Genomic DNA, 69884 nt, shown 5'->3' on the forward strand with positions numbered 1-69884 from the left:
TTTTAGAAATGTTAACGGGATTTTAAGAATTTTAATAGGTTTGTACGAATGTTAGACAGGTTTTATTGTGTACAGTTTATAATTGTTTTTAGGTGATTTTTATGTTGTATGTTGTAACCCACTCTGAGACCTTTGGGTATATGGCAGAATAGAAACAAACAAACAAACGAACAAACAAACAAACAAACAAACAAACAGAAGGATGGTATCTTTTAACTGTCGTTAGCTGACAGCTGATGCATTCATACATGTTTGACAAGAGGAAAGGACAATTCGATTTGTAAAAAACAATTACATATACTGTAAACACACACATACAACATATTAGAAAGACATAACAACAGCGATAGCTGATTTACTCATTAGTTTCTGTAAAAGATTGCCAAATATCTGTAAATAAGCCCATAGGCAAGAGTAATCTACATGCATTTGTTCAAGTCTTGATAAAGTTGTAAGGGCCTCAATCCATTGATTTAGATTAACACTACACCTCACTGGCTTTTTTGTACGCCTCAGAAAGCATCTTCCACCTCAAGTCGGGTCCATAATTCTAGAAAGAATAATGAAAACAAGTCAGTAAAATAGGGTTAGACAAATTCAGAGAAGAGGTCTGTCAGTGGCTATGACCTGTGATAGCTAAACAGAACCTCCCTATTCAAAGGCAGTATACTGCTGAACAACAGCTGCAGCAAAGCAAAAACGAAGGATTGAGTCTGGCCTCCAGGTCCCTGCTGGTCACCTTGTGGTTGTACCCTGCCTTGCCCAACATGGGATGATGACCTAGGAGCCTACCTTGCAGGGTTGTGGTTAGTCCCTGAGCAACATGGGATGAGGATTTAGGAGCCTACCTTGCAGCCTTCCTTGGTTGGTCCCTGCACAACATGGGATGAGGATCTAGGAGCCTACCTCACAGGGTTGTGGTTGGTCCCTGCGCAACACGGGGATGATTTAGGAGCCTACCTTGCAGCCTTCCTTGGTTGGTCCCTGCACAACATGGGATGAGGATCTAGGAGCCTACCTCACAGGGTTGTGGTTGGTCCCTGCGCAACACGGGGATGATTTAGGAGCCTACCTTCCAGCCTACCTTGGTTGGTCTCTGAGCAACACAGAAAGAGAGTCTAGGAGTCTACCTTGCAGGGTTGTGGGTGGACTCTGCACAACACGGAATGAGGATCTAAAAGCCTACCTTGCAAGGTTGTGAGGAATTAAATTTAATAATTAAGGCTTGGTTCTGCATGGCTTTTGGGTCGTTCTTGTGCATTTAAAGTTTATAGAGGAAGCAAAACCTGGCTCCTTCCTTTTAGTTCACCTGCAGCCTCCCGACAAGGTCTTTTGCTCAGGGGGTTAGAATCCGGGATTCCTCCCAACCCTGCAAGGTAGGCTCCTAAGGCTTAACAAGCAGCCAGGTCGGACTCGGTCGCCCTCTTCTCCCCTACCCTCCCTTCCCATCCTGCCTCGAAACGGGCAGCCCGGTCACCAATGGAGGACGTGTTGCTAGGCAGACTTCGCCAGAGGGACAGCCAATCATAAGGCCACCTCGGGTTGTATCCGGGTGGAAAAAGGAGCTGCAGCCATTTGCATTAAAGAACGGCGGAGTATCCGGGCAGATCCCATCAGGACTGACCAATCTGACCAATCAGAGAAAAGAAAGCCGACCAGCAAAATAGAAGCGGTGTTTTGCTTACTTTCTTTTTCTGTTTTATTTCGCAACCGTTCAGGGCCGGCCCGCCCCAGGCAGCGGGGTTGGCAAAAGATCCCGCAACTCTCTCCGCTCAGCAAGATCCAGGGATCCCAAGATTGCAACGCGGGGATCTGCTAACTCTTAGAGGACTGGAGCTATTTTCCTGCCTGTCCTTTTGGACCCCACTCTGTTTTTTTTAAGGACCTCGCCCAGGTAAGCCCCGGGTTGCGAAACGAGCCGAGAGCGATGCTGTGCGCGTGTGTGTTTGGGGTGGGGGAGCTGAAGAGGAAAAGCGAATGCGGGAAAGGAGAAGTCAAGTTTTCTCCCCCCCCCCCCAAGTTTTCTCCCCCCACCCCTTGCTGTCCGGGCACAAAAGTGCCTTGGAGCCCTGGCTCGTGCCGGCAACTTTGAGCAAAGGGTGGCTGTTTTGTAAAGACGCGGGTTCGAATTCTGGGCGGCAAACGGGCTTTCCGCAGCCCCGCATCTCTGACTGGAGCACAGCGCACCAGTCAGAAAGCAGGCGCTGCGGAAAACCCGATGCCGCGCACAATTCGAATTTATATGCGTGTGTGTAGGTGTGTGAACAGATATGTATGTGTGTGTGTGTGTGTGTGTGTGTGTGTGTGTGTGTATTTGTATATGTGTGAATATTTGTGTGTGTGTGTGACAACAAATATGTGTGTACGTATATTTGTATGTGTGTGTGAATGTCTGAATAGATGTGTGCATGAATCTATGTTTGTGTATATCTGTCTGTGTATATATATATATGTGTGACTATATATGTGTGTGTGTGAGAGAGAATAAAATGTGTGTGAGAATATATGTTTGTGTATATCTGTCTGTGTATATATATGTGTGTGTGAGAGAGAGAGAGAATAGATGTGTGTGTGAGAGAGAATAAAAATGTGTGTATGTATTTGTGCGTGAGAATGTATGTGTGTGTATATAGACATGTTTGTGAATGTGTGTATATATCCGTGTACGCGTGTGTGTATAAATATCTGTGTATGTATATATGTATGTATATACATATATATCTATATTTAGAACCATATATGCAATTTTGTATATCATTATATATGAGAGAGAGAGAGCTCAAATAACAGATCTTAAACGGAAGCCAATTACACACACACACACACACACACACACACACACCTTCGCGGCTTTCCTATATTGCAGTTGAGGCGTTTGCAGAGATGGCGGGGAGCATTTGAATTTCCCTCCCCATAAAATGCAGGCAAACCTTGGAGACTGTCATGCTCGGTGGGCGTTTTCGTGCATTTCTCCACCCAAGCAGGAGTGAGCTTGTGCGTGTGTATGTACGTATATGTTTGTGTGGAGGGGGGGGGGGTCCATTTCAAGGGGTAGATCTCACACACACACACACACACACACACACACACAGAGTTGGGCTGGGCTCATCTTGCAGGCACAGCTGCAGGGACAGCTGCAAAATCCGCCCGCCCGCCCTGAAGCCACCGCCTGGCCTGCCAGGGGAAAGAGAGACCCAGACAGATTCTAGGTGTGATTTATTTCCTTGCTGCACTTCCCTCGCTTTTCAAGGGGCTGATACTAAGCCAGACGATTCGGAAGCAAGTCCCATACGTGGGGCCTGCTTCCAGGACAGAGGAACGGCAACTGCAGTGTAGCAGATTGAAATTAAGAGTCAGAATTATTGTCTTCGTTTATTTGCTTCATTGATACTCCCTTTTTTCTCACCCAATGTGGACCCAAAGTTGTTTCTCCTCCCCTCCGTTTTATCTTCTACCACAACCTTGTGGGGTAGGTCAGGCCAAGCGTGTGACCTGGCCAAGGTCACCCAACGAGTTTCCAAGAGAGCTTTAAATAGGGGGTTGTTTTGAGGGATTGGGGCGTTTTGAGGGATTGGGGCTTTCAGGGAAAAGAGAAAGCCATTCAGATCATGACCAGGCTTCGTTTGGCTCCCTAGCAGAATTATTTTTTAAAAAATGATTTCTAATAATTAAGTGCTGTGCAGTAACTAAGAGGCTTGTCAGATAAAGCTGTCCTCAAAATCTCCCAAAAGATCAAGGTTTGAATATCTCTTGAAATGCTCAGGAACTGGAGTAGAAAAGGAGAATTGGCAACCTAATGGGATGTTTGGGGCTTAGCTTTCTAGGATGAATGAGAGCCACACAAGACCTTCTAAGCAGTCATTTGCACCGTTATTGTTATTTATTTGCAGTTTTGCTGGTCTTTAGGTTGCCTGCTCCAGGTGGGAAATACCTGGAGTTATGGCCCCTTCCGCACATGCAGAATAATGCACGTTCAATCCACTTTCACAATGGTTTGCAATTGGAGTTGGCTATTCGCACAGTAAAATCCAGCTGCAAAGTGCGTTGAAAATGCATTATTCTTCATGGGCGGGAGGGGCCTATGAGTGGCGCTTGAGGAGGGTGGATTTTAGAGAAGACCCCCCCTTCCCAAGCGGCTGTTTTCTCCAGGGAAACCAATCTCTGTCACCTGGAGGCCAGTTGTAATCCCACGAGATCTCCCACCCTCGCCTGGAGGTCACAACCACAAAGCAAATCTGTACCAAACAGCTCCAAGCACCACCGCACCGTAATCACAACAAACAATATTCTTTCATTCTGAACCAAAAGTTTCTGGCTATTGTTGTTGTTTTTTTGCCTATAATCACACAGGCAAAAACTCAGTGTGAATATACAATTGCTTTTGAGTGTACCGCAATCTTGCTTGAAACGTACACAGTCATATGAAAGTATCAAGGAAAAAACATCGTGGCCACGCAATCATCACGAGGCCTCGTGTAACAAAAGCTTCCCAGACGTAGCTACGCTGTTTGAAAACCGCCTGCTTGCCTCTTGATTGACACAGTTCACTTAAGAACATAAGAACTAGCCTGCTGGATCAGACCAGAGTCCATCTAGTCCAGCACTCTGCTACTCGCAGTGGCCCACCAGGTGCCTTTGGGAGCTCACGTGCAGGATGTGAAAGCAATGGCCTTCTACTGCTGCTGCTCCTGAGCACCTGGTCTGCTAAGGTGTTTGCAATCTGAGATCAAGGAGGATCAAGATTGGTAGCCAGAGATCGACTTCTCCTCCATAAATATGTCCAAGCCCCTTTTTAAAGCTATCCAGGTTAGTGGCCATCACCACCTCCTGTGGCAGCATATTCCAAACACCAATCACACGTTGCGTGAAGAAGTGTTTCCTTTTATTGGTCCTCATTCTTCCCCCCAGCATTTTCAATGCATGCCCCCTGGTTCTAGTATTGTGAGAAAGAGAGGAAAATGTCTCTCTGTCAACATTTTCTACCCCATGCATAATTTTATAGACTTAAAGCAGTGGTTCTCAACCTTCCTAATGCCGCGACTCTTTGACACAGTTCCTCATGTTGTGGTGACTCCCAACCCTAGCATTTATCCTTTTTGCAGATGGAGAACACTGATGCAGAGAGTCTTAGGCGACCCCTGTGAAAGGGTTGTTCTACCCCCAAAAGGGTCCCGACCCACAGGTTGAGAACCACTGACTTAAAGGGACCGCACTCATGCTGAGCTGGTTGGGCACACAGCCTATTTTAAAGGAGTTTTTCTGGCTGTCTACCTCTGGTTAAGACATGATTTTGTGAAATGCTTGATCTGAGATTGCAAATGCCTTAGCAGACCAGGTGCTCGGGAGCAGCAGCAGCAGCAGGCCATTGCTTTCACCTCCTGCACGTGAGCTCCCAAAGGCACCTGGTGGGCCACTGCGAGTAGCAGAGAGCTGGACTAGATGGACTCTGGTCTGATCCAGCAGGCTAGTTCTTAAATGCTTCTGAATGGCCGTTTTTCAACTATTTTCAATTGGTCTAGCTGGGTCTGGGAAGCTTGTGTCCCAAGATGCATAGTTATATCTGTTGGGGGCTTGTTTCTCATCTTGGAGCAGGGGAGCCGATTCCATGGCTGACGACGACGGGCTGTTCGCCGAGATCGCCAAAAACGGGAGCGACAGCTTGGAGGTGGATTCCCAGAGCGCCACTGCAGAGCCCAGTACTTTGCTGCACAAGCTGAAAGGCGCCATCTCGTAAGGGCCGGGTTCGAGTGTTGCTTCTGCGTGGTGCATTCCCTCCTCCTCCTCCTTTTGAAATGCTACAGGGCGGCTGAGGGCCGGGGGCGGGGGGGGATCGAGGGTGTCCAAAGCACCTGCTGGGCTGAGGAAGGGTGCCGGCAGAGGCCCCATTTGGAGAGGGGAGAAATGAAACTTTGAAGGGAGTAACAAACTTTTTTTCTTCTGTTGTCCTGAACAGGAAATCCATCCAGAGCAAAGTCGACTGCATACTGGTGAGTATGCAATAAATTGTAAGGCCCCTTCCGCACATGCAAAATAATGCACTTTCAATCCACTTTCAGTGCGGAATAGCAAAATCCACTTGCAAACAACTGTGGAAGTGGGATTGAAAGTGCATTATTCTGCATGTGCGGAAGAAGTCTTAGATCAGTGGTGGCGAACCTTTTCAAGACCGAGTGCCCAAATTGCAACCCAAAACCCACTTATTTATCACAAAGTGCCAACACGGCAATTTAACCTGAATACTGAGGTTTTAGTTTAGAAAAAACGGCTGGCTTTGAGGCGTGCGTTACTCGGGAGTAAGCTTGGTGGTAGTCGGTGGCTTTGCGTTGAAGCAACTCTTCCCACGGGTAAATCACGACCCTAGGAGGGTTTGCTCAGAAGCAAGTCCCATTGCCAGCAACCGAGCTTATTCCCAGGTAAAGGATTGCGCTTTAGTTCTTCGCATGAAAATCAGTGGGGTTTAACAGCACTTAACAGGGTTACCTACACTGCTTCCCCAAAACTAGGTCTTAGGTTTAATGCTAATAATCGAGACCAGTGGCCCACGCCAGCCTAGATGTGGGGGGGGGGGGGCAACTCTGTGCGTGCCCACAGAGAGGGCTCTTGAGTGCCACCTCTGGGACCCATGCCATAGGTTCGCCATCACTGTCTTAGATCACTAAGAAAAACTTGTTTCTTTAATACCTTGCTTTTCTCTACTTTCAAGGGGTCTCAAAGCAGCTGACAATCACCCTCCCCTCCCCACAACAGATACCTTGTGGGGAGGTAGGTGGGGCTGAGAGAGTTCTGAGAGAACTGTGACCAGCCCGAGGTCACCCAGCAGGCTTCACACGGAAGAATGGGGAATCAAACCTGGCTCATGAGATTAGAATCTGCAGATCATGTGGAGGAATGGGAATAAAACTCCGTTCTCCAGATTAGAGTCCGGCGCTCATGCAGATGAGTGGAAAATTGAATCCGGTTCACCAGATAAGGGTCCGCTGCTCATGTAGAGAAGTGGGGAATCGAATCTGGTTCTCCAGATTAGAGTCCTCCAGTCTTAATCACTTCACCGGGCTGATGTAAGGGCCTCATCTACTGAGATCCCCACATGGACATGCGAGACATTCCCTGCTTTTCCACCAGCCGCTCTAGCTTTGCTTTTCAGAAATGCGTGATAGACAGATTTCGGTGTGTGCGTGTTCTATTATATTCCAGGGATAACCGTTATGTTGCAGGGATAAATGTTATCCCCTTCCTTGAGCAGCAGTGGCGTAGGAGGTTAAGCACTCGTGTATCTAATCTGGAGGAACCGGGTTTGATTCCCAGCTCTGCCGCCTGAGCTGTGGAGGCTTATCTGGGCAATTCAGATTAGCCTGGGCACTCCCACACACGCCAGCTGGGTGACCTTGGGCTAGTCACAGCTTCTCGGAGCTCTCTCAGACCCACCTGCCTCACAAGGTGTTTGTTGTGGGGAAAGGAAGAGAAAGGAGCTTGTAAGCCACCTTGAGTCTCCTTACAGGGTGAGGTATAAATCCAAACTCTTCTTCTTCTTCCACGTGAGACAGAGCCTTTTCAGTGGCAGCCCCATGGTTACGAGATAACCTCCCCAGGGAGGTGCAGCTAGTCCACTCACTCTTAACTCAATGGCATTTGGTTTGTTTTGATTCTTCCGCATACTGGTGGTTTTAAATTGTTGATTTTAAATTTGTGGATTTATGCATTTTCTTGTTTGGTTGCACTGTGAGCTTCCTTGAGAGTCTGTAAGGCAACTAATAAATAAACAATCTTCAAAGATTCATAAAGACTCGCCACCGAAAAATGATCGTGGTGGGAGTTTCGCTCATCCAGTCTTCTTGCCCACCCAGTAGGGTTATCTGCTGGAGTTGCTGGTACTATGTGGAACACTCCCACACACGGCAGCTGGGTGACCTTGGGCTACCAGGTAACCCTGTTAAGTGCTGTTAAACCCCACTGATTTTCATGCGAAGAACTAAAGCGCAATCCTTTACCTGGGAATAAGCTCGGTTGCTGGCAATGGGACTTGCTTCTGAGCAAACCCTCCTAGGGTCGTGATTTACCCGTGGGAAGAGTTGCTTCAACGCAAAGCCACCGACTACCACCAAGCTTACTCCCGGAGTAACGACGCCTCAAAGCCAGCCGCTTTTTTTTCTAATCCAAAACCTCAGTATTCAGGCAAGGTTGTTCGTCGTTGGCACTTCTCAGGATAGCCAAGTGGGTTTTGGGTTGCAATTTGGGCACTCGGTCACAGCTTTTCGGAGCTCTCTCAGCCCCACCTACCTCACAGGGTGTTTGTTGTGAGGGGGGAAGGGCAGGGAGATTGTCAGCCCCTTTGAGTCTCCTACAGGAGAGAAAGGGGGGATATAAATCCAAACTCTTCTTCTTCTTCCTGTCATCTGCACATCTGGCTGTTGTGAAAGGCAGAGGATTGCGGTGATGTAAAAAGTTGGCAACTTGGTTTCCAGTTCAAGCAAACAAACAGAAAGGTCTGGAATCCATGCCCTTCGAGGAGAGACTTAGGGAGCTGGGGATGTTTAGTTTGGTGAAGAGGTGACATGATAGCCATGTTTAGATATTTGGAGGGATGTCATGTTGGTGAGGGAGCAAGCTTGTTTTCTGCTGCTCCAGAGACTAGGACCAGGAGTCACGGTTTTAGGGTGAAGGAAAAGAGATTCCACCTAACCATTAGGAAGAACTTCCTGACAGTAAGGGCTGTTCGACAGTGGAATGCACTACCTCGGAGTGTGATGGAGTCTCCTTTGGAGGTTTTTAAAGAGAGGCTGGATGGCCGTCTGTCAGGAGTGCTTTGATTGTGTGTTCCTGCATTGCAGGGGGTTGGACTTGATGGCCCTTGAGGTCTCTTCCAACTCTATGATTCTGTGATTCTGCTTCTGCCAGTCACGTGGGCCAAGGGACTCTCTCTGCTGTCAAACCAGCAAAGCGGTTCCGAAAATTGACAGATTCTGTATCATCATTAATCTAGCTTGCATCCTTATTAACCTAGTCCTTAAAGATTGTGTCCCCACGGGGCCGCTGTAAATTGCCTGCAACTTGACAGAGCTTCCCACCGCTAAGGATGGTGGGTAAGAGGAGCCAAGATGTGGCCTGTTGTTCTCACGGAAGGTTGCCAGTTCGATCCCTGGAACCTCCACTTACAGGGCCTCTGGTGTGGGAGTGTCTTGGGAAGCCCTGTTTGTGTGTGAGATCCCGGAGAGACGATACCAATCCGAGGAGACAGCTGATGCTCATTGATCCGCCCAGCCTGGTGCTGCCTCCTCTGCGGCTCTCCGGGATCTCTCACACACAGTAGCTTGATTGGTTCAGCCCGAATCTGCTTGGTAGGATTGACAGCTCAACGCTTGTTTGTTTTCTGAATTAAACTCGGAACGTCCCCTTTTTCCTTTCTCTCGGGCTCTGCGGCAACAGCAAGACGTGCAGAAGTTTTCGGATTATGCCAAACTTTACCTCTACATCCAGCTGCCTTCTGGCCCAAGTTCCGGAGAAAAAAAGTGAGTCGTTGGTTTTGGCTGCAAAGCGGCACATAAGGGGGAGAGGGTGGATGGGCTGGGGAAATTATCTCTCTCCCCACCCCCGCGCCCCTGGTGGCGTAGAATGGAAATCAATCAGCAGGTCTGGCAGCAGAATTTGGCGGGCTCAGAGCGACTCCTAACAGGAGATAGCAATAAAATCCATAGATCTCTCAGAATGACAACTTATAACAGTGGTGGCGAACCTATGGCACTCAGAGCCCTCTCTGTGGGCACACGCAAACAGAGTCGCCCCCTCACATCTAGGCTGGCCTGGGCCGCTGGGCTCGATTATTAGCATTAAACCTAAGATCTAGTTTTGGGGAAGCAGTATGGGTAACCCTGTTAAGCGCTGCTAAAGCCCAGTGATTTTCATGCAAAGAACTAAAGCACGATCCTTTACCTGGGAGTAAGCTCAGTTGCTGGCAATGGGGCTTGCTTCTGAGTAAACCCTCCTAGGGTCGTGATTCACCCATTGGAAGAGTTGCACGGTTGCTTCAGAGCAAAGCCATGGACTACCACCAAGCTTACTCCTGAGTAACGCAGGTTAAATTGCCTTGGTGGCACTTAGCGATAAATAAGTGGGTTTTGGGTTGCGATTCGGTCTCAAAAAGGTTCGCCATCACTGACTTATAACCACCTGACATCATTCCGTCCAGATGGCATTAAAAAATCCCGACAGTTTAAAAACAGTTTATGTACAAATCCCGACAGTTTAAAAACAGATGGATCTCCAACTCCTCATTTTTAGCAGCGTAAGACTGGGAAAGAAAGCAAAATGAAGGGAGAGGAAAAAGAAATAGCATTGTTGCCTCGACTGTAGACATCGCTTGTCTTAAACAGGCCCTGTGAAATTGTAGGCCTGGGTCTTATCTGGCAGGACGTTCCACCAGCATAGGGGCAGCCAGGACTGCCTTTTGGCCTGGGATCCCTGGCGAGGAGTTAGAACCAGGGGGCATTCATTGAAAATGCTGGGGGGAAGAATTAGGACCAATAAAAGGAAACACTTCTTCACGCAAGGTGTGATTGGTGTTTGGAATATGCTGCCACAGGAGGTGGTGATGGCCACTAACCTGGATAGCTTTAAAAGGGGCTTGGACAGATTTATGGAGAAGAAGTTGGACTATGGCTACCAATCTTGATCCTCCTTGATCTGAGATTGCAAAGGCCTTAGCAGACCAGGTGCTCGGGAGCAGCAGCAGCAGCAGCAGCAGAAGGCCGTTGCTTTCACCTCCTGCACGTGAGCTCCCAAAGGCACCTGGTGGGCCACTGCGAGTAGCAGAGTGCTGGACTAGATGGACTCTGGTCTGATCCAGCAGGCTAGTTCTTATGTTCTTATGTTCTTAGTTATTAGCCAAGCACAACTTCTATCAGCGGAGTAGAGCGGATCTACCCACAGTAGACAAGGAGGTCTGGTAGTCCAACTTCATACACTCAGCAGTCTCCCACCTTCTTAGGAATAAGACACTTCACAGGAGATGCTCTTTCCACAGGAAGGCTTTACTTGGTAGTTGCAGCATAACAATACACAATACAAACACTATACAAAGTTCTTAAACTACACAGGACAAAGCACTAAGATAAGTAAGAAGCCTAAAGAGACATACAGAGTTCTATACCCTGCCTTCATAATGTTCAAGCTAGCACTTTGCCCAGCAACAGTCTTCCATAGGAGCAGAGTTACAGTCTCTTGCACCAATCACGTAAAAGGTCAACTATCGCAAGTTCCTCCAGACTCTCTGGCTCCGGCTCTGTTGCTGACCCAGCTATCTGCGACCTAGGACAGTGGTGGCGAACCTTTGGCACTCCAGATGTTATGGACTACAATTCCCATCAGCCCCTGGCAGCATGGCTAATTGGCCATGCTGGCAGAGGCTGATGGGAATTGTAGTCCATAACATCTGGAGTGCCAAAGGTTCGCCACCACTGACCTAGGAGATGAGCCCTCTTTTTTTCACATGCCGTAACAACTTCTTCAGGGGAGGAAGCGGGAGGGGCGGTATAGGGTCATACAGGTTGACGGTCCCAAGGCAGTAACCTTCCTCTTGGGCCCGGCAGCCTGGATCTCACGTCGCTGAGCTCGGTGGACCACATGCATGCTTGCACGTGGATTCGGAACCACCTGGAAGAGTACCCGGACACCTGCTTGCCAAAACAAGATGTGTACGAGGCCTACAAGTGAGTCTGCGTCCGGGGAGGCAGCGGGCAGACAGCGGGCTGCCTTTGTTTCTGAAATGGCCACTTTCCAGGGAAAGCGTGTTCATTGCATGGGTGTGTCCTAGTGTTGCAGAGTTCTTGGTTCAGTGGTGGGATTCTAATAATTTAAAAACCGGTCCCCCCCACCCCCGGGTGCACCCCCACCACCATGTGCCCCCCCGGCTGCCCACTTACCTGCTGTCGATTAACTACTTGTGGGGGTGGAGGGGGGGCAACGGGGACTTGCTGCTGCTGCTCTAAAAGCCCCCTTGCCCCGGGGGGCTTTTAGGTCCTCAGACCACCTGGGCAGCAAGACGCCCAACTACTCCAGGGCTCTGAAAGCCACTTTTGACAACCGATTCGCCAAACTCAACAAAAAAGTTAGGTACTGGTTCTGGCAAACCGGTGCGAACCGGCTGAATCCCACCACTGCCTTGGTCTATGACAGTGGTTCCCAAACTTATTTGGCCTACCGCCCCCTTTTCAGAAAAAATATTACTTAGCACCCCCTGGAAATTTAATTTTTTAAAATTTTAATAGCAATTAAACAAAGATATATGTATTAATGTTTCTACCTGTGGCCATCACCGCCCCCATGGATCGCTGCAGCACCCACCAGGGGGCGGTGGCGCCCACTTTGGGAATCACTGGTCTTTGAAAACCCTTTTGTGTTCCCCCCTCTTGCAGGCGCTACTGTAATAACCTTTGCAGCCGTTCTCTGAGCGCAGCGAATTTCGGCAAGATCATCCGGGAGATCTTCCCAAACATCAAGGCGAGACGGTTGGGCGGCCGTGGAAAATCTAAATATCCTTCCGTTCTTGGTCAAAGGTGGGGTGGGGTGGGACAAGAAGCATCGTGAGGAAACTTGGAGGGGGGGGGGACTGAAAGGGGCAGTGTGTTATCTGCCAGATGTCTGGACTGGGCACGATGACCGATTATCTCTTGGTTCCATCCCTTTCTCCCTGGAAGGAACACCTGAAAAAGCACAGGGGTGATGCAGCCCCAAGCATAGAGCTGGTAGGGACCTCAGGGGTCTTCTAGTCCAACCCCATGCTCATTCAGGAAAATCACAGTTTACCTTCTTTTCCCAGTCCTCCAGTGACCCCTGCTCTATGCCCAGGGTGAAAGTAAAGATAGTCACCTGTGCCGCCCAGGTAAATAATGACCCATGGGATGACATCCCAACTTTTACTAGGCGGACTTTGTTTACAGGTTGATTTGCCATTTCCTTTGCAATCTGGGCACACAGTTCAGTGGATAAAATTATTATTATGAGAAAGGATCCCACAGACCCCTTCTCGAGTTGCCCCGAGATAGCTTTTACATATTCAAGGAAAGTTCAGTCTCTTTCCAGCGTGGTGTAGTGGTTAAGAGCAGGTGGATTCTAATCTGGAGAACCGGGCTTGATTCCCCACTCGTCCACCTGAGTGGCGGAGGCTTATCTGGTGAACCAGATGTGTTTCCGCACTCCTACATTCCTGCTGGGTGACCTTAGGCTAGTCACAGTTCTCTCAGAAGTCTCAGCCCCGCCTACCTCACAAGGTGTCTGTTGTGGGGAGAGGAAGAGAAAGGAACTTGTATGCCACCTTGAGTCTCCTTACAGGAGAGAAAGGTGGGGTATAAATCCAGACTCTTCTTCTTCCTCCCCATCCTTGATAAATTTCTAGCTTGTTCGGATGAGGCTTGTTTAGAAACCTGTTGGGTGATAAAAATCCTAATACGGCGGTTCTCAACCTGTGGGTCGTGACCCCTTTGGGGGTCGAACGACCCTTTCACAGGGGTCGCTAAGATTCTCTGCATCAGTGTTCTCCATCTGTAAAATGGATAAATGTTAGGGTTGGAGGTCACCACAACATGAGGATCTGTATTAAAGGGCCTCGGCATTAGGAAGGTTGAGAACCACTGTCCTAATATCTCAAGGCTTGTGGCAAATTTCAGTACCTGTGCAATTAGAACTCATGGCAAACTTTGCCATACAGTTTTTTAAAACAAAATATTATTATTTAAAAATGTTTTTGAACTTAAATAGCCTTTGGACTTAAAAACCTTTTAAGTTTTATCGGTTAATTGTATTTACTTTTTTATAGCAAATTATAAATGGATAACAATTTTATGATTTCCTTGGAATTGTTTTCCATTTTATTATTATGGAACTTGCGCTGTTTTATTATTACTATAGATCTAGGACCGTAAATAAATAAATCTAATCTAATCTAGAGGTGTGACCTGAACTGGTTAATTTTGGGGAATTGGCACGTGGCTGAGAAGTCAACCCTAAGGCAAACTTCATTTGACGCTGTCTGAACATGGTTCTCTGTGCTCGGCATCGAGTTGGGGGGGGGGGGTATGTGGGGTTTGGATCACCTCCTTAACTCTACTCCAACGTATTGCTACAGTGGGTTCCGGAGAAAGACTGTGGTCCACATGCCTCCCCTTCCCAGCCTGGATCTTAAAGAAACGGAGACAGTAAGTCCCATTCAAGGGCGGAACACACAAATGTCTAGAAACTTGATGTAGATTTAACTTGCTGGTTCATCTGTTGTTGAAGAGTATTTATGCAGTGCCTTCTTTTGTTAGGCCAAAAGCTCATCTACCGTGTTTCCCCGAAAATAAGACAGGGTCTTATATTAATTTTTGCACCAAAAGATGTGTTAGGGCTTATTTTCGGGGATGGACCTATTTTAGGGGAAATACGGTACCTTCACAATACGTGTGATGCAAGCTGCATCCTCATTGGCAGGGAGCACCCTGCCGGATCACACCATCCTGATCTGTAACTACCGGTGTAGGGCTTATTTTTGGAGTAGGGCTTGTATTTTAAGCCTCCTCCCAAAATCCTGAAAAATCATGATGGAGCTTATTTTTGGGATAGGTCTTATTTTCGGGGAAACATGGTCGTTTCCTGCAGTGACCTCTTACAGAAGGCTCCCAAGAGGTCAATAAGGCAGAAGCTGCCTCCAGCATCTGGTATTTTGGAGATATTGAGCCAACGTGGTGCAGTGGTTAAGAGCAGGTGCGCTCTAATCTGGAGAAGCGGGTTTGATTCCCCACTCTGCCATTTGAGCTGTAAAGGCTTATCTGGTGAAGCATGGAGGTTATATAAAAACAACTACTAATGTAGTTACATTCGCCTTCAGAAAGAGAAATTTCTCAAAGATGAGGGGGATAGTGCGCAGGAAGCTGAAAGGGAAAATCAAGAGAGCCCAAACTGTCCAAGATGCTTGGAGGGTATTTAAAAACACAGTAATCAAAGCTCAGCTGGAATGTGTTCCGCACGTTAGGAAAGGCAGTGCCCAGTCCAAAAGAAAGCCACCATGGTTAACAAGGGAGGTTGAGGAAATTATCAGGAAAAAGAAGATGTCTTTTAGAAAATGGAAGTCCAACTTGACTGATGAAGAATACCAGAGGGAACACAAATGGTGGCAAAAGAGAAGCAAGTTAGCTGTAAGGGAGGCAAAAAAGGATTATGAGGAACGCATGGCTGCGAACATCAAGACCAGCAACTAACAGTTCTTCAAGTACATCAAAAGCAGGAAGCCAGCTAGGGAAGCGGTAGGCCCGTTAGATGATGAAGGAATAAAAGGTGTGCTAAAAGATGACAGGGAGATTGCAGAGAAGCTGAATGAATTCTTTGCATCTGTCTTCACCCAAGAGGAGGTGAGGAAAATTCCTGCACCTGACCTAAGCTTCTTAGGAGGCGAATCCAAGGAATGAGTGAAGATAGTGGTAGACAAGGAAGAAGTTCTGGCAGCCATTGATAAACTAAATGCTACAACATCCCCTGGCCCAGATTGCATTCACCCAAGAGTTCTTAAAGAGCTCAAGCATGAAATTGCTGATGATCTCACTTTAATATGCAACTTATCCCTGAAATGTGCCCTTAGTGGATGAGGCCCTTCCTACACAAGAGGAGGCATTGCTGTTAGTGGAACAGCAATAGTCTCTGGTGAGGAACTTTGTCAAAAGCCTTTTGGAAATCCAAGTAGACAATGTCCCCTGGTTCCCCCTTATCCACATGCCTGTTTACACCCTCAAAGAACTCCAGTAAGTTTGTAAGACAGGACTTGCCTCTACAAAAGCCATGCTGACTCTTCCTCGACAGTGCAGTTCACCGCCTGGGAGAGTTGTGGAGTCTCCTTTGGAGGTTTTTAAACAAGACTGGATGAACATACATTGGGAGTGCTTTGATTGTGTGTTCCTGCATGGCAGGGGGTTGGACTTGATGGCCCTTTCCAACTCTATGATGATGAACATACATTGGGAGTGCTTTGATTGTGTGTTCCTGCATGGCAGGGGGTTGGACTTGATGGCCCTTTCCAACTCTATGATGATGAACATACATTGGGAGTGCTTTGATTGTGTGTTCCTGCATGGCAGGGGGTTGGACTTGATGACCTTTTCCAACTCTATGATGATGATCCCGATCTCCCCGGCTCTCCCTCTCACGCAGGCTGAACAGACAGACCTCGTCCAGATGTACAACGACGAAGTGATGGAAGCCGCGTGCGCCCTGACCTGCGACTGGGCGGAGAAGATCCTCAAGCGGACCTTCAACAATATCGTCGAGGTGGCCCAGTTCCTCATCCAGCAGCACATCATCAACCCCCGCTCAGCCCACGCCGACTTGGTCATGGCGGTGATGGTCTCCGGTGGGTGACTCCTCCCCCATCCCCCTCGGGCCTTTGGGTACCTGACTCCAGGCCGGCGGCCCACAAACAAAAGATGGGGACAGACTTAACCCTGCAAGAGAGCCAGCACGGGGTAGTGGTTAATAGCAGTTGGATTCTAATCTGGAGAACCAGGTTTGATTCCCCAGTCCTCCACATGAAGCCTGATGGGTGACGCTGGCCCAGTCCGAGTTCTCTCAGAACTCTCTCAGCCCCACTGACCTCACGGGGTGTCTGTTGCAGGGAGGGGAAGGGAAAGGAGCTTGTCAGCGGCCTTGAGACTCCTTACAGGAGAGAAAGGTGGGGTATAAATCCAACCTCATTTTCTTCCTATGACTGAGGCATTATAAGATTTCGCCCTAGAAGAATTGGGCATGGTTGGCACGTCGTATTATTCTCTTTTAAGAGGACATGACTTTGTGTGGGAGACCTGGGTGCCAATTTAAACGATATAACACAATACAAAAACTGTGAAGGAGTATACAGATACTTATGCCAAATAAAGGCTTAAGAACATAAGAACAAGCCAGTTGGATCAGGCCAGAGTCCATCTAGTCCAGCTCTCTGCTACTCGCAGTGGCCCACCAGGTGCCTTTGGGAGCTCACATGCAGGATGTGAAAGCAATGGCCTTCTGCGGCTGTTGCTCCCGATCACCTGGTCTGTTAAGGCATTTGCAATCTGAGATCAAGGAGGATCAAGATTGGTAGCCATAAATCGACTTCTGCTCCATAAATCTGTCCAAGCCCCTTTTAAAGCTATCCAGGTTAGTGGCCATCACCACCTCCTGTGGCAGCATATTCCAAACACCAATCACACGTTGCGTGAAGAAGTGTTTCCTTTTATTAGTCTTAATTCTTCCCCCCAGCATTTTCAATGAATGCCCCCTGGTTCTAGTATTGTGAGAAAGAGAGAAAAATTTCTCTCTGTCAACATTTTCTACCCCATGCATAATTTTATAGACTTCAATCGTATCCCCCCTCAGCCGTCTTCTCTCCAAACTAAAGAGTCCCAAACGCTGCAGCCTCTCCTCATTGCTGCTGCTGCTGCTTCTTGTTGTTCTTGTTCTTGTTCTTCTTCTTCTTCTTCTTCTTCTTCTTCTTCTTCTTATTATTATTATTATTATTATTATTATTATTATTATTATTATTATTATTATTAAATTTAAACAACTCTTCAAAAATTGGTTTCTGACGTAAAAAAGCTTCATGGTTGCATTTGGAGTCCGCTAGCTGAACACTGTGTTGCTGTGTTACTTTTGACCACTGAGGAAGGCCAACAGGCTGAAAACGCGTTTGTTTTTAAGGGTTGAAGAAGTGTCCTGTTGGACCCTTCTGTGTATTGTAATTGTGATGTTGCCTATAGAAGGTAGGCTACTATGGACCTTTTCCAAGCCAAGATCATTTTAATTTGTCATAAATGCATATTGTGTTTTTGATATGGCATAGTTTTATAGTTAGTGGCCCCTTAACCAGTTTCTTGACCTTTTAGGTACTTCATTCCAGGCAAGTAGTGCCAGCAATGTCTATAAAGGTTATTCTGGGACGTGCCCTTAGGGGACGAGGCCCTTCTTGCACAAGAGGAGGCATTGCTGTTAGTGGAACGGGCCCAAGAATTCTCACCCTTGAATAGTGATTCTGGCTCAGGGTATCCCAGAATGCTGTTTGAGGGAACTCTACTTTGCAGTATTTGTTTGTTGGGGTATTTATGCTGCTCTTTCCCTTGCGGGCTTGGGGCGGTTTCCACCACCTCAAATATAACCGATTTATATCAACAATAAATATTACAACCACAGTAATAAGAACAAGAGTTTGGATTTATACCCCACCTTTCCCTCCTGTAAGGAGACTCAAGATGGCTTACAAGCTCCTTTCCCCTCCTCTCCCCAAAACAGACCCCTTGTGAGGTAGGTGGAGTTGAGAGAGTTCTGCAAGAACTGTGACTAGCCCAAGGTCACCCAGCAGGAACGCAGGAGTGCGGAAACACATCTGGTTCACCAGATAAGCCTCTGCCACTCAGGTGGAGGAGTGGGGAATCAAACCTGGTTCTCCAGATTGGAATCCACCTGCTCTAAACCCCTACACCACGCTGCCTCTCAATAAGCAATAAAACAATGATGACCCCGAAAGCTCCTGAAACATTCCCCCTAAAGTTTTGAACACTAAGTGACGGACTTTCCAGATGGTGAGAGAAATTAAAGTAACTGAACCAAAATAGCTGATCAGGTGGAAGATACAGAAGCAATCCGTGAAGAGAACCAGTTGGCAGTCAAATAAATAATATGGGCTAGAGTGGAATGGAAGGGGGAGGCCGAAAGAAGTTAACAGTCGCTGCCTCAGCTGTATGCCTGGCAGTCTGCCTTGGAGGCCCTGTAGAACTGCAAACAGTCATGTAAAGTCCTGGTCTCCTCAGACTGAGGCCCCTTCCGCCCATGCAGAATAATGCACTTTCAATCCACTTCCAATGCACTTTGCAGCTGGATTTTACTGGGCGGAATAGCAACATGCACTTGCAAACAGTTGCGAAAGCATATTGAAAGTGCGGAAGGGGCCTGAGCGTTCCACCAGGCTGAGGCCAGGGTTGAAAACGAAAGTTTCAAACCCTGTTCCCCAGATTAGAGTCCTCCTGCTCTTAACCGCTACACCAGTGGTGGCCGACTTATGGCACTCCAGATGTTCATGGACTGCAATTCCCATCCACCCCTGTCAGCATGGGGCTGATGGGAATTGTAGTCCATGAACATCTGGAGTGCCATAGGTTCGCCACCACGGCGCTACACCATGCTGGCTCACTGGGTGACCTTGGACCAGTCACACACTCAGCAAGGCCAACCGCACAGGGTTGTTGTGAGGATAAAATGGAAGCACGGAGAAGAATTTAAGGTTCTCCAGACTCCCAGTGGCGAGAAAGGGGTGTGTGCATATGAATTGAACAAATACGCTGGTGACTGTCCCCACCTTTGGTGGCTGTGAGCTTTAGAAGGAGCCTTGCAAGACACTTCTCCCTCTTTCCCCCACCTCCCCCCGGATTTTCCTGAATATCTCTGCTCGTTCTTCTGCTCCTCGGGTCTCTCTTGATTCAACCTTTCCGGTTGCAGAAACTGCAGAGACTCCCAAGGACAAACGGCTGCCGCAAAGCTCAAAGAAGAACGAGGCAGAGGCCCCTGAGAACGCCACCAAGCCACAGCCTCAGGTGAGAGGTAGCGAAGAAAGCAGCTGGAAATTGGAGGGAGCTGCTTTTTGGGGGTCAGTAAAAGACCCATAGATCCAGGGAAGGCTAACAAGAGGGGCATCTGAAGGGCTGTTTTGATTGATGCGGCCGCTGCTTGCAAAGTTGTCAGAAGTTTGCAAAGTTGTCGCTGCTTGCAAAGTTGTCTTTCTGACAGGGCCCCACAGATAAGGCTGTCTGTCTGTCCGTCCATCCGCCCACCCGATTTATATCCCGCCCTTCCCAATGGCTCAGGGCGGCTAACATCAGTAAAAACATAACAGTCACGCAATAAAACCAGTATTGACACCACGGTATCATTAAAACCTGCACAATAGAGAATTAAAAAGACAGATGGCGATAAAACCCTAACCAGACACCCACAGGAGGTCATGATGCTCCAGTCAGGCCGGCTGGCACGAGATAAAAGCCTGGCGGAAGAGGTCCGTCTTGCAGGCCCTGGCGGAACTCACCGATGTCCCGCAGGGCCCTGATCTCAGCTGGGAGCTCAGCTATGAGGTCTGTCTGTCCAGGGGTCCCTGGTGTGGTGGCCCCGGGCTCTGTGGTGTTCGCTGGCGCCTTTCCCAGCGACCGTTGAGTCTTCTTAGAAAGTGGGTGGCGCCTCGTGGGCTTTCACCCAGCAGGGCTTCTGATTGGTCGTGGGAGACCCGGTTGGCCGTGCAGAAATTTTAAAAGTTGCACCGTCAGAGCCGCCCCCGCAGTCCAAGGATCTTCCCTGCGGGACTGAAGGTCAGCTGGCCTCTACACAGGGCTACCCTTGAGGCAGTGCCGGAAGCTGCAGCTGGTTCAAAATGCAGCTACGTTACTGGGACTCCTTGGCGCATGCATATCTCCGGCCAGCATTTCGCCTGCTGCATTTCTCCGGGCGGAGCACATGATCGGGTTTTGGTGTTCACCATCAAAGCCCTAAATCAGTGATGGCGAACCTTTTCGAGGCCGAGTGCCCAAATTGCAACCCAAAACCCACTTATTTATCACAAAGTGCCAACACTTACAAGGAATGGTTTAAGGAGACTCCTATATGGTTTGGGTGAGTATTGCAGAGAGGAGGCCCTCTCCATAAACTATTCCAAAACTAAGGTAATGGTGTTCAAGAAAAGACCAAGAAAATACAGTTGGAACATCCATAATATTCCTATAGAGCAATGCAATAATTTTAAATATTTAGGAGTTACATTCAGTCCTTCACTAAATTGGAATGCCCATTTAGCAGTGGTCAAAGCAGCTGCTCAAAAATCTGTTGGGGCAATAGTGAGATTTTATCATACAAAAGGAGGTCATTTAGTTGATCCAGCCCTAAAAAATTTTAAAATTAAAGTTATACCTATGCTACTCTATGCTATAGAGATTTGGGGATGGAATGTACAAGTCCTACATAAAATAGAAACTATTCAAAACTTCTTCCTTAAACGAATTCTGCTACTTCCCAAAGGAACGCCAGCGGCCCTCCTCAGGGCAGAACTCGGTTTGCCTTCTATTAAAGCTCGAGCTGAATTGGCAATCTTGAAATACGTTAAAAAGAGTTCACTAAAACCAACTTCGTTTGGGAATCAAAGTTTGCAGATACTACTTAAGGCCTCGGAATTACATAATACCTCCCTAAATAATATATTGCTCAGTTATTCTGTTCCAGATCATTTATTCTCTTCACCAATTTTAAATCACGACCCTCGGGACTGGATATTCAAAGGGGATAACTGTATGGACAGAGATATAATTTTACATTCCAAGTTTGCTCCCTGGTATAGTCACCTTAAAAAGGATCATCACAGAGCCCCCTATCTTGCTGGCATTACTCAGTTTAAGATAAGGAACGCTATGACAGCATTGCGATTTCAAACAATGCCAACAAATTATTTAGAAGGCAGATATGCCAAAATACCAGCTGAACAACGAATTTGTATCTGCAAACAGGAAGTAGAGGATTTACCTCATTATGTTCTGAACTGCCCCCTGTACGCAGAGCCTAGGGCTAAGTTTTTGAATAGTTTTATATCCCTGTCCCAGGTATATTATGACTCAGACAAAGTGCCAACACGGCAACTTAACCTGAATACTGAGGTTTTAGTTTAGAAAATGTGGTTGGCTCCGAGGTGCACGTTACTCGGGAGTAAGCTTGATGAAGCAACCCTGCAACGCTTCAAATGGGTGAATCACGACCCTAGGAGGGTTTACTCAGAAGCAAGGCCCATTGCCAGCAACCGAGCTTACTCCCAGGTAAAGGATCGTGCCCAGGCTAGCCTAGATATGTGTGTGGGGTGATTTTCCGCCCCCCCTCACATGACGAACTCTGTGCACGTGTGTCCGCAGAAAGGGCTCTGAGTGCCACCTCCGGCACCCGTGCCATAGGTTCGCCATCACTGCCCTAAATGGTCTGGGAGGGTCGTACCTCTCATCGTATGTCCCCCAACAGCCATGTCCTCAGCAAACAAAGCTTTCTGGTACTCCCTGGCCCTAAAACTGGTTGGCTGTCTTCAATCAGAGTCAGAGCCTTTTCGCCGCTGGCCCCGGCCTGATGAAATGCTCTGTCAAGTGTGACCAGGGCACTGCATGGGGCCAGTGATCCCACAGGGCCTGTAAAGACAAGAGCTGTTCCACCCAGCCTGTGGTTGAGCACAGCAACGATCCCATCTGTGTGACTTCCCTCCTCCTTTCCCTTGTTCCTTTTGTTTCCTCCGTTCCACTGTTTTGTGGAGATGCGTTGATCTGGGGGAGTCGTTGGTTGTTTTAGCTCTCAGTTTTAAACAGGGCTGACGTGAATATTTTATTGATTTTTATCACTTGTTACTTGTTATATTTTATTAGGGTGGTAAGCCACTCTGAGCCCACCTGGGTGAGAGTCGCCTAGGGTCGCTTCTGTTCTTCACAGCCTCATGCTGTGCTTCCCTGAGTCTTCCGTAGTTAGTGGTGTAAAGGCTAAGGCCCCCCCCAAAATCACAGAAATGCTCTGAAATGCTCCAAAAACAGGCGAGGGGGAACAGGAGAGCGAGCTTGGAAAATGGCCACCAGGAGGCGGGAAGGCAGGAGGCGGGGAAAATGTTTTAAAGTGTTCACACCACAGAGGCTCCGTTTTCAAAACGTTTCAGAGCGAAGAATACTTTTAAATTCAGCAGAGGCCAATTTGCTGGAGATCCCTGGCCCCTCAATGACGCGACTGGCCTCCGAACTCGGGCCAGGGGTTTTACGGCTCTGGCGCCGGCCTGGTGGAACGCTCTCCCGCCAGCTGTCCAGGCCCTGCGGGACCTTGGAGAGTTCCGCAGGGCCTGTAAGACCGAGTTGTTCCACCAGGGCTTTGGAGAGACCAGCCGCTGATGGTGCCCTGCGCCCGCTTTATAGGTGTCCCTAACATCATTGGGACCCATTATTTTTTTCTGGGAGGGTTGTATACGGATTCGTGGGACATTGTTTTAGTACGTAACTGTTTTAAATTGTATGTATGTTTTTATATATAATGTTTTATATTGTTCACCGCCCTGAGCCCTTCGGGGATAGGGCAGTATATTAAATCTAGTGAGTGAGTGAGTGAGTGAGTGAGTGAGTGAGTGAGTGAGTGAGTGAGTGAGTGAGTGAGTGAGTGAGTGAGTGAGTGAGTGAGTGAGTGAATGAATGAATGAATGAATGAATGAATGAATGAATGAATGAATGAATGAATGAATGAATGAATGGGGATTCATTTAAAATGTTCCCAAGCTGGAAATAAAATGCTTTGAGGAGAGAAAGCGGGGGAAATGAGGAGCTCCGTGGGGGAAATGTTTTATTTCCTGCCTCAAAATGTTTTAAAATGTCTGTGTGGAAAGGGCCTCTGTGTCCAGCCCGGGTGGCCTGTGAGGCCTCTGGGAGCGCTTTCGGCTTTCCTTCTGCCCTTTCCTTTCCTTCTTTTTCAGACCGAAAAGGAAACTCCCGCCAAGCCTTCTGCGGACCCCCCTCGGAGCAAGGCCAAGAAGCCCCCGGAAGCTCCGGCAAAGCCGTCCAGCGCCCAAGTGAGCGCCTTGATGGCTCGCCTCCCCTTGCTGTTGCCCCGCATGAAGCCCATGGAAGGTCTCGTCGTGTCCTCCGGGGTGGCAGCGGTCCATCCCTCCCCGACTGTCTTGGCGCCCAAGCTCACAGCCACCCCCGTGGGGGGCACGGTCAAGATGGCTCTCTCCGTGGGCCCCACTTCATCCCAGCTGCCCTTGGCGCCCGCCGTGAATGGGCCTGGAGGCCTGGTCAGCCAGCAGAGCACGGTGCCGGTCATCAATATGATTCTTCCGGGCGTGGCAGTACCCCCCGTGGCCAAGATCCCAGCCAAGCCCAAAAGTTTACCCGCCGGCGAAGGCCCGGCAAGTGGCGAGCCCCAGCGGAGCCTCCCCGACCCACAGAAAGCCAAAGCTCCTTGCAAGAGGCCGGCGGACTCGTCCACGGATGTGGCGACCGTGAAGAGGAAGCGTGGGCGGCCACGGAAGAAGCCGGATGAGCCCGAATCCGACCTGTCGGACAAGGCCACTGCTGAAGAAGAGGCGTCTGACGCAAATGAAGATCCCGACATCATTGTGGTCACTGTGGGTTATGAAGACCACAAGCCGTCGCCCTCCACCCCCCGGGGGTCCCAAGAAAAGGTTTCGGAAGTGGACGTGCTCTGTGTTGGAGACGGCAAGCAACCGTCCCCCACGGACACCAGTGGCGCAGACCCCCCTGTGGCTAGCAGCCATATTGTTGGCAACCCCATAAAAACTGCTACTTTGCCTTCTCAAGTGAGTGTCATTCAGGGCCACAAATCCGGGGCGCAGAGCGAACCGAAGGAGGCAGGAAGTGACTCGCAGAAGCCCAGGCAGTTGGGTGAAAGCCCCTCGGAGCCAGGGGGCAAGACCAAATCTACCCTGGCAAGGGACTCGGTCTCCCTCCCCCTCCTGGAAGAGAGCGGCAGCTCATCGGAATCGGAACCCGAGCCCCAAGACCTGTCCCTCAGTAAATCCAACTTGCCGCCATCCAAGGAGCATTCGGACACCACCAGTTCGCGCGCATCCGTCATGTGTTTGTGTCGGAACAGTGCAGAGCGTAACAAAGGGGACGCGGCAAACACGCCAGTGACTTCCACGCATTCCCCGAGTCCGTAACGTTTCTGTCCCGCATCCCATGCTGAGCCGAGCATTCCTAGGCCCCCGTTTTTCATCTGCTTCTCTCAGCTTCGCCAATGCATGTGTGTAGAAGGAAAACGCTGACACCGTTTCAATCGCCGAACCCCCGTCCACCTGACGCCATCTCGCAAGGTTCATAGTTTTCTGAACAGATGTTTACTGACGATCAGGAATTAGATCCTATCTTTTTTTTTTTACTTCTACTGGGATCGGCCTCTTGACGTTCCAGAGCTGGTGGACTTTTGCTCCCGACAGACACGAACATCTAAACTTCTCACACTGGACAGAGAACAAGGATCGTTCGCCAAGAGCGAGAAAGGAAGACCGGAGTCGGGTTCGGCGCCACCTCCTTTGCGATCGAAGCTCTCGAATTTTCGTCTCAAGGGGCCCGTTGGGATATTTGGAAGGAGGGCAAAGTTTTCGGTCCTTTCGGTTGTAATTTGTCATGTGGAAGTTTGGGGGGAAAATGGCTGAATTTCACAGAGGCCCACCCACCCCTTTAATCACTGAGCACCTAGACAATCACGACCCAGCCAGCTTTCCAAAGAGTTTCGCTTTCGTCCTCAACCCTCGAGCTTCTGCCGTGTACAGAGTTTCTTGCAGAATCAGGACGGCTTTGTGACGCGTTATTTAAGTTGGAAAAATATTGGTGATTCTCCCCCGCCCTCTAATGTGTTCTTTTCCATCCCTTGTTTTGCTTACAAATGCTGTGTAAAACTCATTACATGGGTCTCTTTTTTTAAAAAAGTAGTATTTCCATTTGCCTTTTAAAAGGGGGGGGATCAGCTTTCTGCTTCTTACATGCATATTGATTCCTTGGCTGCTCAAAGCAAGCAGAAGTCAATAAAGAAGAAGAGAGCTTAGATTTATATCCTGCTTTTCTCTCCTGCAAAGAGTCTCAAAGTGGCTGATGAAGGAGCAGCAGTGGCGTAGCGGCTAAGAGCAGTGGCTAAGAACAGGTGCACTCTGATCTGGAGGAACCAGGTTTGATTCCCAGCTCTGCCACTTGAGATGTGGAGGCTTATCTGGGGAGTTCAGATTAGCCTGTGCACTCCCACACACGCCAGCTGGGCGACCTTGGGCTAGTCACAGTTCTTCGGCGCTCTCTCAGCCCCACCCACCTCACAGGGTGTTTGTTGTGAGGGGGGAAGGGCAAGGAGATTGTAAGTTCCTTTGAGTCTCCTGCAGGAGAGAAAGGGGGGATATAAATCCAAACTCTTCTTCTTCCTTTTCCCTTTGTCTCCCTGCAACAGACCCCTTGTGAGGTAGGTGGGGCTGCGAGAGTTTGGAAAGAACTGTGACTGGCCTGAGGTCATCCAGCAGGCTTCATGTGGAGGAGTGGGGAAACAAACCCGGTTCACCAGATAAGAATCCGCCGCTCCTGCGGAGGACTGGGGAATCAAGGCCAGTTCTCCAGATTGTACCATCTGCCACTCTTAACCACTACACTGTACTGGCATAGTAACGTCCTTCTCCGCTTCCAACCCAGATCCAAGCGGTGTATAAACGGCGGGTCTTTTCCAATTGGTCTCTGCCTGACTTCGATCTGCCTCAAAGGATTCTCTTGATGCCTTTAACTTGGGAAGTTGGGTGAGTTTCAGAATCTGTCCATTCCACAGGCATTCAGCTGAGGCAGAGTGAGTGGAAGAGAGGATTTCTCAGCCTCACGGAAAACAGTTCCATTCCATGGGGAGGAAGGAAAAATATTTTTGTGCCTCAACATTTTCTACTGTGAACACTGTCTGTGAACAACTTGGGGGTTACCTGGGAACTGCAGGATGTGCTTAAGAGGATACCAACAGAAGAAAAGGAGAGGTTTGGACTTATACCCCCCCCCCCTTTCTCTCCTGTAAGGAGATACAGAGCGGCTTACAAACTCAGTGGTGTAGTGGTTAAGAGCAGGTGCACTCTAAGGAACCGGGTTTGATTCCCCGCCTTGCCACTTGAGCTGTGGAGGCTTATCTGCGGAACTAGATTAGCCTGTGTACTCCAACACACGCCAGCTGGGTGGCCGTGGGCTACTCACAGTTCTTCGGAGTTCTCTCAGCCCCTCTCACCTCACAGGGTTTTTGTTGTTGGACGGGGGAAGGGAAAGGAGATTGTAAGCCCCTTTGCGTCTCCTGAAGGAGAGAAAGGGGGATATAAATCCAAACTTCCTTTCCTTCCTCTCCCCACAACAGATCTTGTGAGCTAGGTGGGGCTAAGAGAATTCTGAAAAACTGTGATTGGCCCAAGGTCGCCCAGCAGGCTTCATGTGCAGGAACGGGAAAACACATTTGGTTCACCAGATAAGACTCCACGGCTCACGTGGAGGAGTGGGGAATCAACACAGTTCTCCGGATTAGAGTCCACCACTCTTAACCACCACTACAACACACTAGTTTAGTTTTAACTACTGCAAAGCTGGACAAATTCCAACATGGATGCCCCATACGGCCTGTAAGATCCTTCCAGCCCTCAAGGTGTTGCTTTGACTGTTGTCAGTAGTAAACAACAGATTACAGCATTAGTGACCGGCCAGTATTCTCAAGAAACAGAATAGCCAAGTAATGCTAAAAGCAGCAGAATGAGAGAGAGAGCAGAATGTGTCTGCTTGGGTGGGGCAGGTTCTGAATGTGCTGCCAACTTTTCTGACTTCCATTGCCGGTGGCATCCAGGGGGGCAACCCGCTTGGAGCCCCCCCCCCCCCCCATCACAGTGAACAGAAACCTTTAAAAATGCCTACTCGAGTAGTTGGGTTGATGGAGGATGTAATCCCTTTCTTAACCACCAGGTGTCACTGCTGTGCCGTGCAACATCTGAGCATGTCTGGAACTCGGGACATCGATTGCTCCGCTGCAATTAAAAAACGGCAGACCAAAATGCGCAGCTGTGTTGTTCCATTAGAGGGAAGAATCCAGATGTCCCATGAACCGTGACGCAGCAACAAACTGGAACTGATGATGTTCAGAACAGATTGTGATCAACACAGGCCCCGGGCGTGGAGCGTATCCAACAGATGAAATGGGTTTCTTGGTTTTGATGTTGCGGCAAGACCTGGGTTCAAATCCCAGCAAAACAGGATGTCTTTTTCAGACATAGTTCTTTTGGTCCCGTCTTCCTGTAAGCGTATTTGGGAAACTACTCCGATGGGAAGGTAGTGGTTTCTCGGCTGGGCAACTCTGTTCATGCCCAGAGGCACACTCTTTACAGCATGGTGGCCTCAAAGAAGGTTGATTCCTTGCCAGAATCTAAATTAACTGGAAAGTCCCCTCGCTTGATCTGGCTGGTTGTTCAGCGTCTTCCCTGAACACTCTGGAGAGTGGGTGAAAGGTCTTTTTGGTCACGCCCTTGAGACTAATCTCATGCAGTTTGTTCTATAGCACCATCCTGTGTGTACCATAAGTAAACTGATAAGGCATGCTGGAAGGCACCCAGAGGTCATGTGTTCCACCCCACCCCCCACCCCGGCAGGCAGAAGGTCCCTTTGGCCATCTATCTAGTTTCACCATTCCTCGTTGCACAGAAGGAAGGCCCTGCGTCGTGCCTTTGAACTGTTGAGTAACAAGACTGTGGTTCAGACTTTTTATTACCAAACAGCATCAGGAATGAGTATTTAGACTTCTAGTGCCAGAACTAAGAAGAAGAAGAGTTTAGATTTATATCCCCCCCTTTCTCTCCTGCAGGAGACTCAAAGGGGCTTACAATCTCCTTGCCCTTCCCCCCTCACAGCAAACACCCTGTGAGGTAGGTGGGGCTGAGAGAGCTCCGAGAAGCTGTGACTAGCCCAAGGTCACCCAGCTGGCGTGTGTGGGAGTGCACAGGCTTATCTGAATTCCCCAGATAAGCCTCCACAGCTCAGGCAGCAGAGCTGGGAATCAAGCCCAGTTCCTCCAGATTAGATACACAAGCTCTTAACCTCCTACGCCACTGCTGCTCCTAAGCATAACCAAGCTGCCTCCGGTATACCCCGTTGTCACCCTTCCCCCACATCACAACACCCCACACCACCCCTGACTAACAGTGTTTTTATATTACTGGTATAGGTACTAAACCATCCGTTGTGTGTGAGTCGGACACAATAGTAGTGTATTTTTAATATATAAAAGATAAATTATATTTACCTAAATACATAAAATTATACACATTATTATAGATACAATATTATATAACATCATATACAATAATAAATGTATATGTTTTATTATAATTTATCAATAATGTATATTATTGTACACTATAACATATACATTTTGTTTATCATATGTATATTCTACATAAAAATATGTGTGGGTGTATATGTTATGTATGTGTATATATGTACGTATGTATATAAAAGCTAAAGATTAGGTGCCAAACTGAAAAGATTAAGTACCAAAGCATCATACATTATACCAGCAGTGGTGAACCTATGGCACGGGTGCCAGAGGTGGCACTCTGAGCCCTCTCTGTGGGCACGCGCAAACAGAGTCGTCCCCCTCCCACACACACATCTAGGCTGGCCTGGGCCGCTGGGCTCAATTATTAGCATTACACCTAAGACCTAATTTTGGGGAAGCAGTGTAGGTAACCCTGTTAAGCGCTGTTAAATGCCACTGATTTTCATGTGAAGAACTAAAGCGCGATCCTTTACCTGGGAGTAAGCTCGGTTGCTGGCAATGGGGCTTGCTTCTGAGTAAACCCTGCTAGGGTCGTGATTCACCCATTGGAAGAGTTGCACGGTTGCTTCAAAGCAAAGCCACCAACTACCACCAAGTCTACTCCTGAGTAACGCATGCCTCGGAGCCAACTGTTTTTTCTAAACTAAAACCTCAGTATTCAGGTTAAGTTGCCGTGTTGGCACTTTGCGATAAATACATGGGTTTTGGGTTGCAATTTGGGCATTCGGTCTCGAAAAGGTTCGCCATCACTGCATTATACCCTGCCTCCATGCCCCTCCACGTCACACAACACAATTCTCTTGGCACTGGTTTCCGAGGGTGGGGGGAACAGTACTCCTATTGTCGAAGGCTTTCAGAGGATGCCAGCCATAGATGCCGGCGAAACGTCAGGAGAAAACGCTCCCAGAACACGGCCATACAGCCCGGAAACCACACAACCCCCCAGTACTCCTATCACCAGGGAAGGAACCATCATGACCTTTGTTGAGTCAGCACAATCCATCCTCCCCTGCCCTTTGAAGAGCAAAAGCCAGCAGGGGTGTCTAAAGAGCCGATTTGGTCTCTCCTGGGAAGTGAAGCGAAAAGATAACCGTCCGAGGGAGGAAGCAGCCATTGGCGGGGGAATCCCACGTCCCGCCTGGTGTCTCTGAACATGACCAAAGTGCCAAGTAGCAAAGCAGAGAATGGGGGTGGGGGGAGTCACCTACAGAACGACAACCCTGGATTTTTTGAGTGAGGGAGGTGCGTTCTTGTTCATGAAGGAAGGTAGCTATTAGAAGGCGGTTGCTGGGGGTTATTTCCCAGAGTCCAGTTTGGCCGGAATGTGGAAAGGGCAGCCAGGCGGCCCGGCCTTGTTTTGCAGGCTGTGTCCTCACCAAGAGACATTCCAGAGCCGTGACTCAGCCCCAGCCGGCTCCAAGGCAAACAAAACTGGCAGAAATCGGATTCCAGCTTGGCCTATAACCCGCATGGTGGGGGGAGAAACATGTTCGGACAAGCCGGGACACGAATGCCGGGCCCCCCACCTCTGGCCCCACCAATTCAAGCGCTGAAGGCAGGCTGCTGGATTGTACCTTTATGTCGTTTATACTCCACTCTTCTCCCCAAGGGAGACTCAAAATGGCTTACGAGGTTCTCCCCTTCTCCATTTTAGCCTCACAACAACCCTGTGAGGTAGGCTGGGCCGAGCAGTTATGATTGGTCCAAGGTCAGCCAGCGAGCTTCCCTGGGAGAGTGGGGATCTGGACCGGGATCTGCCAGATTTTAGGCTGACCATGACATCATGCAGACTCATCAGTGCTTCAAGTATTTTCCGACCATGTGCAGAGTGCCCTTGCCCTCAAGAGGACGTTTTGTGTGCTTTGAGGGAGAAACGGGCATAAAGATAAAGGTGTCTGAGCAGAGGCGGAATTTGGGTCATCTGCGCAGGGTTGGGAGATAACTGGAGATTTGGGAGATGGAGCCTGAAGGGGCGGGGTTTGGCAAGGGGCGGGACTTCAATGGGCTATAATGTAAGGTGACCAGATGGTCACCTTTGTGAACCGGGACGGGGGGGGGGGTAAGCGGCCCTGCACGCGCAACTGCAGGAGCACACTGCCTTCTGGGGCTTGCCGTTTCCCACCCTGTGACAGGGCGGGAAACAACAAGCCCCAGAAGGCTGTGCTCCTGAGGCTGCGTGCGCATGCGGACAATTTGTCCTGCGTCCCGCAGGTTATTTCAATTGTCCCAATTTTTGGGAGGCTGCCGCATTGCCTTGCGCCCCAGAAGGCAGTGCGGCAGCCTCCCAAAAATCGGGACAATTGAAATAACCCGCAGGATGCGGGACAAATTGTTTGAAGGCAGGACTGTCCTGCCAAAAGCGGGACGTCTGGTCAGCCTGCTATAATGTCATTTAACCCACCTTCCAAAGCAGCCATTTTCTTTAAGGAAACTGATCTTAGTTGTCTGAAGGTTAGCTGTAATAGCAGGAGACCTCCAGACTGACCTCTTCGAAGTTGGCAATTCTAAACGGAATGCTTTTCCTCCTTGAAGAGAATCTGTTTTTGCTTTTTAAACCACGGAACAAATGACAACAAGTATTCCTGAGCGTGTGTCGAAACTACAAATTGCCTTGCTGAAGAAACCCACGGGGTCCAGCACTTGTACAATTCAATAACACACCGATAAGCAGCATGAAAAGTCCACAAAACATACGTGTGAAATATCCAGTAATGTTTAAACTTCATACCAACTGAAATATATTGTAGTACTAACTTCATACCAACTGAAATATATTGCAGTGTTACCTTCGCACAGAGGAGTAGCAAGGGGGGAAAGCGCCCAGTGCATCCTCCGCCCCCACCCCGGAACGCCCTTGCCACGCCCCTGCAGGGGCGCACGCCCGGTGCATAGTACACCCCCTATCCACTTGGAGCTTTGCCTCTGCCTTCATACCACCAGAACACAAAAAGAGCAAGTATAATTTAATACAACAGGGAAATATAAATTTCAGATTTAAATCGGATAAAGTCCTAGTCCAGAATCTTCCAAGAGGATACCTGGTTATATCATGTTTCGAATATACGAGGGAACGGGATGCAGAGAGAGGCCTTGGGCTCTTAAGGACTTGTTGGATTTGAACCGAGGGAATGGGATGCAGAGAGAGGCCTTGGGCTCTTAAGGATTTGTTGGATTCAAACCCAGGGAACGGGATGCAGAGAGAGGCCTTGGGCTCTTAAGGACTTGTTGGATTCGAACCCAGGGAACAGGATGCAGAGAGAGGCCTTGGGCTCTTAAGGACTTGTTGGATTCGAACCCAGGGAACGGGATGCAGAGAGAGGCCTTGGGCTCTTAAGGACTTGTTGGATTCGAACCGAGGGAATGGGATGCAGAGAGAGACCTTGGGCTCTTAAGGGTTTGTTGGATTCAATCAGAGGGAATGGGATGCAGAGAGAGGTCTTGGGCTCTTAAGAGTTTGGGCTCTTGACCTCTCTCTGCATCCCATTCTCTCTGTTTGAATCCAACAAACCCTCAGCTAGACCCTTCCTGCTCACCTTCCCCAATCCACGCAGGAGGCCTGCTGACTCTTAGACTGCCCCTGACCTGTGGGGCAGGTACATGCTTGTCAAATTACTTTCCCCTTCCTTGGAGGTCCCGTCCCTCCCCCCACCCCAGGAATTTGGCCTCCGGGCTCCCTCTCTGTTCTGTAACATTCTCTTCCTTAGTAACACAAACAAGTCACACGTTGGGAGGCTCTGGCATGCTTGGAAACTCTGGAGGGAGTTCTAGAATCTCCCCATGAAGGCCATGAATCCAAAGAGGCTTTTCCTGCGTTCAGAGCAGCAAGATTGTCCATTCAGAGTCGTTGGTTTCTTCCAGATCCGGTTGCCAACCTCCAGGTGAACAGCTGGATTTAAGTTCTGTAACACCTTAGAAATTCCACCCCAACCCCCCCCAAAAATATTTCAGGCTATGAGCTTTCAAGAGTCAAAGACCGCTTGTCCTGACCCTAAAATATTCAGGCTGCAAAAAATTTTCAGAATAATTTTTATTCTGCCGACTAATTACAGAAAAAAGTAAGAACTAAGCAAACGTGACAATCACAGCAGTCTTCCCAATTGTTTTAAAAAAGAAATTATAATGAGCACATAATGAGCCCTTCGGGGGTAGGGCGGTCTATTAAATTTAAATAATAATAATAATAATAATAATAATAATAATAATAATAATAATAATAATAATAATATGTCATCAAAATGAAGTAGCATCTTGATAAAAAAGATCTGCGTTTATAATCTTATTAATTATTAATAAAGATAAAACAACATTAACTAGTATACTGGAGAAAAACAACTTTAACCAATCATTTAGGCAGCCTAACTTACATTAACAATAATCTTATTGCGTACATAAACATATACTTTAAAAAAAATTAATAAGCAAATTCATACATAGAAAAACCCATTACAAGGTCTTTAATTTGGTTATTAGAATGTTATATATGAGGTCTTTAATCTGGTTATTAGAATGTTATACATGCTTGACTTCAAAATGACCACGAATGTGCTTCTTTCCTTTCCAAAAGAAGCTCTTTAAGTCAATGACCCTCACTTTATCATGTGACAGGAAGTGACATGAATCCCTTTTGCGCCTAGCCACAACTTCCTTTTTCCTCTCCTGGGAGCCCCTAGCCCAGTGATGGCGAACCTATGGCACGAGTGCCAGAGGTGGCCCTCAGAGCCCTCTCTGTGGGCACGTGCAGAGTATCCCCTCCACAGATCTAGGCTGGCCTGGGCCGCTGGGCTCGATTATTAGCATTAAACCTAGTTTTGGGGAAGTAGTGTAGGTAACCCTGTTAAGCGCTGTTAAACCCCACTGATTTTCATGCGAAGAACTAAAGCGCGATCCTTTACCTGGGAGTAAGCTTGGTTGCTGGCAATGGGGCTTGCTTCTGAGTAAACCCTCCTAGGGTTGTGATTCACTTGTTGGAAGAGTTGCATGGTTGCTTCAAAGCAAAGCCACTGACTACCACCAAGCTTACTCCTGAGTAACGCACGCCTCTGAACCAACCGTTTTTTCTAAACTAAAACCTCAGTATTCAGGTTAAATTGCTGTGCTGGCACTTTGCGATAAATAAGTAGATTTTGGGTTGTAGTTTGGGCACTCAGTCTCGAAAAGGTTTGCCACCACTGCCCTACCTGTTGCCCCTCTGCCCCAGCGCTGTTCCATTTACTGTTTCAGCCTACTTTTGGCACTCCCAGCACTTGAGTTCTCTGACTCTTTGGCACCTGCCATTGCCACCTTCGGGTTGGAAAAGACCAGGAGATTTGGGGGCTGCAGTTTGGGTGAGGAACCCCGGCAGGCTCCGTTGCCAAAGACTCCACCCTCCAAACCGGCCACTTTCTCTAGGAGAACAGATCTCTGTGGTCCAGAGGTGGAGGCATACCGGGCAAAAATGGTGCCCAGGGCATGACTGGCTCCCTGGGCCTCCCTGCCTGGCTCCCCCCCCCCTCGTGCCCCAGTTACGGCAGCCAGCAGGGAGGCAGGGGGGCTCGGCAGCGGGCAGCTCCACCCCGCCCCCCCAGGCTCCCTGCAGGCCGGCTCCTGCCCTCCCCGGGGCCTGGGGAGGGGGGAGCCGGCCTGCAGGGAGACCGGGGGGGGGGAGCCAGTCTGTGGCCACAACGACCAGCCCAGCGGGCCCCCATGTGACTAAATCACATGCACTCGGAACATAGGATACCATGTTCTCTGTCTGAGAGATCTCCAGGCCCCACCAGGAAGATGGTAACCCTGTTTTGTTCCTGTGTCTTTTACATGCAGGCCTAAAGCTGCGTCAGAGGCGGCTCTCACATCGAGACGCTGCAGTCCGCTGTGGACTGTCTATTGGGGGGAGGAGGGACACACTCTCTCTCCTTCACCACCCCCTGCTGAGACGCTGGGAGAGCGCCAACATTCCTGACATGGCGAAATGCGGATGGCGACCGCATGAATCACCAGCACGGGGCTTATGAAAGACTGCAATAATATTTACGCTTTCGGAGGCTCAGGTTTTCTTGGAAGGAGTTTGCTGGGCCTGGCCAAATCCATCCAACCCGATGCTGAATTTGGGCCAGCTGACCCGTATCCCCTTTCGAGGGAAACCTTTCTTGTCCTTTCCAGATGTATACGTTTGTGATTTTAGCATTGTCCCTTGCTCTGAGTGAATGCTAGGGGGGAAACTCGGTGGAGTTCATAGATGCTTTGGAAGGGAGAACCTTCAGTTTCTTCTGCCGCTGTAGAACTGTGAGGGGTGAAACTTTTCTTTCTTGATGGAGGCAACTATTTGGGGCAGTGAAGTGAAACATTCATGCCAACCCAGGTGCTGAAGTCCTGCCTATCTCAATGACTGGCTTAAAATACCATCAAGTTTCTAGCCCTTAAGACCAGGGACGGAAGCTGCAAAGCGTGCTCACGAGTGCTCATGCACAAACAGACTGGGTGACCTTGGGCCAGCCTACCTTGCAGAATTGTCATGGGGATACAACAGAGGACGAGGGAATTCTGGTGCACTCACTGAGAGGCATACCGCTGAGCGATCACCCCATGCCAATTCTCTGCCACCCGGAAACGGGCATGGGGAAGTGAAGGCTGCAGGATATTCTCTGGCGAGGTTTTAGAACTTCCCTGAAGAAAGCGGAATTTGGATTCATTAAGTAAGGAGAGGAGGGAATCCCCTGATGCGCCAGACAAGGAAGTCAGGGACTTATGTCACCAGAGCAGGCCCCATTCAAAAAGGATGTGGACAGGAACGGAACGGGGGCAGAGGAGAAGGCAGAGGATGATCGGGGGCCTGGAGACCCTACAAGGAAAGGCTGAGGGACTTGGGAATGTTCAATCTGAGAGAAGAGGTGGTTGAGGGGGGACATGATTGTTCCTCCGAAGTATTTGAAGGGCTGCCGGTTAGAGGAGGGCACGGAGATGTCCCTGTTGCCAGCAGAGGACAGGACTCGCAAGAATGGGTATAAATGCCTGGCAGGAAAGTTCTGACTGGATGTTTGGGGGGGGGGGGGTTTACAGGAAGGGTTGTGCTATGGTGGAATGTGCTATCAAGGGTGGTGGTGAGCTCACCCTCTCTGGCAGTTTCCAAGTAGTGACTGTGCAAACAAACACTTGTCTGGGATGCTAGTAGGCTGATCTTGGATTGAGGAGGGACCTTGACTAGGTTATCTATAGGGCCCCTTCCGATTCTATGGTTCAAATGCCACTCCCTCTTCCTCTAGATTTGTGGTTTTTGCTAACCCGGATTTGCCAGATGCCAGAAGGGAAGGCCTTTGCTAGACCAAACTCTGTTGCACTGGGGTGGGAGAAACTAACGAAGGGAAGGATGGGTCACTTTCCAGCTGCTCTTTGAGAGTGTTCCTGGCATCCTGGGATGACCAAGTTGGGAAACTCTTGGAGATTTGTGGGTGGGGTTTGGGGTGAGACTTCAGTGGGGTATAATGCCGTAGAATCCGCCTTTCACAACAGCTGTTTTCTCCAAGGGAACCGATTCCTGCAGTTGAAACATTAGTTAAAATTTTGGGAGAGTTCCAGGCCTCACAGGGGGATTGGCAACCCCACCTCTTCCTAGGAGTGCAGATCCCCCCCCCCCCGGATGCAAGATGTGTCTGGTGGTCCTTGCTCAGCACAAAAGTGGCCCCATTTGAGCTGAGCTGGGCTTCCCATCTGGCGTATGATGTGCCAGCAGCCGTCATGCGAGACGGCAAATAACACGAGCGTCAGCACGTGGAAAGATAGCATATTCCCAGTGAAGCCAACCCGGGCTCTCATGCACAGCCAAGCTAATCGATTGTTCCCAGTTCTGCCGGTTGAGCAACTGAGCGGTGCATGGATGCAGGGCTGCCTCGGACAACTGGACATCAATGTCTCACTTGACTTGTGGCAGCACGTGGCAGCTGTGCATAAATGCTGTGTGACAAACAGGGCTGAATTTCCATTTTTAAGAAAGGATGGCCACCTCGACCCTCAGCTGTCGTGGTTAAGAGGAGGTGGATTCTAATCTGGAGAACCGGGTTTGATTCCCCACTCCTCCACCTGAGTGGCGGAGGCTTATCTGGTGAACCAGATGTGTTTCTGCACTCCTACGTTCCTGCTGGGTGACCTTGGGCTAGTCACAGTTCTTTCTGAACTCTCTCAGCCCACCTTCCTCAGAAGGTTATGTTATGGGGTCTGTTATAGGGAGAGAAGGGAAAGGAGTTTGTAAGCCAGCTTGAGTCTCCTTACAGGAGAGAAAGGTGGAGTATAAATCCAAACTCCTCCTCCTCTTCTTCCTCTTCCTCTTCCTCTTCCTCTTCCTCTTCCTCCTCCATTAGGGTAGCTTCCAAGTGGGGCCTAGAGATCTTCCAGAATTAGAACTTGTCTCCAGGTGAGAGACGTGCTTTTGCTGGAGGAAATAACTGCTTTGGAAGGTGGACTTCATGGCATTACAGAGGCCCCTCCCCTCCCCCAAATCTCCAGCTATTTTCCATCCCAGAGTTGGCAACTGTGCTCCCAGGTTATCCTGCCGCTGGACACAGAGCTCGGAGCTTGGGTGGGGCAGCACATCAGTGGGATATAATTATTTTCCTGCCTCACTGATGGACTTCCTGGAAGCATCTAAATACTTCTGGCGAACAAAACTTGGGGAAGGCGTTAAGCTCAGACGGCCGAGCCCCTGGACAGCCGAGTCTGCTTTGGCACAGATTTGTGACAATTCTAGAACAATCGCTTCCGGCTGACGCTGGCATGTTTTTTTGTGTCCGGAAAAGTCTAGAAGTTCTGCAGTGAGAAAAACAAGCTCTCCCCGCAGGCTGAAGCGGGGACTTTCGTTTTCACATGTTTAGAGAGAACTTGAAAGGCTTTGCCTGGTTGTGTAATTAAAGTCGGTCGGCATAATTGGGGGGGTCATTCTTAACCTCAGGCTATAAACGGTGTAAAACGGCTGCTGCTGCTTCTCTCTGTCTTTGGAGGGTTTTTTTTTAATCCAGAGATCAAACCCTTTGCCCTATGAAAGTGCTAGAACAGAAGCCCTCTGCCCAAAGAAGACAAGGGATCAGAGGCGTACTGGATGTGGGGGGGGAATGGCACATGGAGCAACATCTGCTCTGGGCGCCCCCCCAGCGCCCTTCCCCCACTCACCTTTGGAAGCTGCAGGACCCGGCCTGCAAGGAGGCGGGGGGGGGGGGCTGGAGTCAGCCTGTAGTCGTGGCAAACAACTCACACCCCCACATGGGGGGAGTCACCAGTACCCAGTGCCCTCCATGGCATGCCCCATGTCCCCATTAGCGGTACGCCACTGCAAGAGACTCCGTTGAAAGTTCCCTTGAAGGCCTTTTCATTCAAAGGGCGGCCCTGCCCTCACCTCCTGGCTTTACCAAACAGACCAGATCCACTGAAGGTTCATCTTTGTGCATTACAGGGGTCCCCGACGTGGCACCCGTGGGCGCCGCGGTGCTCATTAGCACCTTCTTTGGCATCCACCAAATGTGGGCTTCTCATTGGCCACTGCAGAACCCCACTGGCTGTGCAGGTTAAAATAAAACAGTTCCAACAACCACCGCCGCTGCATTGTTTCTTTTATTCTCTCTCACTCCTCTTTTCCCAGGGTATTTTAAAAATTAAAAACTGCAGTCTAGTGTAGAGGCAGGTTCAAATCCCCACATTTGCCACGGAAGCTAAGTGGAGCCTCCATGTTCAGAGATAATGTACCCTCGACTAGCAGATGCTACACAAACACTTCCTGCATGGAAGTGAAGGCATAACAGATAAACAGAAGGTTATATATCTTTTAAACAGCCACAACTACGAGCTGTTGGAAGCAGTGGGTAAATTTTTTAATGGTGTTATTGTAACTCGTCAGAAGTTGTAAAGGCTGTTATTATCTTGCAATGTTAATGTTAAACTATTTTCATGCCATTAAAGGTATTCGAAATCGAAATCGACTAGCAGATGCTGAAGACAGATGCTAGGGTTCCCTTTAAAAGGGCAGCAGGAGGAGGAGTTTGGATTTATACCCCACCTTTCTCTCGTGTAAGGAGTCTCCAAGCAGCTTACAAGCTCCTTTCCCTTCCTCTCCCCACAACAGATACTTTGTGAAGTAGGTGGGGCTGAGAGAGGGCCGAGAGAGCTGTGATTAGCCCAAGGTCACCTAGCAGGAACGTAGGAGTGTGGAAACACACCTGGTTCACCAGATAAGCCTCCGCCACTCAGGTGGAAGAATGGGGAATCAAACCCGGTTCTCCAAATTAGAAGGCAAGTGAACCAACTCCCCAGAAACATTTGGCTGAGAGCCTGGGTGACAGTACAATGCAGTGAAGAGATTCTGTCTGCTCAGCTGCTCGATATTCCCCAGGAGTTGCAGGTGAAATTGCAGAGGGCGTGAACCGTGGCTGGAACATGGTGTGCCAAGGGTGGGACCCAAGCCAGATCTGGCAAAGGGCAATGCCAGCCAGGGTGGCTCTTGGGCCTGGAACAGCCACGCGATCTGCTGCAATCAGCAGCTGCCTGTTTGGCAGGGCAGGGCGGTGAACACCCTTTGCCTGCTAATAAATGCCAATCACCTGTTAACAAAGGTTGGGCTGCAGAATCTGGCTGGCGACAAGGGCAGTTCGGCTGGCCGTGTCCTGTGGGTCAAATCGACCACAGGAAACTTTAGGTTAGATCCTGTGGGTCTGTTCCACTAGTCATAAGAACATAAGAACTAGCCTGCTGGATCAGACCAGAGTCCATCTAGTCCAGCATTCTGCTACTTGCAGTGGCCCACCAGGTGCCTTTAGGAGCTCACATGCAAGATGTGAAAGCAATGGCCTTCTGCTGCTGCTGCTCCTGAGCACCTGGTCTGCTCAGGCATTTGCAATCTGAGATCAAGGAGGATCAAGATTGGTAGCCATAGACTGACTTCTCCTCCATAAATCTGTCCAAGCCCCTTTTAAAGCTATCCAGGTTAGTGGTCATCACCACCTCCTGGGGCAGCATATTCCAAACACCAATCACACGTTGCGTGAAGAAGTGTTTCCTTTTATTAGTCCTAATTCTTCCCCCCAGCATTTTCAATGAATGCCCCCTGGTTCTAGTATTGTGAGAAAGAGAGAAAAATTTCTCCCTGTCAACATTTTCTACCCCATGCATAATTTTACAGACTTCAATCATATCCCCCCTCAGCCGCCTCCTCTCCAAACTAAAGAGCCTGCTTGGGGTTAGCTTCCAAGATCTGATGAGATCAGACTAGCCTGGGCCATCCAGGTCAAGACAGCAGACGAACGGATGTGGTGGTCGTCTTTTTCTCCTTCTCCTCCTCCTCCTCCTCCTCTTCCTCCTCCTTCTTCTCCTTCTCCTTCTCCTCCTCCTCCTTCTCCTTCTTCTCCTTCTTCTCCTTCTCCTCCTCCTCCTTCTCCTCCTTCTCCTTCTCCTTCTTCTTCTTCTTCTTCTCCTTCTCCTTCTCCTCCTCCTCCTTCTTCTCCTCCTTCTCCTTCTCCTCCTCCTTCTTCTCCTCCTTCTCCTCCTCCTCCTTCTCCTTCTCCTTCTCCTTCTCCTTCTCCTTCTCCTTCTCCTTCTCCTCCTCCTCCTCCTCCAAACCTGGAAGGATCAACCAGGATCAGCATTCCTCAAGTTCCTTTGGCTTCCCGCCAGGCGGAGCTCCCAAACTGTTTCAGGGCTCTGTTGTTTTTCAAGCCAAGGAGCAGACCGGAGCAGATATTATGGAAAGGACCTCATTACTGAGGAAGTGCCTCTTGAACAAACATCACTCCTCTGCTCCAGCAAACATCCCGTCCGCTGTATCCGTGCTTTTACGGCCTCTCTGAGGATTTGCAAACAGGGGAGACTCTTTTCTTCAGACTCCAGATTCCCTCGAGAGGTCTCTTTGAAGTTTGCACAATGGACAATCTCAGTCATTGACTACCAAGGACCCAGTTTCTGGGGTGGCTAATCTGGGGAACAAACGGCTTTGCCCCATTGTGGGGCTGCCAATAGCCAAGCAGGGCTGGGAATGCTCTTGGAATGGCCACTGACCCCTGGGCTGTGGAGGTGATTTTTCCTGGCAGAAAAGGATGCTTTGGAGGGTGGGCTGCGGGGTAGGGATATCAAACGGGTGGCTTGGAGGCCAGATCCGTCCCCTTAAGGGGGGCTTGTCACACACTGAAGACGGAGGATCAATATATTCAATAAATGCATTTATGTATATTTTATAATTGTCCAGTTACTGAATCCAATGATTGTAGATCCAGTTTTTTCAACAATAACAGTTCATTTTTGAGATATATAATCCATAGCTCTCTCAGCCCCACCTACCTCACAGGGTGTTTGTTGTGAGGGGGGAAGGGCAAGGAGATTGTAAGCCCTTTTGAGTCTCCTGCAAGGAGAGAAAGGGGGGATATAAATCCAAACTCTTCTTCTTCCTCTCATATCTTCAATATCTACTGAACAAAAATAATTCATTTTTTTCAATATCTTTAGGATAATTATATTCCATAGGATAATTATATTCCATATAGAAAGTACTTCCCAAACGACTCGCGCGTTTATAAGTACGTTTTCACTGTAGTCTTCCTCAGGAGAAGCCATTCTTTCGGAAAAATTATTCATTCATTTGCCATGCACAGGTCTTTCTACAAATAAACAAACAACATAGTATAATTTGTACATTAGATTCTAGTAATATCGAACACCATTTTAAACATTTTTAACATTTATATTAACATTTAACATTTATATTAACATTTTTAACATTTAAGTAACAATTTTACAAAATTGGTTTTACAAAAACAATAATTATTATAGTGGGAAATGTTACCAGGTCTGCAAGCCAGCTGAGGCAACTGCCCCGTCCACGCTCCTGATTTCACCCGGAGAGCCATTCTCAGCGCAGCCACCTTCCCGTTCTGTGGGCTTGCTGGTCCAGACATCCCACCCCCCCAGAGCCATTCTGGGACTACTAGCCAAGGCAGCCACCCCCACGGGGCCTGGCCTAAAGTCATGCTTATGTCATATCCGGCCCTGGCAACAAATGAGTTCGACACCCCGACTCTAGGGCATTCCACTCAAGTGAAGCCTCTGCACTCTCCAAGCCCCAGAATTTCCTAACCTGGATCTGGTACGCCCCCCCCCCCTCCATGTGCAGGTGGCTGGGGGGGGGACACCTGGCAACCCTATAAAATCTGAGGAATCGTATAGGGCAGTGATGGCAAACCTTTTCGAGACCGAGTGCCCAAATTGCAACCCCAAACCCACTTATTTATCGCAAAGTGCCAACACGGCAATTTAACCTGAATACTGAGGTTTTAGTTTAGAAAAAACGGTTGGCTCCGAGGCGTGCGTTACTCAGGAATAAGCTCGGTGGTCGTTGGTGGCTTTGCTTTGAAGCAACCGTGCAACTCTTCCAACGGGTGAATCACGACCCTAGGAGGGTTTACTCAGAAGCAAGCCCCATTGCCAGCAACCGAGCGTACTCCCAGGTAAAGGATCGCGCTTTAGTTCTTCGCATGAAAATCAGTGGGGTTTAACAGCGCTTAAGAGGGTGACCTACACTGCTTCCCCAAAACTAGGTCTTAGGTTTAATGCTAATAATCGAGCCCAGCGGCCCAGGCCAGCCTAGATGTGTGGGGGGGGGGGGCACTCTGCGCGTGCCCACAGAGAGGACTCTGAGTGCCACCTCTGGCACCCGTGCCATAGGTTCGCCACCGCTGGTATAGGGGAGGGAAGTAGCTGTATTAAAATGGACTGTTGTGGGTTTTCCAGGCTGCATAGCTGCAGTCTGATCATTTTTGCACCACAGCGATACAACTGACAAAACCCCACACCCCACCACAGCCCCCGCCAAATCCACAATGGCCAGTTGATTCCCGCCTTTGACAATACATTGTATTGCACTGCTGATCTTTCGCATTGTTTTTTTTTTAAACACGCAATGTTGTTTTTGCATCAGCCAACTCAGGTTGCCACTTCCTGGTTGAGAAGCGTCAGGATATTTGAGGGTGCAGCCTAGGGGAGGGAGGGGCTTGGGAAGGGGAGGGGCCTCAGCTGGGTATAAAGAGTCCATCCTCCAAAGGCGCCATTGTCTCCAGGGAAATTGATCTCCGTTGGCTGGAGATAAGGAATTCTGGGAGATCTCCAGGCACCACAGGGGTGTTAGCAACCATACCCTTCCAAATGCATAAAAATTCCTCAGCTTACAAGGAGGGTCACATTTCTCAAAAGAAGACGACAGTGGTGTAGCTACAATAGGGACATCCGGATACAAACGCCTATTGAGTAATAGGGGGTGGGGGCGGAAAATCACCCTTCACACTTCTGGTCTGGCTGGGCCTGGGTGCAACGTGCGTGTACCACCCAGGCAGGTCTTGACCCATCAGCTAGCCTGGTGGGCTGTGGGTGCTCCAGCTGCTGCCCGAGGGGCAGCCCGAGCCTCCAGGTCCTGTCTCACTCGGGGCAGCACACACTGCGCTGCACCCTCTGGCTCTGCCTGCCCCTTGGGCAGCAGCTGAAGCATGCCCACAGCCCACCAAACCGGCCAATGGGCCGAGGCCTGCCCAGGTGGTGCGCACACGTCACGCCCAGCCCCGGGCTGTGGGCTGGCGGGCTAACGAGGAGGGGAAGCAGCCAGGTGCTTAAGTGAGTGCCAGGGCCAGGGGGCGCGAGGGACTGAGTGGTGGGGGTATGGGGGCGGTGGGTGCCATTCCTCCCCACCCCCCCTGGGAGAAGGCCTTGGGGCTCATGTTTAATGGATATTTTAGAGAACTTGAGTGTCGTTTCCTTCCTAAGCCCTCTGACTCAACTGTTGAAGCAATCTGTCCTTCTGACTTTAGCCGTAAGCTCGTTCTTCCCCGCAACCTTTTCCCTCCCGCTCCTGTCGGGTCTACGTGATGTTTTGCACAAATATGAGATGGTGCAGGCCTCCTGGAGACAGAAGCTTGCCCACACTTTCCAGCTATAGCCAGAGAGAGTATTGGATAGTGTCATGGAGAGGTGGGATCAAAGGATCATATATGGTGGTGGGGGGGGGGGGGGGGGGGGGGGGGTGGGGGGGGAGGGGGGGTGGGGGGGGGGGGTGGGGGGGGGGGGGGGGGGGGGGGGGGGGGGGGGGGGGGGGGGGGGGGTGGGGGGCGGGGGGGGGGGGGTATGGGAGGGGGGGGTGGGGGGGGGGGGGGGTGGGGGAGGGGGGGGGGGGTGGGGGGGGGGGGGGTCGTGTGGAGCGGGGGGGGGGTGGGGGGGGGGGGGGGTGGGGGGGGGGGGGGGTGGGGGGGGGGGGGGGTGGGGGGGGGGGGGGGTGGGGGGGGGGGGGGGTGGGGGGGGGGGGGGGTGGGGGGGGGGGGGGGTGGGGGGGGGGGGGGGTGGGGGGGGGGGGGGGTGGGGGGGGGGGGGGGTGGGGGGGGGGGGGGGTGGGGGGGGGGGGGGGTGGGGGGGGGGGGGGGTGGGGGGGGGGGGGGGTGGGGGGGGGGGGGGGTGGGGGGGGGGGGGGGTGGGGGGGGGGGGGGGTGGGGGGGGGGGGGGGTGGGGGGGGGGGGGGGTGGGGGGGGGGGGGGGTGGGGGGGGGGGGGGGTGGGGGGGGGGGGGGGTGGGGGGGGGGGGGGGTGGGGGGGGGGGGGGGTGGGGGGGGGGGGGGGTGGGGGGGGGGGGGGGTGGGGGGGGGGGGGGGTGGGGGGGGGGGGGGGTGGGGGGGGGGGGGGGTGGGGGGGGGGGGGGGTGGGGGGGGGGGGGGGTGGGGGGGGGGGGGGGTGGGGGGGGGGGGGGGTGGGGGGGGGGGGGGGTGGGGGGGGGGGGGGGTGGGGGGGGGGGGGGGTGGGGGGGGGGGGGGGTGGGGGGGGGGGGGGGTGGGGGGGGGGGGGGGTGGGGGGGGGGGGGGGTGGGGGGGGGGGGGGGTGGGGGGGGGGGGGGGTGGGGGGGGGGGGGGGTGGGGGGGGGGGGGGGTGGGGGGGGGGGGGGGTGGGGGGGGGGGGGGGTGGGGGGGGGGGGGGGTGGGGGGGGGGGGGGGTGGGGGGGGGGGGGGGTGGGGGGGGGGGGGGGTGGGGGGGGGGGGGGGTGGGGGGGGGGGGGGGTGGGGGGGGGGGGGGGTGGGGGGGGGGGGGGGTGGGGGGGGGGGGGGGTGGGGGGGGGGGGGGGTGGGGGGGGGGGGGGGTGGGGGGGGGGGGGGGTGGGGGGGGGGGGGGGTGGGGGGGGGGGGGGGTGGGGGGGGGGGGGGGTGGGGGGGGGGGGGGGTGGGGGGGGGGGGGGGTGGGGGGGGGGGGGGGTGGGGGGGGGGGGGGGTGGGGGGGGGGGGGGGTGGGGGGGGGGGGGGGTGGGGGGGGGGGGGGGTGGGGGGGGGGGGGGGTGGGGGGGGGGGGGGGTGGGGGGGGGGGGGGGTGGGGGGGGGGGGGGGTGGGGGGGGGGGGGGGTGGGGGGGGGGGGGGGTGGGGGGGGGGGGGGGTGGGGGGGGGGGGGGGTGGGGGGGGGGGGGGGTGGGGGGGGGGGGGGGTGGGGGGGGGGGGGGGTGGGGGGGGGGGGGGGTGGGGGGGGGGGGGGGTGGGGGGGGGGGGGGGTGGGGGGGGGGGGGGGTGGGGGGGGGGGGGGGTGGGGGGGGGGGGGGGTGGGGGGGGGGGGGGGTGGGGGGGGGGGGGGGTGGGGGGGGGGGGGGGTGGGGGGGGGGGGGGGTGGGGGGGGGGGGGGGTGGGGGGGGGGGGGGGTGGGGGGGGGGGGGGGTGGGGGGGGGGGGGGGTGGGGGGGGGGGGGGGTGGGGGGGGGGGGGGGTGGGGGGGGGGGGGGGTGGGGGGGGGGGGGGGTGGGGGGGGGGGGGGGTGGGGGGGGGGGGGGGTGGGGGGGGGGGGGGGTGGGGGGGGGGGGGGGTGGGGGGGGGGGGGGGTGGGGGGGGGGGGGGGTGGGGGGGGGGGGGGGTGGGGGGGGGGGGGGGTGGGGGGGGGGGGGGGTGGGGGGGGGGGGGGGTGGGGGGGGGGGGGGGTGGGGGGGGGGGGGGGTGGGGGGGGGGGGGGGTGGGGGGGGGGGGGGGTGGGGGGGGGGGGGGGTGGGGGGGGGGGGGGGTGGGGGGGGGGGGGGGTGGGGGGGGGGGGGGGTGGGGGGGGGGGGGGGTGGGGGGGGGGGGGGGTGGGGGGGGGGGGGGGTGGGGGGGGGGGGGGGTGGGGGGGGGGGGGGGTGGGGGGGGGGGGGGGTGGGGGGGGGGGGGGGTGGGGGGGGGGGGGGGTGGGGGGGGGGGGGGGTGGGGGGGGGGGGGGGTGGGGGGGGGGGGGGGTGGGGGGGGGGGGGGGTGGGGGGGGGGGGGGGTGGGGGGGGGGGGGGGTGGGGGGGGGGGGGGGTGGGGGGGGGGGGGGGTGGGGGGGGGGGGGGGTGGGGGGGGGGGGGGGTGGGGGGGGGGGGGGGTGGGGGGGGGGGGGGGTGGGGGGGGGGGGGGGTGGGGGGGGGGGGGGGTGGGGGGGGGGGGGGGTGGGGGGGGGGGGGGGTGGGGGGGGGGGGGGGTGGGGGGGGGGGGGGGTGGGGGGGGGGGGGGGTGGGGGGGGGGGGGGGTGGGGGGGGGGGGGGGTGGGGGGGGGGGGGGGTGGGGGGGGGGGGGGGTGGGGGGGGGGGGGGGTGGGGGGGGGGGGGGGTGGGGGGGGGGGGGGGTGGGGGGGGGGGGGGGTGGGGGGGGGGGGGGGTGGGGGGGGGGGGGGGTGGGGGGGGGGGGGGGTGGGGGGGGGGGGGGGTGGGGGGGGGGGGGGGTGGGGGGGGGGGGGGGTGGGGGGGGGGGGGGGTGGGGGGGGGGGGGGGTGGGGGGGGGGGGGGGTGGGGGGGGGGGGGGGTGGGGGGGGGGGGGGGTGGGGGGGGGGGGGGGTGGGGGGGGGGGGGGGTGGGGGGGGGGGGGGGTGGGGGGGGGGGGGGGTGGGGGGGGGGGGGGGTGGGGGGGGGGGGGGGTGGGGGGGGGGGGGGGTGGGGGGGGGGGGGGGTGGGGGGGGGGGGGGGTGGGGGGGGGGGGGGGTGGGGGGGGGGGGGGGTGGGGGGGGGGGGGGGTGGGGGGGGGGGGGGGTGGGGGGGGGGGGGGGTGGGGGGGGGGGGGGGTGGGGGGGGGGGGGGGTGGGGGGGGGGGGGGGTGGGGGGGGGGGGGGGTGGGGGGGGGGGGGGGTGGGGGGGGGGGGGGGTGGGGGGGGGGGGGGGTGGGGGGGGGGGGGGGTGGGGGGGGGGGGGGGTGGGGGGGGGGGGGGGTGGGGGGGGGGGGGGGTGGGGGGGGGGGGGGGTGGGGGGGGGGGGGGGTGGGGGGGGGGGGGGGTGGGGGGGGGGGGGGGTGGGGGGGGGGGGGGGTGGGGGGGGGGGGGGGTGGGGGGGGGGGGGGGTGGGGGGGGGGGGGGGTGGGGGGGGGGGGGGGTGGGGGGGGGGGGGGGTGGGGGGGGGGGGGGGTGGGGGGGGGGGGGGGTGGGGGGGGGGGGGGGTGGGGGGGGGGGGGGGTGGGGGGGGGGGGGGGTGGGGGGGGGGGGGGGTGGGGGGGGGGGGGGGTGGGGGGGGGGGGGGGTGGGGGGGGGGGGGGGTGGGGGGGGGGGGGGGTGGGGGGGGGGGGGGGTGGGGGGGGGGGGGGGTGGGGGGGGGGGGGGGTGGGGGGGGGGGGGGGTGGGGGGGGGGGGGGGTGGGGGGGGGGGGGGGTGGGGGGGGGGGGGGGTGGGGGGGGGGGGGGGTGGGGGGGGGGGGGGGTGGGGGGGGGGGGGGGTGGGGGGGGGGGGGGGTGGGGGGGGGGGGGGGTGGGGGGGGGGGGGGGTGGGGGGGGGGGGGGGTGGGGGGGGGGGGGGGTGGGGGGGGGGGGGGGTGGGGGGGGGGGGGGGTGGGGGGGGGGGGGGGTGGGGGGGGGGGGGGGTGGGGGGGGGGGGGGGTGGGGGGGGGGGGGGGTGGGGGGGGGGGGGGGTGGGGGGGGGGGGGGGTGGGGGGGGGGGGGGGTGGGGGGGGGGGGGGGTGGGGGGGGGGGGGGGTGGGGGGGGGGGGGGGTGGGGGGGGGGGGGGGTGGGGGGGGGGGGGGGTGGGGGGGGGGGGGGGTGGGGGGGGGGGGGGGTGGGGGGGGGGGGGGGTGGGGGGGGGGGGGGGTGGGGGGGGGGGGGGGTGGGGGGGGGGGGGGGTGGGGGGGGGGGGGGGTGGGGGGGGGGGGGGGTGGGGGGGGGGGGGGGTGGGGGGGGGGGGGGGTGGGGGGGGGGGGGGGTGGGGGGGGGGGGGGGTGGGGGGGGGGGGGGGTGGGGGGGGGGGGGGGTGGGGGGGGGGGGGGGTGGGGGGGGGGGGGGGTGGGGGGGGGGGGGGGTGGGGGGGGGGGGGGGTGGGGGGGGGGGGGGGTGGGGGGGGGGGGGGGTGGGGGGGGGGGGGGGTGGGGGGGGGGGGGGGTGGGGGGGGGGGGGGGTGGGGGGGGGGGGGGGTGGGGGGGGGGGGGGGTGGGGGGGGGGGGGGGTGGGGGGGGGGGGGGGTGGGGGGGGGGGGGGGTGGGGGGGGGGGGGGGTGGGGGGGGGGGGGGGTGGGGGGGGGGGGGGGTGGGGGGGGGGGGGGGTGGGGGGGGGGGGGGGTGGGGGGGGGGGGGGGTGGGGGGGGGGGGGGGTGGGGGGGGGGGGGGGTGGGGGGGGGGGGGGGTGGGGGGGGGGGGGGGTGGGGGGGGGGGGGGGTGGGGGGGGGGGGGGGTGGGGGGGGGGGGGGGTGGGGGGGGGGGGGGGTGGGGGGGGGGGGGGGTGGGGGGGGGGGGGGGTGGGGGGGGGGGGGGGTGGGGGGGGGGGGGGGTGGGGGGGGGGGGGGGTGGGGGGGGGGGGGGGTGGGGGGGGGGGGGGGTGGGGGGGGGGGGGGGTGGGGGGGGGGGGGGGTGGGGGGGGGGGGGGGTGGGGGGGGGGGGGGGTGGGGGGGGGGGGGGGTGGGGGGGGGGGGGGGTGGGGGGGGGGGGGGGTGGGGGGGGGGGGGGGTGGGGGGGGGGGGGGGTGGGGGGGGGGGGGGGTGGGGGGGGGGGGGGGTGGGGGGGGGGGGGGGTGGGGGGGGGGGGGGGTGGGGGGGGGGGGGGGTGGGGGGGGGGGGGGGTGGGGGGGGGGGGGGGTGGGGGGGGGGGGGGGTGGGGGGGGGGGGGGGTGGGGGGGGGGGGGGGTGGGGGGGGGGGGGGGTGGGGGGGGGGGGGGGTGGGGGGGGGGGGGGGTGGGGGGGGGGGGGGGTGGGGGGGGGGGGGGGTGGGGGGGGGGGGGGGTGGGGGGGGGGGGGGGTGGGGGGGGGGGGGGGTGGGGGGGGGGGGGGGTGGGGGGGGGGGGGGGTGGGGGGGGGGGGGGGTGGGGGGGGGGGGGGGTGGGGGGGGGGGGGGGTGGGGGGGGGGGGGGGTGGGGGGGGGGGGGGGTGGGGGGGGGGGGGGGTGGGGGGGGGGGGGGGTGGGGGGGGGGGGGGGTGGGGGGGGGGGGGGGTGGGGGGGGGGGGGGGTGGGGGGGGGGGGGGGTGGGGGGGGGGGGGGGTGGGGGGGGGGGGGGGTGGGGGGGGGGGGGGGTGGGGGGGGGGGGGGGTGGGGGGGGGGGGGGGTGGGGGGGGGGGGGGGTGGGGGGGGGGGGGGGTGGGGGGGGGGGGGGGTGGGGGGGGGGGGGGGTGGGGGGGGGGGGGGGTGGGGGGGGGGGGGGGTGGGGGGGGGGGGGGGTGGGGGGGGGGGGGGGTGGGGGGGGGGGGGGGTGGGGGGGGGGGGGGGTGGGGGGGGGGGGGGGTGGGGGGGGGGGGGGGTGGGGGGGGGGGGGGGTGGGGGGGGGGGGGGGTGGGGGGGGGGGGGGGTGGGGGGGGGGGGGGGTGGGGGGGGGGGGGGGTGGGGGGGGGGGGGGGTGGGGGGGGGGGGGGGTGGGGGGGGGGGGGGGTGGGGGGGGGGGGGGGTGGGGGGGGGGGGGGGTGGGGGGGGGGGGGGGTGGGGGGGGGGGGGGGTGGGGGGGGGGGGGGGTGGGGGGGGGGGGGGGTGGGGGGGGGGGGGGGTGGGGGGGGGGGGGGGTGGGGGGGGGGGGGGGTGGGGGGGGGGGGGGGTGGGGGGGGGGGGGGGTGGGGGGGGGGGGGGGTGGGGGGGGGGGGGGGTGGGGGGGGGGGGGGGTGGGGGGGGGGGGGGGTGGGGGGGGGGGGGGGTGGGGGGGGGGGGGGGTGGGGGGGGGGGGGGGTGGGGGGGGGGGGGGGTGGGGGGGGGGGGGGGTGGGGGGGGGGGGGGGTGGGGGGGGGGGGGGGTGGGGGGGGGGGGGGGTGGGGGGGGGGGGGGGTGGGGGGGGGGGGGGGTGGGGGGGGGGGGGGGTGGGGGGGGGGGGGGGTGGGGGGGGGGGGGGGTGGGGGGGGGGGGGGGTGGGGGGGGGGGGGGGTGGGGGGGGGGGGGGGTGGGGGGGGGGGGGGGTGGGGGGGGGGGGGGGTGGGGGGGGGGGGGGGTGGGGGGGGGGGGGGGTGGGGGGGGGGGGGGGTGGGGGGGGGGGGGGGTGGGGGGGGGGGGGGGTGGGGGGGGGGGGGGGTGGGGGGGGGGGGGGGTGGGGGGGGGGGGGGGTGGGGGGGGGGGGGGGTGGGGGGGGGGGGGGGTGGGGGGGGGGGGGGGTGGGGGGGGGGGGGGGTGGGGGGGGGGGGGGGTGGGGGGGGGGGGGGGTGGGGGGGGGGGGGGGTGGGGGGGGGGGGGGGTGGGGGGGGGGGGGGGTGGGGGGGGGGGGGGGTGGGGGGGGGGGGGGGTGGGGGGGGGGGGGGGTGGGGGGGGGGGGGGGTGGGGGGGGGGGGGGGTGGGGGGGGGGGGGGGTGGGGGGGGGGGGGGGTGGGGGGGGGGGGGGGTGGGGGGGGGGGGGGGTGGGGGGGGGGGGGGGTGGGGGGGGGGGGGGGTGGGGGGGGGGGGGGGTGGGGGGGGGGGGGGGTGGGGGGGGGGGGGGGTGGGGGGGGGGGGGGGTGGGGGGGGGGGGGGGTGGGGGGGGGGGGGGGTGGGGGGGGGGGGGGGTGGGGGGGGGGGGGGGTGGGGGGGGGGGGGGGTGGGGGGGGGGGGGGGTGGGGGGGGGGGGGGGTGGGGGGGGGGGGGGGTGGGGGGGGGGGGGGGTGGGGGGGGGGGGGGGTGGGGGGGGGGGGGGGTGGGGGGGGGGGGGGGTGGGGGGGGGGGGGGGTGGGGGGGGGGGGGGGTGGGGGGGGGGGGGGGTGGGGGGGGGGGGGGGTGGGGGGGGGGGGGGGTGGGGGGGGGGGGGGGTGGGGGGGGGGGGGGGTGGGGGGGGGGGGGGGTGGGGGGGGGGGGGGGTGGGGGGGGGGGGGGGTGGGGGGGGGGGGGGGTGGGGGGGGGGGGGGGTGGGGGGGGGGGGGGGTGGGGGGGGGGGGGGGTGGGGGGGGGGGGGGGTGGGGGGGGGGGGGGGTGGGGGGGGGGGGGGGTGGGGGGGGGGGGGGGTGGGGGGGGGGGGGGGTGGGGGGGGGGGGGGGTGGGGGGGGGGGGGGGTGGGGGGGGGGGGGGGTGGGGGGGGGGGGGGGTGGGGGGGGGGGGGGGTGGGGGGGGGGGGGGGTGGGGGGGGGGGGGGGTGGGGGGGGGGGGGGGTGGGGGGGGGGGGGGGTGGGGGGGGGGGGGGGTGGGGGGGGGGGGGGGTGGGGGGGGGGGGGGGTGGGGGGGGGGGGGGGTGGGGGGGGGGGGGGGTGGGGGGGGGGGGGGGTGGGGGGGGGGGGGGGTGGGGGGGGGGGGGGGTGGGGGGGGGGGGGGGTGGGGGGGGGGGGGGGTGGGGGGGGGGGGGGGTGGGGGGGGGGGGGGGTGGGGGGGGGGGGGGGTGGGGGGGGGGGGGGGTGGGGGGGGGGGGGGGTGGGGGGGGGGGGGGGTGGGGGGGGGGGGGGGTGGGGGGGGGGGGGGGTGGGGGGGGGGGGGGGTGGGGGGGGGGGGGGGTGGGGGGGGGGGGGGGTGGGGGGGGGGGGGGGTGGGGGGGGGGGGGGGTGGGGGGGGGGGGGGGTGGGGGGGGGGGGGGGTGGGGGGGGGGGGGGGTGGGGGGGGGGGGGGGTGGGGGGGGGGGGGGGTGGGGGGGGGGGGGGGTGGGGGGGGGGGGGGGTGGGGGGGGGGGGGGGTGGGGGGGGGGGGGGGTGGGGGGGGGGGGGGGTGGGGGGGGGGGGGGGTGGGGGGGGGGGGGGGTGGGGGGGGGGGGGGGTGGGGGGGGGGGGGGGTGGGGGGGGGGGGGGGTGGGGGGGGGGGGGGGTGGGGGGGGGGGGGGGTGGGGGGGGGGGGGGGTGGGGGGGGGGGGGGGTGGGGGGGGGGGGGGGTGGGGGGGGGGGGGGGTGGGGGGGGGGGGGGGTGGGGGGGGGGGGGGGTGGGGGGGGGGGGGGGTGGGGGGGGGGGGGGGTGGGGGGGGGGGGGGGTGGGGGGGGGGGGGGGTGGGGGGGGGGGGGGGTGGGGGGGGGGGGGGGTGGGGGGGGGGGGGGGTGGGGGGGGGGGGGGGTGGGGGGGGGGGGGGGTGGGGGGGGGGGGGGGTGGGGGGGGGGGGGGGTGGGGGGGGGGGGGGGTGGGGGGGGGGGGGGGTGGGGGGGGGGGGGGGTGGGGGGGGGGGGGGGTGGGGGGGGGGGGGGGTGGGGGGGGGGGGGGGTGGGGGGGGGGGGGGGTGGGGGGGGGGGGGGGTGGGGGGGGGGGGGGGTGGGGGGGGGGGGGGGTGGGGGGGGGGGGGGGTGGGGGGGGGGGGGGGTGGGGGGGGGGGGGGGTGGGGGGGGGGGGGGGTGGGGGGGGGGGGGGGTGGGGGGGGGGGGGGGTGGGGGGGGGGGGGGGTGGGGGGGGGGGGGGGTGGGGGGGGGGGGGGGTGGGGGGGGGGGGGGGTGGGGGGGGGGGGGGGTGGGGGGGGGGGGGGGTGGGGGGGGGGGGGGGTGGGGGGGGGGGGGGGTGGGGGGGGGGGGGGGTGGGGGGGGGGGGGGGTGGGGGGGGGGGGGGGTGGGGGGGGGGGGGGGTGGGGGGGGGGGGGGGTGGGGGGGGGGGGGGGTGGGGGGGGGGGGGGGTGGGGGGGGGGGGGGGTGGGGGGGGGGGGGGGTGGGGGGGGGGGGGGGTGGGGGGGGGGGGGGGTGGGGGGGGGGGGGGGTGGGGGGGGGGGGGGGTGGGGGGGGGGGGGGGTGGGGGGGGGGGGGGGTGGGGGGGGGGGGGGGTGGGGGGGGGGGGGGGTGGGGGGGGGGGGGGGTGGGGGGGGGGGGGGGTGGGGGGGGGGGGGGGTGGGGGGGGGGGGGGGTGGGGGGGGGGGGGGGTGGGGGGGGGGGGGGGTGGGGGGGGGGGGGGGTGGGGGGGGGGGGGGGTGGGGGGGGGGGGGGGTGGGGGGGGGGGGGGGTGGGGGGGGGGGGGGGTGGGGGGGGGGGGGGGTGGGGGGGGGGGGGGGTGGGGGGGGGGGGGGGTGGGGGGGGGGGGGGGTGGGGGGGGGGGGGGGTGGGGGGGGGGGGGGGTGGGGGGGGGGGGGGGTGGGGGGGGGGGGGGGTGGGGGGGGGGGGGGGTGGGGGGGGGGGGGGGTGGGGGGGGGGGGGGGTGGGGGGGGGGGGGGGTGGGGGGGGGGGGGGGTGGGGGGGGGGGGGGGTGGGGGGGGGGGGGGGTGGGGGGGGGGGGGGGTGGGGGGGGGGGGGGGTGGGGGGGGGGGGGGGTGGGGGGGGGGGGGGGTGGGGGGGGGGGGGGGTGGGGGGGGGGGGGGGTGGGGGGGGGGGGGGGTGGGGGGGGGGGGGGGTGGGGGGGGGGGGGGGTGGGGGGGGGGGGGGGTGGGGGGGGGGGGGGGTGGGGGGGGGGGGGGGTGGGGGGGGGGGGGGGTGGGGGGGGGGGGGGGTGGGGGGGGGGGGGGGTGGGGGGGGGGGGGGGTGGGGGGGGGGGGGGGTGGGGGGGGGGGGGGGTGGGGGGGGGGGGGGGTGGGGGGGGGGGGGGGTGGGGGGGGGGGGGGGTGGGGGGGGGGGGGGGTGGGGGGGGGGGGGGGTGGGGGGGGGGGGGGGTGGGGGGGGGGGGGGGTGGGGGGGGGGGGGGGTGGGGGGGGGGGGGGGTGGGGGGGGGGGGGGGTGGGGGGGGGGGGGGGTGGGGGGGGGGGGGGGTGGGGGGGGGGGGGGGTGGGGGGGGGGGGGGGTGGGGGGGGGGGGGGGTGGGGGGGGGGGGGGGTGGGGGGCTGATGGGAATTGTAGTCCGTGAACATCTGGAGCACCATAGGTTGGCCACCCCTACCCTAGAGAACATGGCAGCTGCAGTAGCATTATGTGGCTTTATACCGGCTGAGGTCCCTCCCTTCCCCAAACTCGATGCTCCACAGGCTCCGCCCTCAGCTCTCCAGGAATTTCCCAGACTGGACTTGGCGACCCCACCCCACCGCCCTGGTTTCAAATACCCGAGTGAGGATTTGAATCCTTACCTTTCCTTTAATCAATTGTTTGGGTGTGTGCATTTTAAAAAAAAAGTAAAGAGAAAAAAACCGAGTAATGGTTGCAAGCATCTAACAACTACAGTTGCTCTAATCAGAGATCTGGTTTTGGATCCCGAAGGATTGATCCCCACACAGGTGGGGCTTTCCTCCACAAAGGGAAATTTCCCGATGTATCCAGAACTCCCAAAAGCATTGCTTTGAGCAGAACAGACGGCCTCAGAGAGCGTTAATGATCTGCTGATACAACTCAGAAGAGGCTCGGATGAATGGATGTGACTTTGTGTCCTGTGTCTGTGCGAAGGATGCGCCTGAATTTAGAGGCACTTATTTCTCCATATCTTTCGGAACACTGTTCTCCCCACGTGCATTTTCTTACAACAACCTTGTGAGGTAGGCCAAGCTGAGAGTTTATGGCAGTGCCAAGGTCACCCAGCAAGCTTCCACGGTAGAAGAGAGGATTCAAATTCATAAGAACATAAGAACTAGCCTGCCGGATCAGACCAGAGTCCATCTAGTCCAGCTCTCTGCTACTCGCAGTGGCCCACCAGGTGCCCTTGGGAGCTCACGTGCAGGATGTGAAAGCAATGGCCTTCTGCGGTTGCTGCTCCCGAGCCCCTGGTCTGCTAAGGCATTTGCAATCTGAGATCAAGGAGGATCAAGATTTGTAGCCATAAATCGACTTCTCCTCCATAAATCTGTCCAAGCCCCTTTTAAAGCTATCCAGGTTAGTGGCCATCACCACCTCCTGTGGCAGCATATTCCAAACACCAATCACACATTGCGTGAAGAAGTGTTTCCTTTTATTAGCCCTAATTCTTCCCCCCAGCATTTTCAATGGATGCCCCCTGGTTCTAGTATTGTGAGAAAGAGAGAAAAAATTCTCTCTGTCAACATTTTCTATCCCATGCATAATTTTATAGACTTCAATCATATCCCCCCTCAGACGCCTCCTCTCCAAACTAAAGAGTCCCAAACGCTGCAGCCTCTCCTCATAAGGAAGGTGCTCCAATCCTCCAATCATCCTTCAATTCGGGTCACCCTGAGTCGTAAGTCCACCACTCTATCCCCTACACTTAGAGTTCTGGCTCTACGTCTCAGGACTGCTTTGTCGGATCCTGAGTCTGTGCTCTGGAGCATGTGCTGAGTGCTTTCACCTCATTGGCCAGTTATAGCAACCCGGTGTTCATTCTCCAAGAGCACTTTTAAACTACTTTGCTCTGTACGACGTGGACCCAGAACGGCCTACGATGTACAAAGCGGGATGCTGCACAGAAAACTATCGGGACTTTGAAATCCAGTGGTCAAGAATGAGAAATAGAGAAAAAGGAAGGAAGGAATTGAGAAAGAAGAAAAGAGCAGATTCTGTTGTCCCTGTCAGATTGATGACATCATACCAACAGAGGCCCAAGGGAAGCGGAACAGAATTTGCTGGTGTAAGGTAAACAGAGCGAATAATGTTCACGAGAAATGCTGATGACCTGAATTCTTATTTGCGTGTGTTTTTAATCACATGTTTTCAGCCCTCACAGACAAAAAAGAACTGGCAGGGCAGGTTCCTTCACAAAGAGAAGTATTTCCCGACAGCAAAAAGCTCAGGGCGGAAATGCCTCCCCTCTTCCATTTTAACCACACAACAACCCTGCGAGGCGGGTTAGAAGGGGAACTGGGCCAAGACACCCCAGTGAGTTTGTCCAAACCGAGTAGGGATTTGAACATAGTTTTCTGTAACCACGATAGTTCTCTGGCGGATTAGAAGCCAGAAGTGGCCAGCTCCTAAAACACATTTACGAAAGGGTCATCAAGTCACAAACAACGTCTGGTGATCGCCAGCAAGGGTCTTTCACAGCGAGGTGGTTTGCCATTGCCTTCCCCTGCACAGCCTTCCTCGGTGGCTTCCTATCTGACCCTGCTTCGCTTCCGAACTCTGATGGTATCGGCCTTCCAAATGAAATATACCAGTGATGGCGAACCTATGGCACGGGTGCCAGAGGTGGCACTCGAAGCCCTCTCTGTGGGCACGAAACACAGTGTTCGTCACCCCCCCACACAAACACCTAGGCTGGCCTGGGCCACTGAGCATGACCAGCAGGCTAGTTCTTATGTTCTTATGCCGTCATGCCCCCCAGCGGTTGCCCGGCCCTACCAGTGGGAAGAGGTGGAGCCTCCACTGGCTGAAGGAGAGCATGGCTGGGTCACTGCCGGGCGCCCCTTGACCCTGCTTTCCAGGCCCAGCCCCACCAGGCTGTCCAGGACCACCGCCAGTGGCTAAGGTAAGTAAGGCGCGGGGGTGGTGCTGCTCGGAGCAGGTGTTACCTTGGGTGCCATTTCCCCCTCTTCCCCCCCCCGGCTACGCCTCTGCTGAGGTCCCTCCCATCCAAACCAAGCCCCCTACAAACCTCTAAAGCCAGTAGGGTAGGCCCTTCTTGTTCTGGGTTCTACAAAGCTCGCAGCCCTCGGTAGTGGTGAATCCTATGGCATTCCAGATGCCAGTGGATCATATTCTCCCATCAGCCCCTGCCCACATCGCCGATTGGCCATGCTGGCAGGGGCTGATGGGAATTGTGGTCCATAACATCTGGAGTGCCAAAGGTTCGCCACCACTGTTCTAGCCGCTGCACACCTTTGGAGTCTGGCTGATCATTTTTTTTCCCCAATCTGGAGACTGCTCTGCCCTTCAAACAGCCGTACCGGCAGGCAGAAATTCAGCAGGAGCAGCTTTTGACTGCCCAGTCTGGGGGAAGCTGCGCTTGTTGAATGCCGGCCTGTCCCACAGCGGTTCAAAACACAGAGAAATAAAAAGCAGGATGCCGGATTTGGAAGACTCCTATGACCTCTCCGTTCATGCTGTCCCCTCTCCTGGGTGCTAGTTTTGCAGGGCCCCAATGGGTCTTGCTTCAGGCCACTCCGCCGCTGGCTGAACCCTGCTTTCGAAACGAGGCCCGAGCAGAACCAGGAAAGGGATCAAACCGAGGATGGGGGCACCTCTTCCCAAACGGGCCTGGGTTTCCCCTGATTGGCCTGGTCGGGACCCACCCCCAGCCCGGCCCAGCTGGCTCTACCCAGCAACTGGGACAGTTATAGCAAGCGTTTCGGGGAAGTGCGCGTGCACGGTTTTCAGGAAACCACGAGGCTGACGAGAGAAAATGAGAAGCGCTCCAAGTATCAAGCCAGAACGGCTGAAACCCTTTCCCCGCACCCTTCAGAAATGAACAACATACTCTGCTCTCCGGGCGGGTTACCTTGAACAGAACTCCCATCTCTTTCTCCATGCAGATCCGCAAGCAGGGCTGAAATTTGAAACTGAGTCAAAACCTGCTGGAAGAAACACAACACATGTTAACATCCCTGCATTTTTTAATCATCCTGTTGTATTAGTTTTTATTGCATAATTCTCCAGGTCGGGAGTGGCCCTCTCAATGGGATGAAATCAGTCAACAAACAAACAAAGCGTTGATTGTCAAGTCAGCTGGACTTTCTCATTGGTGAGCGATGTCCGGCTCCTGCGTAGCCCTTTGGGAGCAGCAGTGGCGTAGTGCTTAGAAGAAGAAGAAGAAGAAGAGGAGGAGGAGGAGTTTGGATTTATATCCCCCCTTTCTCTCCTGCAGGAGACTCAAAGGGGCTTACAACCTCCTTGCCCTTCCCCCCTCACAACAAACACCCTGTGAGGTAGGTGGGGCTGAGAGAGGCTCAGAAGAACTGTGACTAGCCCAAGATCACCCAGCTGGCGTGTGTGGGAGTGTGCAGGTTAATCTGAATTCCCCAGGTAAGCCTCCACAGCTCAGGCGGCAGAGCTGGGAATCAAACCCGGTGCCTCCAGATTAGATACACGAGCTCTTAACCTCCCACGCCACTGCTGCTCCCAAAGCAGGTGTACTCTAATCTGGAGGAACCGGGTTTGATTCCCAGCTCTGCCACTTGAGCTGTGGAGGCTTATCTGAAGTCCTGCTGCCTCCAAGCACCCTCAACACCCCCTGGACTCCCCCCTCCTTCCCTTCCTCCCCTCCCCAGTCAGAAGAGACTGCAGGCTGCCGGCTGGGAGCCCAGCCGGCAGGGGGAGGGGAGGTGGGCACCCTAGACCTTGCCCATGTCCATGGTGATGTGGGCGGGGTCAAGGTCAGTGGGGGGGGGGGTGGAGCCTGGGGGCATCAGGGGACAGAGTCTGGGGGGGCATCCTGGAGACAATTTGTCTCCGGGCACCATTTACCCATGGTGAGCCTCTGATTAAGAACATAAGAACATAAGAACTAGCCTGCTGGATCAGACCAGAGTCCATCTAGTCCAGCACTCTGCTACTCGCAGTGGCCCACCAGGTGCCTTTGGGAGCTCACGTGCAGGAGGTGAAAGCAATGGCCTTCTGCTGCTGCTGCTCCTGAGCACCTGGTCTGCTCAGGCATTTGCAATCTCAGATCAAGGAGGATCAAGATTGGTAGTAAAAGAGACAAAACGGAGTTTGCTTTTGGTTTATTTTGGATTGCGAACATCCTTGAATGCACTGGCAGGAATGAAAAAGTCTATGTGTGCAGTAAATTCATATCGAATCAATATGGAACCTCTGGCCGGAAATGACGGTTAAGTATATTCCACGTGTGCGCACACACAGAGATACACGTTTTAATTTTAGACGGGCGGCGGTGGGGGGAAACAGATCCACCGTTCCGTGACTTTGCTTTATGCTGGGCTGTGTACCTTTTTCCCCCCTCAAAAATCGGGACCAGTTTTGTGTCCTGAGAAAGAGTCCTGGGGCGTTCCAGGTCAGCCCCGCAGCCTAGAAATGAGACCTGCAAATGGTGCGTTTCGGAAGCAGAAAAAAATGCTGAGAAGGGGCTTACATGCGAGGGCAGGCAACGGATGCTGCCACAGCAAAGTTCTCCCTTGAAGGGGAAGCTTTGATGCAGTAAAACATCCGGCAGTCGGCATTTCTTGCTGCACATAAATAGCTGGGGGGGAAGGGAACACAGTCTGTATTGCTCAGGGCCCCTCTTTTTATTATCCAGTTTCAGGGGGGCCAGCTTGGTGCGGCGGATGGAGTCACAGATTTAGAATCCTTTGAACCCTCATTTCTATCATGAAAACTCTCTGGGCGACCTTGGGCCTGACACAAATTCTCAGTCTGGCCTTTCTTGGCAAAACCCTTTGATAAGGCACGCCAAAATAATAATATGGAGACAGAGACAAGACTTAAACAGATTAAAATATTTATTTAACAAGAGAAGAGATGTGAATGAGAGATGAATAACTTGGAGAATGGTAAATAAGGCAGCAGAAGTATATATTTATAACATAAATCTTTGGCAGAAACAGTATTTGTTTTCAGGCACAACTTGTTCAGTTTCACTGAGCTTATATGTTCTTCAGGTGGTACAGTCACTTAGAGTTCAGATGGTACTCAGGCAGGCAGTATTGCAGGCAGGGCTGACAAGTGAATGTGGGGGCATATTTGGCCGCCCATCCTCCCTGTAGATCAGGAAGACGAAGCGGGCTGGCGAGTGAACCCATGGGGGAACCGAGGCCAGTGCTTGCTGCTGCTCTCCCACCTGCCCCTGCCACTTTGGGGTGGGGGTGGGGGGTCCCCTGCACAATTTCAGTGTTTCCTGCCCGTACAGCACAGCTGTCCCTGTTGCTTTACAGATGACCCAACTATGAAGAGAAGAAGAGTTTGGATTTATATCCCCACTTTCTCTCCTGTAAGGAGACTCAAAGGGGCTTGCAATCTCCTTTCCAGTGGTGGGATCCAAAAATTTTAGTAACAGGTTCCCTCGCCAGCCCCCCCTCAGCCAAGGGGGCAGAGGCGTAACTTGGCAAATCTGAGCCCTGGGCAAAACCTGAGTTGGATGCCCCCCCAATTTTTTTTTTTGCACCAGGTCATTTCTAAATCATCATCACATTATAGAAAATGCCCCAACTCACAAATCTGAACACGGCAATGGTGAAACACACAGGTTCTTTGATAGAGACTGGTGAGATAAAAGGTACCAAAGGCTGAGAATCAATGAATTGCAGTTCCTGGAAGGGATTAACCCAGTTCAGGGAGTTACATTATTAGTCGCAATTGCTACATGGAACCTTCATGTTCAAAGGCAGCATGCCTCTCGGGGAGGCGAGGGCGTGGAGATAGGAAAGCGGACCCAATTAGTAACCCCCTCTCAGCACACACAAATAATTAGTAACCCACTCTCGGGTACTGGTGAGAACCTGCTGGATCCCACCTCTGCTCCTTTCTCTTCCCCCCTCACAACAAACACCCTGTGAGGTAGGTGGGGCTGAGAAAGTTCCAAAGAACTGTGACTAGCCCAAGGTCACCCAGCTGGCATGTGTTGGATTGTACAAGCTAATCTGATTCACCAGATAAGTCTCCACAGCTCGTGGCAGAGCGGGGAATCAAACCTGGTTCTCACTATTAGAGTGCACCTTCTCTTAGGCACTACACCACGCTGGCTCTCCAACTTTTGCATACGCTTTTTTGCATCTGCTTCAGGTTTCCGCTTGGTTTCAGATTTTTGCAGTCCAAACCCTGTTGCGGTGTGTTCTGGCTACCCCATCTTGTTGATCAAAATAACTTAACTCTGCATAAAATGCCTCAAAGCCCAGCCAGAAAGGCTGGTTACAAATAAGAATAATCAAATACATCAGAACCTCCATTTTCATTGCCTTCGGTTTTGATCGGTTTCGGTTTTCATCGATTTTTTTCAGTGAAAAAATTTGTCTCGGTTTTCATCGATTTGCCTCGGTTTTCATCAATTTGCAGTAAGGTGCAGGGGTTTGTGGAGAAAAATCACCCGGACAAAGCTGTTGCAGGCCGTGTCTGCAACTTGTTTAATGACAACGTCTTGCCCCATTTCAGACAAATCTTAAAGAGGCGTCAGAAACAGACCTCTTTGGACAGTTTTCTGGTGCGACATTGGTCCACTGGCTCTGAAGCTGGTTCTAGCGTTATTGTTTGTTACTGTTTTCAGTATTAAACACTATGATTATTCACCAAAACATGTGTTTTTGGTATGTTTTTTGGAGCGTCTAGAACGGATTAATTGGATTTACGTCTTGCCCATTCGTCTTCATTCCAGTTCCGGTTTTCTCCCATTCTACCTGTCAGACGGATTACCAATGAAAACCGAGTCTGTTCTCTGTCTCCACGTGCCCTTGTTTTCCATGCCTGCCCACGGTTCCCGCTCCAGCCCAACGGGGCTCAGAGCAGATTCTAAGAAGTTAAAATATACATAGCACACATCAGATAAAAACAATACATAACAGCTGAATGGAGATTAATAATAAAACCAAATTCAAAATCCAGTTTTAGTCAACTCACAGCCAATCTGGTTACCTAGGCCAATATGGCCTTCAGGTAGAGAATATTCCTACCTGAGCGATAGAGGCAGTGGTGGGACCCAAAAATTTTAATAACCGGTTCCGACGGTAGTGGGATTCAAACAGTGGCACCGCTGCACACACGCCCTTCCAGTCCCTATTGGGCAGGGAGGTTGCTTTAGTAACCCTTCCTCGGCACTCAGAAAAAATTAGTAACCACTTCTAGAGAAGTGGTGAGAACTGGTTGGATCAGAGGTCTGCAACCTGCGGCTCTCCAGATGTACATGGACTACAAATCCCATCAGCCTCTGCCAATTGGCCATGCTGGCAGGGGCTGATGGGAATTGTAGTCCATGAACATCTGGAGAGCCGCAGGTTGCAGACCCCTGGGTTGGATCCCACCTCTGGATAGAGGCAAGGAAAAACAGACGCTGTGACTTCTCTGCCTTGAGCAACAGGGCCGAAACGGACACATGAGAACAATCTAAATATTCATTTGTGGGACTCATGGCAGATTACACATAGTGAGTCAGTATGATCCAACACATGGGACATTCAATAAACAATGCAACAGGATTAGGATTGGAGAAGTCTGGAAATCTAACATAGAGCCAGTCTGGAAATCTAAAATAGAGCCAGTGTGGTGTAGTGGTTAAGAGCAGGTGGATTCTGATCTGGAGAACCAGGTTTGATTCCCCACTCCTCCACTTGAGTGGCAGAGGTTTATCTGGTGAACCAGATGTGTTTCCGCACTCCTGCATTCCTGCTGGGTGACCTTGGCCTAGTCATAGCTCTTCACTCTTCACAGCCCCACCTACAGGAGGAGAAAGGAGCTTGTAAGCTGTGACAACTCAGGGCACGGCCCACGTCTGAGGCGATCGTTTGTCCCAAACTTCCAAGCCACCCTTATGTCACCAATGTTACCAAAAGCACAAACAGGGGCAAAGGAGAAGGAGAGAAAAAGGAATTCCGCTTTCCCTGACACCTATTTCAAAGTGCCAAGCCCCAGGGAGGTATTCCCTCAGGAAACTGTTTCCTCTCTAGCTGGAGGGACCTCCCCTAATAAAAACAAAAATATTAAAGGTTGCTGCCACCAAAAATATAATCTGTTCTGTAGCCCATAAACTGATAAATGGACACCACTCTTTCTAGGAACACACACAGACAAAATAGCCTGGAACGGTTGTAACTTAAACAAAACTTGAAAAGTTTATTACTGGCTTAAATGTAGGATTCTGAGGTAACCTGAGAGGATTTTAAAGCTTGTTGGTTTCAAAAGCTTATTGGTTTCAAGAGCTAAATGGTTTCAAGAGCTTAATGGTTTCAGAGATGTTGTTGGCACTTCAGTTTCAAACATCCACAGACACACGCAGGTGTCACTTAAGAAAAGATTTTACTTCAGAGTATCACACTCCCTCTTCTGTCAGACCCTAGGCCAGTGGTGGCGAACCTTTGGCACTCCAGATGTTATGGACTACAATTCCCATCAGCCCCTACAATTGGCCATGCTGGCAGGGGCTGATGGGAATTGTAGTCCATAACATCTGGAGTGCCAAACCTTCGCCACCACGGCCCTAGGCTTTCTGTACCTAACCACACTAAACCAACACACCCCAGTCTAGGCCCTGTGGGATTCTGGCACACAAGCCTCCCTCTCCCACCATCCAAACTGGCCACACTGCCACTGGACTGGGCCTCCTAAGACTGGGGTTGTACTGGTTAGGACAGACTCTAGTCTGGACAGAGGTTTTCCGTCCAACACCTGAGTGGCGGGTCACCCTCCACCAAACTCAGGGCTTCCTGATGTCTCTGATAAGCTTCCTCAGCTTACAGAGTACACTGTCTGACTCCTGCCAGACCAACAGCAGTGACAGATCTCTGCTTGATCTGCTCACTCTGCCCAAAGGCACCAAAAGGCACAAAGAACCAAAAGAAAAAGCCCCTCAGCACTCGGGCTGACTCCTTTTATATTCTTGCCATTTCCCTCTAGCCAGTCAGGGCTGGCCAGGGTTAACCCCTTTAGGGGTTACCTTGAGTTCCCTTACCTTAAGCCACCTTGAGTTCCCTTACAGGAAAGGTGAGGTAAAAACAAAAACAATTACGACTACTACTACTACTCTTCTTCCTCTTCCTCTTCCTGAAAACACAGAAGTGACGCAAAGGATAAGTATTCTCCCGACACATTAAGCACTGCAAAAATTACATAGCTGGATCCTCCTTACAGTAAACCATTTTGTACAGTGCACCTCAATTAGGTAAAGGTACTGTGCAAGCACGGGGCGATTATTGACCCGTGGGGTGACATCACAACATTTACTAGGCCGACTTTGTTTATGGGGTGGTTTGCCATTACCTTCCACAATTGTCTACACTTTACCCCCAGTAAGCTGGGTACTCATTTTACAGGCTGTAAAAGGATGGACAGGTGAATCAACCTTTCGCTGGCTACCTGAAATCAACTTCCGTCAGGGTTGAACTCAGGTTGTGAGCAGAGCTTTGACTGCAGTACTGCAGCTTCCCACACTGTGCCATGGGGCTCAAAGGTAAAGGTAGAATCACAGTGTTGGAAGAGACCAGGTGGGCCATCCAGTCCAACCCCCTGCCATGCAGGAACACACAATCAAAGCACTCCTGACAGAGGGCCATCCAGCCTCTCTTTTAAAAACTCCGAAGAAGGAGACTCCACCACACTCCGAGGCAGCATATTTCACTGTTGAACAGCCCTTGCTGTCAGGAAGTTCTTCCTAATGTTTAGGTGGAATCTCTTTTCCTGCACCTTGAATCCATTACTTCATGTTCTAGTCTCTGGAGCCTATAAGAAAAACTTTTTTGCCATCTGGAGCAGCAGAAGACAAGCTAGCTCCCTTGTCAACATGACATCCCTTCAGATATTTAAACATGGCTATATTGCAGTGGTGGCGAATCTTTGGCACTCCAGATGTTATGGACTACAATTCCCATCAGCCAATTGGCCATGCTGGCAGGGGCTGATGGGAATTGTAGTCCATAACATATGGAGTGCCAAAGGTTCGCCACCACGGCTATATTGTCACCCCTTAATCTTATCTTCCCAAGAGTAAACATACCCAGCTCCCAATACCTCTCCTTGTAGGGCATGGATTCCAGACCTTTTACCATTTTGGTTGCCCTCCTCTGGACACGTTCCAGCTTGTCAATATCCTTCTTGAATTGCAGCACCCAGAACTGGATGCAGTACTCCAGGTGAGGTCGGATCAGTGCAGAATAGAGTGATACTATTACGTCCCTCGATCTAGGCGCTACACTCCTGTTAGTGCAGCCCTGAATTGCATTAGCTTTCTTGGCTGCCATATCACACTGCTGACTCATGTTCAGTTTGTGGTCTACTAAGACTCCCAGATCCCTTTTACATGTACTGTTGTCAAGCCAGGTGTCACCCATCCTATATCTGTGTATTTCAGGTTTTTCTGCCTAAGTGTAGTACCTTGCATTCATTTCTGTTGACCCAGCTCTCTAATCTGTCCAGGTCATTTTGAATTCTGACCCTGTCCTCTGAGGTATTAGCTAGCCCTCCTAATTTGGTATCATCTGCAAATTTGATTAGCATGCCCTCTATTACATCATCCAAGTTGTCCTGGGTCCAGGACAAAACCCTATGGCACCCCACTAGTCACTTCTCTCCAGGATGAAGATGGGCCATTGGTAAGAACATAAGAACATAAGAACAAGCCAGCTGGATCAGACCAGAGTCCATCTAGTCCAGCTCTCTGCTACTCACACACACAGTGGGACCCACCCAGGTGCCTTTCGGGAGCTCCACATGCAGGATGTGGAAAGCAATGGCCTGCTGCATGGCTGTTGCTCCCGGAAAAGCACCTGGTCTGCTACAGGGCATTTGCAATCTGAGATCAAGGGAGGATCAAGATTGGTAGCCATAAATCGACTTCTCCTCCATAAATCTGTCCAAGCCCCTTTTAAAGCTATCCAGGTTAGTGGCCATCACCACCTCCTGTGGCAGCATATTCCAAACACCAATCACACGTTGTGTGAAGAAGTGTTTCCTTTTATTAGTCCTAATTCTTCCCCCCAGCATTTTCAATGAATGCCCCCTGGTTCTAGTATTGTGAGAAAGAGAGAGAAATTTCTCTCTGTCCACATTTTCTACCCCATGCATAATTTTATAGACTTCAATCATATCCCCCTTCAGATGTGACCACCCTTTGGGTTTGGTTAGTCAAACAATTACAAATCCATCTAACAGTAGCGCTGTCTAGCCCACATTTTACTAGGTTCTTTGCAAGAATGTCATGGAGGACCTTGTCAAAGGCCTTACTGAAATCAAGGTAAGAGATAAGATTAGTCTGGCATGACTTGTTTTGAGAAACCCATGTTGACTTTTAGTGATCACGGCATTCCCTCTAAGTGCTTACAGACAGTCTGTTTAATGATCTGCTCTAGACTCTTTCCTGGTATTGATGTCAGACTGACTGGGCAGTAATTGTTTAGGCCCTCTTCTCTCCCCGCCCCCCTTGTTGAAGATGGGGACAACATTAGCCCTCTTCCAGTCTGCTGGGTCTTCTTCTGTTCTCCAGGAGTTCTCAAAAATTGTAGCAAGTGGTTCTGAGATTACTTCTGCCAGTTTTTTTTTAACACCATGGGATGTAGTTCATCAGGCCCTAGAGATTTGAATTCATTTGAAGTATTCAGGTATTCCTGCACTTCCTTTTTATTTATTCTGTTCTGAATTTCCCTTACTATATCTTCTGTTCCATTTTTCCTTGCTGAACACTGTGATCCTTTTGGGAGAAGGTGTTGAGTAGTTCTGCCTTTTCTCTGTCCCCTGTTAACATTTTGCCAACTTCTCCATGCAGTGATCATATCCTTTTTATTCCTTTAGCTATGGACATAACCAAAGAAGCCTTTTAAAATTGTTTTTTAACCTCTAGCAAGCCTGAGCTCATTATGAGCTTTAGCTTTTCTGACATTTCCCCTACACGTCCTGGCTATTTGTTTGAATTCCACTTTTTCCATTTCTTGTACATGTCCCTTAGAAATCTCAGCTCAGTTGACACTGGAATGATTACCTTGGGGCTCTTCACTGCACAGTGGGCTTGTAGTGTAGTCTCCTCTTGTTTCTCTGTTTACGTGCAAGGAGGCACTCACTCGGGGTCCCACAGATTTTCTGATGAACACTCCCAGGCCTTCTTTTCCTTGTCCTCTTAACTCCACGCATCCACTTACTCTTAAAGGCACAGATCTCATCACACCTGGTAGTCTCAAGGCACAGATCTCATCACAACTGCTGGCTTTGTAAAAGCCTTTTTAATTACTGCTATATCAACATTGCTGTTATTTGCAGTTATTTCGATATTGTAGTCCTGTGCGTTATTTAGCTTGTGTGAAAGCGCCCACAGGGAACCTTGCTGTGCTTCCTGTAGCAGGGCTGCCAACCTCCATTGAGAACGAGAGATCCCCTGGAGATCCTACTACTGATCTCTGCAGGTAAGTTCCCCTGGAGTGAATGACTGCTTTGGAGGGTGGACTCCATCGTACCATGCCCAGCTGAGGTGTAGAGTTGCCAACTCTGGGGTTGGGAGATACCTGGAGATTTGGAGGTGGAGCATGAGGAGGGAGGGGTTTGGGGAGGGACTTCAGACTAGTTTTAAATTTCTGGGCGTCATGATTAAAGAGGACTTGACCTGGGGCGTACAGACTGCTGCGGTGGTTAAGAAGGCCCAGCAAAGACTGTACTATCTGAGACTTTTAAGGAAACAACAACTGAATGGAAAACTCCTGGTGTCCTTTTACCGCTGTGCTATAGAGAGTGTCTTAACCTACTGCATCTGTGTATGGTTCTCCAGTTGCACAGTGGCAGATAGGAAGGCACTCCAAAGGGTGATCACTACTGCACAGAGGATTATCGGCTGCCCTCTCCCCTCCTTGGAAGAACTCTATAATTCCTGATAAAAAACTCTATAATTCCCGATAAAAAACTCTATAATTCCTGATAAGAAAAAGCCCAAAATATTCTGAGAGACCCGTCTCATCCAGCACACTCTCTTTTTGAACTGTTACCATCCGGCAGACGATACAGGTCTATCAAAACTAGGACAAAGAGGCTTAGAGACAGCTTCTACTCTAGAGCTGTGGCAATGCTGAACTTCGGGGCTTCGTGTTGATGTGTTTGGGGCTGCGTAGGGATGGGTGGAGGAAGGGGAAAGTGAGGATGGGGTATGAGTCTGAAATTGTGTACATCGAGGAATGCTGCTGTAAATTTCGTTGTGCGTGCACCATGACAATAAAATGCTAATGCTTATAATGCCATAACCTTCCAAAGCAGCCATTTTTTCCAGGGGAAATGATCTCGTAACCCCAGGAGATCTCCAGTCCCCACCCAGAGGTTGGCAACTCTGCTTCATGCCCCTCCACGCCTCAAACCCCACCTTCCCTAAACTCCATCCCCAAATCTCCAGGGATTTTCCATCTTGGGTTTAAGGTGCCACTGGACTCCTATTTACTTTCCTGGGTGTCAAAGTCTCTCCCCCCCGCCCCCCCACAAACCTCCCAGACTGGGAAATAACATCGGCCTGTGCGTTTACCTCTGCAGCAGCTGAGAAGAGATTCAAGAGCGCCCCCCCCCCCCACTCCCTTTCTGCCTTTGCCAAACCTTCTTTAACTCAACAGGCCCGGTTAGGCTCGGGTCTTCCTTCTCCCTCATTCCAGAGCAGACAAACACAGCAGCCTGCCAAGGGGGTGGGAAGGTGAAGGGGGGGGGGAAGGAGGGAGCTGAGCTCAGAGTCAAAGAATGCGGGCTGGCAGCCCACGGCTGCTGCGCACACCCCAACCCCCACGGCGGTGCCTGGTGTGGCAAAAAGCGAGGTATTGTTTGCCTGGTGGGCACAGCATGGAGTTGGCACGCATGGAGCTGCCTCTCCCTGATCCCCACAAACCCAAAGTCTATTTTCTGCACCAGGTCTTGGAGTAAGTACAGGAGCTGTGGCTTAGGGGTAGAAGACCTGTTTGGCGTGCAGAAGGTCGCTGGTTCGATCCCCGACATCTCCCCTTGAAAGGAAGAGGTCAGTCAGGGATGTGAAAGGCCTCTCACTGCAGACCCTGGAGAACAGCTGCCTGTCGGAGTGGACAGTGTGGACCTTGAGGGACCAAGGGTCTGATTCAGTAGCTGCATGTGTTCGTGTGTGAAATGACAGTGCCCCTGAGCATATGCAGAGCTTCCCCCACAACTGACAACCACGGCTCTCCTGTGATGCAATATAGATAAGAGCAGTACAGAAATTGAACGCTGTATTTTAACTCTTAACTCTTTGTTTTCCACTTGTCATGCTACTGTTGTAAACCGCCCTGAGCCCTCCGAGGGAGGGCGGTATATAAATGGAACAATAAATAAACAAACAAACAAACAAATAAGGAAGGGTTATGTAATCAGTCAGGCAAATAGGGGACGCAGTATTTTATTGTAATGAAGAAGAAGAAGAAGAAGAAGAAGAAGAAGAAGAAGAAGAAGAAGAAGAAGAAGAATTTGGATGTATATCCCCCCTTTCTCTCCTGTAAGGAGACTCAAAGGGGCTGACAATCTCCTTGCCGTTCCCCCCTCACAACAACAAACACCCTGGGAGGTGGGTGAGGTTGAGAGAGCTGTGTGGGGGCATATTTGGCCGCCTATCCTCCCTGTAGATCAGGAAGACGAAGCGGGCTGGCGAGTGAACACATGGGGGAACTGAGGCCATTAGTGCGATGGCATATGAAGCCACCCCCGGTGCTTGCCGCTACTCTCCCACCTGCCCCTGTCACTTTGGGGTGGGGTAGGGTCCCCCCGCACAATTTCAGTGTTTCCTGCCGGTACAGCACAGCTGTCCCTGTTGCTTTACAGATGACCCAGCTATGAAGAGAAGAAGAATATCCCCCCTTTCTCTCCTGTAAGGAGACTCAAAGGGGCTTGCAATCTCCTTGCCCTTCCCCCCTCACCACAAACACTCTGTGAGGTGGGTGGGGTTGAGAGAGCTCCGAGAAGCTGTGGCTAGCCCAAGGTCACCCAGCTGGCGTGTGTGGGAGTGCACAGGCTAATCTGAACTCCCCAGATAAGCCTCCACATCTCAAGTGGCAGAGCGGGGAATCAAACCCGATTCCTAGAATGCACCTGCTCTTAACCACTACACCATTAGGCATGTTATGCTCAACAATGCAGAAAAAGGTAGAGTTCTCAATCTTCAGCTGGGTGGCTGATCTCCTGAAATTGCAACTGCTCTGCAGGCTGTGAAGATCCATTTTGCTGGAGAAAACGACGGCCTTGGAGGGTGGGCTGTAGGGCATTAAACCCAGCTGAGGTCCAAATCCAGCTCTCAACAGGCTCCACCCCAAAAGTTCCAGGGATTTCCCAGTCCTAGAAAAGGACTGTTGTGTGAAACAAGATCTGGGTCCGGGGCCTAGAAAAGGGCCAACCGCCTGTCTCTACAGCAGAGGTGAGACCGGAAC

At 55.5% G+C, this 69884-nt stretch overlaps 1 protein-coding gene across 3 annotated transcripts; it reads left to right on the forward strand.

Annotated features, from left to right (window-relative positions):
- Positions 1–1605: 1605 nt before the first annotated feature.
- RFX5 (regulatory factor X5) lies at positions 1606–25590 on the forward strand. 3 transcript variants are annotated; one of them, XM_048511542.1, is made up of 11 exons: positions 1606–1894; positions 3537–3539; positions 5590–5730; positions 5954–5987; positions 9424–9506; positions 11583–11702; positions 12408–12524; positions 14105–14186; positions 16171–16369; positions 19483–19577; positions 23498–25590. In XM_048511542.1, the coding sequence occupies exons 3-11, from the start codon at positions 5606–5608 to the stop codon at positions 24704–24706; spliced, it is 2064 nt and encodes a 687-aa protein (XP_048367499.1). In that variant the 5' UTR covers positions 1606–1894; positions 3537–3539; positions 5590–5605; the 3' UTR covers positions 24707–25590. The 3 variants fall into 3 exon arrangements, with proteins under 3 accessions (XP_048367499.1, XP_048367490.1, XP_048367481.1); XM_048511533.1 differs by lacking the exon at positions 3537–3539; XM_048511524.1 differs by lacking the exon at positions 3537–3539 and having other exon boundaries at positions 5593–5730.
- The last annotated feature ends 44294 nt before the right edge of the window (positions 25591–69884 follow it).

Source organism: Sphaerodactylus townsendi, linkage group LG01 (genome assembly GCF_021028975.2).
Source record: "Sphaerodactylus townsendi isolate TG3544 linkage group LG01, MPM_Stown_v2.3, whole genome shotgun sequence".
Classification (NCBI taxonomy): domain Eukaryota; kingdom Metazoa; phylum Chordata; class Lepidosauria; order Squamata; family Sphaerodactylidae; genus Sphaerodactylus; species Sphaerodactylus townsendi.

Coding starts and splice junctions, on each gene's coding strand:
- RFX5 (XM_048511542.1), top strand. CDS start 5,606: ATGGCTGACGACGACGGGCTGTTCGCCGAGATCGCCAAAAACGGGAGC. Junction 14,187..16,170: donor ATCTTAAAGAAACGGAGACA/GTAAGTCCCATT, acceptor CCTCTCACGCAG/GCTGAACAGACAGACCTCGT. Junction 16,370..19,482: donor CATGGCGGTGATGGTCTCCG/GTGGGTGACTCC, acceptor TTCCGGTTGCAG/AAACTGCAGAGACTCCCAAG.